The sequence below is a fragment of the Cynocephalus volans genome, chromosome 4, assembly GCF_027409185.1.
Source record: "Cynocephalus volans isolate mCynVol1 chromosome 4, mCynVol1.pri, whole genome shotgun sequence".
NCBI lineage: Eukaryota > Metazoa > Chordata > Mammalia > Dermoptera > Cynocephalidae > Cynocephalus > Cynocephalus volans.
Genome location: NC_084463.1, coordinates 147,800,976 through 147,873,064, shown reverse-complemented (window position 1 = coordinate 147,873,064; position 72,089 = coordinate 147,800,976). Strand labels below are relative to the sequence as shown.

Sequence of the window (72,089 nt, the reverse complement as noted above, 5' to 3'; positions counted from 1 at the left end):
CATATACGGGTCCTTGTTTAATTAACTAATTGCAATTCATCAGAGGATTTATCGAGGAATGGGACTGTGAGGTCTTATGGTAATTATGTGTTTTACTGTTTGAGGAATTTAAACTGTTTTCTATAGCACCTGGAAGACTTTACATTTTACAATCCCATCAGCAATGCAGAAAGGTTTTTCTTTATAAACATTCTTGCCAATACTTGCTATTGTTGTTTCTGGCATTTCATTGTGATTCTGATTTACATTTTCATAAGGCCTAATATTGAGCAATTTCCCATGCACTTATGTGCCATTTGTATATCTCTCTGAAGAAATTCCCATTCATGACCTTTGCCCATTTTTTAATTGGGTTAATTTCTTGCTGTCGAATTATAGAAGTTTTTTATATATTCTGGATATTCAATGCTCATCAAATGTATTATTTGAAAATATTTTCTTCAATTTTACATGTCATCTGTTCCCTACACTGATAATGTCCTTGATTCACAAGCATTTTTTAATTTTCATGAAGTTCAATTCCTCTTTTTTTTTTTAATTGTTGTTTGTGTCATGTTTAAGACTTCATTGTCTAATCTGAGGTTAGAAAGATTTACATCTATGTTTTCTTCTAAGAGTTTTACAGAGAAACTCATAATTAGGGGGGTGATTAGTTTTAATGTTTGTTTATATTTCGAGATGGGGATCCAATTGTATTATTTCATATTTGTATATCCAGTTGCCCCAGTACTCAAAATTTAATTTTAATCAGTGATCAAACTAAAACCTCAATAATATTTCATTGCATCCTTTCATTTTGCAAAATATGAGTTTCCTGGAATTACTACAACTGCTACAATATAAAAATGTTCCTATGTTCTTTCTGAATGTATAAGTATTAAATATTTATTACTATACATATTAAAATATATTATAAATAGAAATATCAAAATATTTTTGTTGCATCTACTAGATTTTAATACACTGATACCATATGACCTAATAATTTCCAAGTATCATCCATGTATATAGACTTAGTATATTTTCTACATGAGAAAAATGAGGAATAAAAATATGTGAATTATACTGTTGTTTGTAAAAGAGAAGACTCAGACACAATAAAAATTCTCTTCTAGTTTAAATACAATAAAAAAATCGATAGCAATCAAGGTATTTAACCTAAATTCTTATGGTTAAGAGGAAAATAGTAAGTCAATCACAAAATGATGTAAACATCATAAATCCAGTTATGAAAATCAAACTGCTTAACTAGCAATAATATCTATCATGTGTATGTCAAGCAATATTACAGTAAATGGATTTTATGAAAAATTAGACAGAATGTATTAACCTTGAAGACATAAAATTACATAAACTAAGCCACTTACAGAAAGACCAATACTGTATTTTACCACCCATGTGAGGTGTATAAAATAGCCAATCACACAGAAGCAGAGAGGACAGCAGAGGTTGCCAGAGATTGGGAAAGGGGCAAATGGGGAGTTATTGTTCAAAGGATATGACATTTCATTTATGCAAGATGATTAAATTATAGAGATGTGTTGTACATTATTTCCTCTACAGTGGTGATTACTGTATTGTACACTTAAAATCATTTTAAGTTAATAGAGCTCATGTTAGGTGTTCCTAACACATATACAAACACAGAAAAAAAGTTTGGAAAGAGAGGAAACTGTTGTGATGGTCAATTATGTTTGACTCTAGAAAGGGTGGAGGGAATGGGATGGGGTACTTAGGATAAATAAAAATCTACTTTATATTTAATGATATATCATTTTAAAATAATAAAGCATGTAATATAAAACTACTCTTGTTGCTTAATGTGGGTGATAGAAATATGGTGTCTAGAATATAACTTTTCTGTGTGTCTTACAACTATTTTTAAAAGTAAGATTTTGTGATCCAGTGATGCTCCTAGTCTTAAAGTGTTGTCTGCTTGACCAAGACAAGTTTACTACAGAGCACATTCATGACTTAGGATGTGGACAATACCTCTTGTAAAATGCACAAACTTCAAATAAGAGATCTTGCTATCATAGAAAGCAACAATGACAACAAAAAGCTTAAAAGCAATAGTTATTAAAATATCTTTGCAGTGCTAAAGGAATGACAAAAAGATAGGGATTTGGCAGAGCTAGTGAAAGAATGAGATTATTATGAATGGAGCATGTACCTTACATGGTACAGACTTTGTGTTTGTCCACAAGAATGACTATTATAAACTATAATACGTAGGAGGTAACATTACCATCACATGAGTATTTTCCCTCTGGAAAAAGAATCTAAAGGATGTAAATTAATTTATTGCAAAAAGCAATTTTTAAGTTGATAAAAATCTTTGTAAATTTCATTTTCTACAATGTGTACCTTACTTTATTATTTTAATATGTATTATTTCATATCCTACAGTATGCCAGCCACCTGTTAAACATTAGAAACACCAAGATGAAGAAGAAACAGTTGTGTTCTGCTCTAAAGTAGTAAACATTCTAGAGAATGATATGAAAGTTGTCAGTATTTCTTTACCAAAATTAAAATCACATTAAAGATTGATTGTAGCACTAGGAATGAAAAATTTATATTTGATTTTAGAAATTTAAGATAAATATTTTATCCGTTCATTCACTCACTCATCCTTTTATTCCATCAGATAGTCAGTCAGATATCTACTCTTTTCTGGGTATTATTTTAGAAGCTGGTTATAAAGGTGAACAATTCAGTCATACCTTTTACAAGTACAGTGCTTACGGATTAGAAAATTGCACACAAAAAACAAAAGTTAGCAGTGCATAATTACAATATTTACATATCCTTTGAGGGAAGATCATAGGCTTATGTAAAAATGTAATTTTCATCCAAACAATTTTAATTAAAGACTAGAGATGACAGTTTAAAAATTAATTATTAAAATAAGGAAAAGAAAGAATATTTCCAGAGCTCACCTTAATATATGCTGGATATTCTTTTTGCTACCAACTAATATGGGGTAATAGAGAATGGATTTAACTTCCCGTTAAAAGAAAAAATGGGGTGGAGGGAAGGAAGATATGTGAAACAATAGCTTTCAAAACACTGATCATAGGCAACAAAGGACAGTTTCTCTGAGAGATGGAAAAGAGATGAGGTGAATCCTGTGATATGCTCATCTCCCTGTTTTAAAAGAGTTTCCAGACTGCACTGCAAAAAGGGCAAACTCAAGTGAAGCTTAGAACAACTCCTCTTAACTAAGAGTATTTCATTCTTTGACAGGTGCATGTGTATATCAAAAGTTTTCACATTTTACATTTTCTATATGTGCAATTTATTAATTTAAATGATATCTCAATAAAGTTAATTTATTTAATTGCTAAACAAGCCAACAAATGAAACCAAAAACAAAAGAAAAGGCAATAATAGAAAAACACATCCTATAAGGTCACAACTTGAATACATGACAGATAATGTGATTTAAAATTCAACAATATATTTACAGCACAATAACAAATGAATATTAAAACAATGCACATACACATACATTTTAGTCAGATATACTAAAAATGCAGACTTTATATCAAGCACAGTAGAATATGTATCCAGGTGGGCTCCAATGAATAATAGGAGTGGGTGTTACACATTACGGAAAAAAAGAAATTTTGAAATACATTTAAGGCAAATAACAAAAGAGAATCCTAAACAGAGGGATGATGACGATTCATTATGAAATGAGAGGAGACATATGAGTAACGAATTTCTCTTTCTGTGGTCACATGTATATATCAATACATAAGATTTTAAGGGTTTGGTTTATACTATCATGGGGACTGGCAGGACAGAAATCCAAGGGACAGGCTGGCAGCCTGGAGATTCGAGCAACAGTTAAGGCTGGAGTCCCGTGTACAAAGGTAGGAAACTCAGGCAGAATTTCAATGTCACACCTGGAGGCAGAATCTCTACTTCTTTGGAGGACGTCAGTCTTTGATCTCAAGCCCTTAAACTAATTGGATGAAGCCCATCCACACTCTGAAGGGTCATCTCCTGAACTCAAAGTCTACCGATTTAAACTTTTATCACATCTTTAAAAATACCTGCATAGTTACAACCAAACAACTGGGCACCATAGTGTAGCCAAGTGGATAAATAAAAAATTAAACATCATAGTGAAGAAAAAGAAAAAAAGAAGAAAAAAAGCTAATCAAGAATAAAAGGTAAGAATGCAATAAGCAAACAAGCATACACATCTCATTTATGGTGACTAGAAATTATTCTGAGCAATTAATAAGAGTCCCCTGCATTCTTGTTAAGTTTCCAAATACTTCAGGAATGATCAGCTAATCGCTTGCATTTCCTCAGGGAGAGTCTCAAAGGGTGGAAACAAATGTATAAATTGCTCTCAGTATCTTGTGTTAAAGAGCACATGGGGGAGTCAAGACAGTGGCTCCATTACAAGTAAAAACAGAATATTTGTGTTTCACATGACGCCTTATGTTGCCAATACCCAAATATCTAATGTTCCAGTGGCATATGAAACACAGCCCTTTTATTCCATGGCAAAGACATGGGAACATACCAGGATGCGTGCGATCTAGAACTTTATAATACCTGAGCAGAGTAGGACTGCTCTTGTTTCTATTTTGATATTCTTCCAAGTCTTTAGTCATTTTATTAACTCAAGGTTCTTCAAGAAGTCTTCTCAAAAATATCATAATAATTAATAAATACTAAAATAAATGAATAAATGTGTTTTTTTCTGATGTCTTGATGAGAAAACAAGGGCACAGGGCGGCTCTACATCACACTGAGATACTGACAGCAAGATTTGGAGGTTAGGAGGCTTTTAAGTACCCTCCATAGTGATGGTACAGTGAACATCACGTTCAATTTCCAGTGGATTCTGACAGAAAGCAGACAGAACTCTCTGAAAGAGGATAGCTTTACAGAAATACAAACCAGGTAATAAACCCAGAAAGTAAACTATGAAAAAATTAATTTAATACTTTCCATAGAACTCTAAAACTGGTGGGAAAAAGCTCTTCTTCCTTCCTTGTCTTATAGGAAAATCAGCACTTACCAATGCAAATTTTTCCTTTAGCCTTTTATCATGGCTACTAAACAAGATTTATATTGTTCTTATTCCACCCATTAAAATAAATATTTTTTTCCAATTGGGATTCAATGTTTCTGACATAAGAAAGATACACGGATGGAGACGGTAGGATATCAGAAGCTCACAGCCTTATGAGCAGTGCTTCATGTGAGATAAGCGGGATTTCCTGTAAGTACTTTCACAGCTTTTTTTTTTTTTTAATAGCGGCTTAGTAGGGATATTTATATACATTTTTTTAAACCTCTGTTTTCAACATTATCTAATGTTATAAATCATAATATGAATGAGTTATTTTGGCCTAATTTGCAGACAAACTTAAAATAACATCTCAAAATCCATATATATGTATGTATAATACACACACACACATACACACATGTATAGTTGTCAGTATATTTTATCTTGTCGGGTTGTTTTTATGTATAGAGCAATTTCAAACCTATTTCTTTCTCTAAGGTAAAGGATAGCTTTATTTGGAAAGAACTTTTGTGAAAATTCATTATAGAAAACCAATTCCAGTGACCTCACTTTCTCCCAATCTGCTCAATTTCCTGCATCCTTCTATTACAAAACATATCTGATGTGTTACAATTTAGTATATATGTTAATTATAATGAAAATGCCCAGGGGGGAGGATGTATTTTAGATTTTATTTAAATTTACATTAAATATTTTTAGTAAGATAGGAGATAATTTACCAAAAACAACAGCATGTTGACAATCCAATTATAGCCATGGAGTTGGGGGAAGTCAGGTACTGGGGTCAGCTACCTGGATAACACATTATTCTATCAAATAGTTACCACAGCCCCCATAAAGAAGTTAAGTCACACACGAATAATTGATATGTACTACATAAAGAATACCCATTTCAGGTGACACATTGTCCTTAATTCAAACAGAACAAAACAAAATACAACAGAAATCTCACCATGTACTTGATATTTAAGAAATAATTCTAGTTACCAAAAATACATTAAAACATTTCACTTTATCTAAGCTTTCTTAAGAACACTACAGTGAAGAGCTAATTTGGTTGATGCAGATAAAGAGATTAAGATGATTTGCATAATTTGGCCCAATACTCCTTTGAATATATCACAAATGTAGGTATGGCAGAAACTATACCTACATGTATATATTTCCTGGGATGTTTCCCTGAACAAAAATAAATAATCTCTACTATGATTTGTTAGAATTTTCTTATTTATAATTTTCTGTCCAATATCTCTCAGGTGTGGTAATCATTTTCTTCTATACCACCTGTAGGCATAAGGGAATTCATAGGACTATATGTTAATGTGAAGGGGGTCTAAAGATTTACACACATTATTGTAATATGAGTTTAAAAGTGTTATTAAGCAATAAGCATATGTATTTTATCATCTTATGTGACTGTAATTATGTGAATGTACTTATGTAATTTTCATTACACAGAAGACAAGCAGAAAACTTGAATAATCATCTATACACCTAACACCTAAAGTTACTACCATATTTTCACTTTTGCTGCTTCTCTCTCTCTCTCTCTCTCTCTCTCTCTCTCTCTCACCTACCTATACCTATAGCTATACCTGTTTCTATATCTATACCTATATGATCAGGATTTGTTAACCTTGGCCATATTGAAATTTTTGGCTGAATAATTCTTTGTTGTTGAATGGTTTCCTTAATATAGTAGGGCATTTAGCAGCACCCTTGGACTCTAACAATTAGAAGCCAGTAGCACCCAGGCTCCCAGTTGTAACCCCCAAAATGCCTAAAAAAATCTTCAAATGTTTTTTGGAGGACAAGTCTTCCACAACTGAAAAACAACTGCATCTCTACCTCTGCCTGTGTTTCTTTGTCTATCAGCATCGCTATCTCTGATTTTATCTATTTTTAGGTATGTTTTCTTTGTGGGGGGTTGATTTATTTTAAGAGATTCTAAATATTTTATTTATTTATACTAGCTCTGTATTCTGAAGCATTACCAGATGATATTATTTGAAAGCTATTGATTATGCTGATGTCTCTATTAAGAATAGGTTTTCTGATACAACTGTATGGAAAAACACAAGCTAACAGTGATGAATGAATTCATTCTGATGGGCGTCACTGATCGCCCTGAGCTGCAGGCTCCATTATTTGGGCTGTTCCTCATCATCTGCATAATATCAGTGATTGGCAACTTGGGCATTATAATACTTACCGAGGTGGACTCCAGGCTGAAAACCCCCATGTACTACTTTCTCAGGTATCTGGCTGTCTCTGATCTTGGTTATTCAACAATTGTAGGACCCAAAATGTTAGTAAATTTTGTTGTAGATCAGAACACAATGTCCTATCATCTCTGTGCCATGCAAGGAGCTTTCTACATCATTTTCATTGTTAGTGAACTTTATATTCTGTCAGCAATGTCCTATGACCTCTACGTGACCATATATAACCCTCTGCTCTACACAGTCATCATGTCACAGAGAGTATGCTGGGTGCTGGTGGCAATACCCTATCTCTACAGCACGTTTCTTTCTCCTCTAGTTACAATAAAGATTTTTTACTTCATCCTTTCGTGGGTATAATGCCCTTCGTCATTTCTAATGTGACTGTATCCCCTTATTATCTTTGCTCTGCTCTTAAACCCATGAGCTTGAATTGATAATTCTGGTCTTTTCAGCTTTTAATTCGATTTCATCCCTTTGTATAGTTGTTGTGTCTTACCTGCTCATCCTCATAGCCATTATCAGGATGAACTCTGCTGAATCCAGGCAAAAGGTTTTCTCCATCTGTGGATCCCACCTGAATGTGGTCATAGCATTCTATGGGACTTTGATATCCATGTATGTGCAGCCAAGTCCAGTCACTCTTCTGACACTGATAAACTGGCTTCCGTATTTTACACCCTGGTTATACCCACGTTGAATCCTTTGTTCTATAGCTTGAGGAACAAAGATGTAAATTACACCCTACAAAGAACATGGAAAAAATTATCCAATATTTTCTGTTAAAGTTTATGCACAATGTGATTTTGATAAATTATTTTATATACATTAAACTTTACTCTGTCTGCCTTTAGAAAGAATAGCAAGCACAAATAGGTTCTACATATAATTAGAGATCACCCTCTACATACCAGTCACAGATCTACATGCTGAATACAAATTTATGAACATAACAGGTAAAGGATTTGCCTTCCATGATGGAGAGAGATAAATTATAAACATAATAATTAAGGGAATGTTGTAGTGTAGTTGATTGGTTGAGTTGACTATAAGCCATGAGAGCAGGCAAGGAGAATGCACATGCTGTGTGAGGTGAGGAAGAGCAGTAGTTATACAATGGAGTTAAAATGATTTTTGCATTATTCTCAAGTATTACAATAACCTTTCCTGTATCTATATGTGATGTTTTTATATATGAGTGTGCTTTGTGTCAACATATTCCTCCTATTTTAGTCTTCATTGTCTTCTATGAGGTGTGTCAAAATTGAACTTGATTGTGGTAAATGAAGCTCACTGTATTGTGATGATTTGAGGATCAGGCATCTGAAATTGCTCAAATGTTCCCATTCCACACGGGGACGTTATGGTGATTCTTTTTGCTCATTGATGCTGTTATTTTCACAGAGAAGCCATAGAGAGTCTATCAACTTAACATACTTGGCAATTTAGCAACCCACAGGATCAATGCAACATCCAATTTGTGTCAATCAGTTCATTTGTCCATATCAGGGGATATACCAATTAAGATAAGTTTCACTGGTGCAGCCTGTATGAAAAACAGTATCAAAGTTTCTGAAAGAAATTAAAAATACAGCAACCACATGACTCAGCAATCTCTCTGCTCAGTGCATACCCAAAGAATACGAATTCAGTGGCTCATAGACTCCTGAATTCATTCAAAATAATAAATAAATTTATAAATTTAATAAATAAATTTATTCACATTCACAATAGAGAAGACAGTGAAACAACCTGTGTCCATCAAATATGAATAACAAAATTATTATATATGTACCTATATGAAAAATATTATTCAGTTTTTAAAAATAAGGAAATTCTGCTATTTAAGAAAACACGGAAGAACCAGAAGGACATTATGGTAACTGAGATAAGTGAGACACACGAATCTATGAAAAAAAAAAAAGTAGATATTATAGAGGCAGAGAATAGAATAGTGGTTACCAGAGACTGCAGAAAGAAGACAACGGGAGGGAGAGGCTGGCCAACAGTTACAAAATTACAATTAGATATGAGGAATCAGTTCTGGTGTTCTATTGCACATGGATGACTGTGGTTAACAGTTAAGTTTTGATTATCACAGAGGAGCTAGAGGACAGGCTTTTGAATGTTTTGCCACAAAGAAATGATAAATATATGAGGTAATAGATACTTTAACTACCCTTAACCAATTATTACACAACATATACATGTACAAAAATATCATATTGTATCCCATGAGTATATACAATTACATTGTGGAAATTAAAGTAAATACATATATATATAAGTTTGAATACATAGAAACAGAGAATAAAATGGTGATTACCAAGGATGTGGATGGGGACCAGCAAGAAAGGGAAAGATGTGAGTCACAGGGTAGGAAATTGCATATATGTAGGGTAAGTCTAGAGATTTAATGTACAACATAAGGAAATTATTTATAATATGGTTTTGTAAACTGGAAATTTACTAAGAAAGTATATTTTAGGTGCTCTTACATCAAAAAATAAAAAATAAAAATGTTACCTATGTGGGATAATGAATGTGTTGATTTGCTTGGTTATAGTGACCATTCCACTATGTATAGGTATACCAACTATGGTGTACACCTTAAAAATATAGAATTTTTCAAAATAATAAATTTCTTAAGGTCTGTCATAAAAGCTTCCAGAGTTTTACTTTTATTTTTTTCTGTGCCTGATTTTTTAAACATATTTTTAACTATTGAAACATCATTGATTGTACACATCTGAGAAGTAGAGCATTGAATATCAATACCTATGTGCAATATGTGATGCTCAACTCAGGATAATTACTGTATTTATCATTACACAATTTAATCATTTTTGTGGTCCTTTACCAATTTCTTACTACCTTCTCCTCCCCCTCCACTTTTCCCTCCTCAGCCATACCACCCTGAACTTGCCAGATCTCTTCTAATTCTGTTTTTTTCTTTTCCCTACTTGATTGTTACTATTTCTTATCTCTCAGAAAACTGGAATAATTATTGCTTAAAATCATGTTTTAATTGTTTTTGTATATTTTCATGAGAAGCCTCTGATGAATAACCCTTGTTGCCCCTTTTTAATGAGGCTGGCTTTCCTGAAATTTGGTTCACATGAGTGTTTTTAACATTTTGATTAGGACCATTTGTTTGACTACAGTGTTTTCATAAGTCTAATTGGAGAAAGCAAAAGGAGATAATCCCATGATTTGGATAATGCTATATTCTAATGAATTCATAAAATTATATGTAGCAATTTACGTATTTGTCATGTTCTCTGGACATACTTCTACCACAAATATTTCCAAATGACCTACTTTTCATATGTTTTCATCATTTTTAACATTTATGAGACTTTGTTTACATCATAGAGATAGGGAATAGTTTTCTTAGTTCACCATTATGAAATTAAATTATTTGTGTAGCCAAGCCAGTTTGAAAAACTAATTCATTGGGCCCAGCCTGGCCAAGTGCTGACAAGAGAGGCATCCCCCCGGAGAGGCCTGAGGCCCATCGAGACCATGTACCCTAAGGTGCAAGTGCACAACGGAGCAGGTAGGCCTCGCCACTGCCAGACCGCATACCTGGCCTGGCTGAGTGCACAACACCGGAGAGGTGCCCCCCTGGTGAGGCCTGAGAGCAGCAGTGACCACGTGCCCAAGGTGGCAGTGGGCAACCAAACAGACACTGAGGCATCCATGCCAAATTGGGACCCCACCAGGATCCTAGCCAGACAATAGTGTCAAACCAGTGGACCATGAAATACCTTGCTATAATGACTAAACATCAAAGGAAAGATACCAGAAATATGAAAAATCAAGAAAGCACACCACTAAAGCGTAGTAACTCTCAAGCTCTAGATCCTATAGAACAAAACAACCTTGAAATGTCTGACAAGGAATTTTGAGGGATAATTCTAAGGAAATTAATGGGATACAAGAAAACTCAGCTAGACAACCCATAGAAACAAGGAAAAACAAGGTATACATGGCCTGAAAGAAGAAATGTACAAGGAGATCTATGCCCTGAAAAAGAATGCAGCAGAGCTTGCCAAGCTGAAGAATTCATACAAGGAAATAAAAAGCACAAAACAGAATTTAACAAGCAGGCTTGCAGAAGCAGAAGACAGAACTTCTGACATTGAAGATGGGCCATTTGAAATAACACAGGCAGAAAAAAAAAAGATAAAAGAATTAAAAACATTGAAGAAAATCTAAGAGAGATATCAGACAACATTACGCACTCAAATATCCAAGTCATGGGTATTCCAGAAAGGGAAGAAAAAGGAGATTGGGTTGAAAACATATTCAACAAAATTGCAGCAGAAAACTTCACAGGTATAGGAAAAGACAAAGATCTTCAGATTTAGGAGTCTCAAAGACCCCCAAATGTATTCAACCCAAAAAGGTCTTTTCCAGGACATGTTATAGTCAAACCAGAAAAATTCAAAGACAGAGAATCTTAAAGCTGCAAGAGAGAAGTCTCAAGTCACCTAGAAGAGAGCCCCAATCAGACTAAAATTAGACTTCTCATCACAAACTATAAAAGCCAGAAAGGAAAGGGATGCTATATTCAAAATACTAAAAGACAGAGATTGCCAGCCAAGAATACTATACCCCGCAAGGCTATCCTTCCAAAATGAAGGTCAAATAGTATCTTTCTCAGACAAACAAAAACTGTGGGAGTTCACTACCACACAACCACCCTTACAACAAATTCTCAAGGGAGTACTGGGTTTGGTACCTGGAAAATAACGACCACTGCCATAAAGACACAAGAAAAACCAAAACCCCATAGTAAAGTAAAAATGCCAACAATGAAGAGAGAGATAAAAGAAAAGTTTATCTACAACACAAGGAAGCAGCAAATACAGAAGAGAAACAGTAAATCAGAAAGAAAGGAACAAAAGACACTTAAGACAACCACACATATCAATAAAATGCTAGGAGTAAATCAACACTTTTCAATAACAACTCTTAATGGAAGAGGATTAAATTCCTCAATCAAAAGACACATATTGGTTGACTGGATTAAAAAGGAGGAACCAACTATATGCTGCCTTCAAGAAACCCACCTCAACTCTAAAGACTCACATAGACTAAGAATAAAAGGATGGAAAAAGTTTTACCATGCAAACAGAAATGAAAAAGGAGCTGGAGTAGCTATTCTTATATCTGATAAAGTAGCCTTTAAACTAAAACCATATAAAGAGATAATGAAGTCCACTACATAATGATAAAAGAATTCATCCATCAAGAAGACATAACAATCATAAATATATACACATCCAATGTTGGAGCAGCCAGATTTAGAAAACAAACTCTATTAGACCTAAAGAAGGAAATAGACACTACCATAATAGCAGGGGACCTGAACACCCCACTGTCAATATTGGACAGATCATCTAGGCAATGAATCAGCAGAGAAAAATAAGATCTAAACAATACTATAGACCAATTAGACTTGGCAGATATCTACAGAACATTCCATCCAACAACTTCAGAATATTCATTCTTCTCATCAACACATGGATCATTCTACAGAATAGATCACATATTAGGTCACTAATCAAGTCTCAACAAATTTAAAAAAATGGAATTATCCCATGTATTTTCTCAAACCACAATGGATTAAAATTAGAAATCAATAACAAATGAAATTCTGGAAACTATATGAACACATGGAAATTAGACACCATTCTACTTAATGACATATGGATCCAAGAAGAAATCAAGCAGGAAATCAAAAAATTTATAGAAACTAATGAAAATAATGACATCTCATATGAAAATCTGTGGGATACTGCAAAAGCAGTACTAAGGAGGAAATTTATTACCTTAAATGCTCACTTCAGAAGAATGGAAAGATGGCAAGTGAACAACCTAACACTTCACTTTAAAGAACTAGAAAAACAAGAACAATCCAAACCTAAAGTTAGCAGACGGAAAGAAATCATTAAGATCAGAGCAGAACTTAATGAAATTGAAACCCAATGAATCAAAAAGTTGGTTTTTGGAAGAGATAAATAAAATTGAAAAACCATTAGCATGACTAACAAAAAAAAGAAGAGAGAAGATCAAATAACAAAAATTAGAAATGAAAAAGGTGATATTACATCTGATACCTCTGAAACATAGTATTAGAGACTACTATAAACAACTATATGCCAACAAGTTTGAAAATCTGGAGGAAATGGATAAACTTCTGGACACATAAAAACTACCAAAACTCAGCCAAGATGATGTACAAAATCTGAGTAGACCAATAACAATAAAATAGATCAAAGCTGTTATCAGAAAGATCCCAACAACAACAAAAAAAACCCCAGGACCAGATGGGTTCACAGCAGAATTCTAACAAACATTCCAAGAGGAATTGACACCAATTGTTTACAAACTATTCCAAAAGATTGAAACAGAGGCTATTCTCCCAAACTCATTCTATGAAGCAAACATCACCCTGATACCAAAACCAGATAAAGATACAACAAGAAAAGAAAACCACAGGGCAATATCTTTGATGCATATAGATGCAAAAATCCTCAATAAAAGACTAGCTAACAGAATATAGAAACACATACTCGAAATTATACACCATGATAAAGTGGGATTCATCCCAGGGATGCAAGGTTGGTTCAACATAAGCAAATCAATAAATGTGATACACCATATCAATAAAATCAAACAGAAGGACCATATGATCATCTGTATTGATGCTGATAAGTCATTTGATAAAATTCAACACTCATTCATGAGAAAGACTCTCTACAATTTAGGCATAGATGGAATGTATCTCAACATAATTAAAGCCATATATGATAAACTCACTGCCAATATCACTTTGAATGGGTCACACTACCTGACTTTAAATTATATGACTAAGCTATAATGACCCAAACAGCATGATACTGGCATATAAACAGACACCCTGATCAAAAGAATAGAATAGAGAATCCAGAAGTCAACCCATACACCTACAGCCATCTGATCTTTGAAAAAGGCACCAAGCCTATACACTGGAGAAGAGACTACCTCTTCAGCAAATGGTGCTTGGATAACTGGATATCCATATGCAGGAGAATGAAACTAGAACCATACCTGTCACAAGATACTAAAAATAACTAAAAATGGTATAAATAATTAAATATGTACCCTGAAATAATAAAACTTCTTAAAGAAAACATAGGAGAAACACATCAGGAAGTAGGACTGGGCACAGACTTCATGAATACAACCTCAAAAGCACACACAACCAAAGGAAAAATACAGAAATGGGATTATATCAAACTAAAAAGTTTCTGCACAGGAAAAGAAAAGAAAGAAAAGAAAAAAAAAAAAAAACAATTCACAGTGTTAAAAGACAAACAAGACAGTGGGAGAAAATATTTGCAAAATATACATCTGACAAAGGATTAATATCCAGAATATACAAGGATCTGAAACAACTTTACAAGATAAAAACATGTAACCCAATTTAAAAGTAGGCAAAAAAGCTAAATAGACATTTCTCAAGGGAGGATTTACGATTGTCCAACAGACACATTAAAAAATGCTCAACATCACTCCACATTTGGGAAATGCATATCAAAACCACACTGAGATACCATCTCACCCCAGTTAGGATGGCTCATATTAAAAACACTGTGAGTGATAAATGCTGGTGCGGTAATGGAGTAAAAGGAACTCTGGTACACTGTTGGTGGGACTGCAAAATGGTGCAGCCTCTGTGGAAAATGGTATGGAGGTTCCTAAAACAATTGCAGATAGACCTACCATATTGCACAGTTATCCCACTGCTGGGAATATAACGAGAGGAATGGAAATCTTCAAGTTGAAGGTATACCTGTTCTCCAATGTTCATTGCAGCACTCTTTACAATAGCTAAGAGCTGGACCCAGCCCAAATCTCCATCACCAGATGAGTGGACACGGAAACTGTGGTATATCTACACAATGGAATACTACTCTGCTATAATAAAGAATGAAATACTGCCATTTACAACAACATGGATGGACCTGGAGAGAATTATATTAATTGAAACAACTCAGGCACAGAAAGAGAAATATTATACCTTGTCATTTATTTGTGGGAGCTAAAAATAAGTAAATAAATACACAAGTAAACTGAGGGAGGAGGGAAGAAGACACAACAATTACAATTCCTTGAAGTTGATATGACGAGCGAACAGATAAGAGTTTGTTGGGTGGGAGGGGGGAGAAAGAGGTGGGAAGGAGGTTTTGATAATGGGCCACAATAATCAACCACATTGTATATTGACAAAATAAAATAAAATTTTAGAAAAAGAAAAAATTAATTCATTAAAATATATATACATCTATATTGTCACATGAGGTTAAATATTACTAAAAAGCTCATGCAATTGATTTCTCACTTATTTAGAGAAAACTGCATGCCCATGTGTTAACTATTCATGTATAAATAAAAATAAATATTTTTGTTCCTTATGAAATATATGTAGGACAAAGATATAGTGTAAAATTATTTTGTTTATATATGTTTTACTCAAATTATCTTCAGTGAATAATTAGGACTTTTACAATAGAAGAATATAAAAGTTGCTAATATCTGAATTGGAAAAAAATGAATGGCAAATAAACATAACCTAATACCCCTGTTCTATGATTAATCTAAGTGTCTTTCCATAGTCACTCAAATGAGAAATCAAAAATAGAACAAACTGTACTGAGATTTATATATATATATATATATATATATATATATATATTTGGTTTTAAAATATATCCACAAATACTTTCTTAAAAAAATTTAAATACTTGTTTTTTTGTTTATTAGCTTTTTTACTTTTATTTTATTTTATCAATATGCAATGTGGTTGATTAGTGTGGCCCATTACCGAAACCTCCCTTCCTCCTTCCTCTCTCCCCTCCATCCCAACAACCACATACGTGTTCACTTGTCATATCAACTTCAAGGAATGGTGAATGTTGTGTCTTCTTCCCTCCTTGCCCCCCAGTTTACTTGTGTATTTATTTACTTATTTTTAGCTCCCACAAATAAGTGAGAAGGTATAATATTTCTCTTTCTGTGCCTGACTCATTTCACTTAATATAATTCTCTCCGGGTCCATTCATGTTGTTTTAAATGGCAGTATTTCATTCTTTTTTATAGCCAAATAGTATTCCATTGTGTAGATTTACCACATTTTCCGTGTCCACTCATCTGGTGTTGGAGATTTGTGCTGGGTCCAGCTCTTAGCTATTGTAAAGAATGCTACAATGAACATTGGAGAAAAGGTATGCCTTCGACTTGAAGATTTCCATTCCTCTGGGTATATTCCCAGCAGTGGAATAGCTGGGTCATATGGTAGATCTACCTGCAATTGTTTTAGGAACCTCCATACCATTTTCCATAGAGGCTGCACCATTTTGCAGTCCCACCAATGGTGTACCAGAGTTCCTTTTACTCCGCAACCTAGTCAGCATTTATCATTCACAGTCTTTTAGATATTAGCCATCCTAACTGGAGTGAGATGGTATCTCAATGTGGGTTTGATTTGCATTTTGCAATTGTTGAGTTATGTTGAGCATTTTTCATCTGTCTGTTGGTCATTCGTTTATCTTCCTTTGAGAAATGCCTGTTTAGCTTTCTTGCCCATTTTTAAATTGGGTTACTTGGTTTTTTGTTGTAAAGTTGTTTCAGATCCTTGTATATTCTGGATATTAATCCTTCGTCAGATGTATATTTTGCAAACATTTTCTCCCACTCTCTTGTTTGTCTTTTAACTCTGTTAATTGTTTCTTTTGTTGTGCAGTAGCTTTTTAGTTTGATTTAGTTTAGTTTTATTTCATGCTACAATTATATTTTGCAAATCATTATTAAAGTACATCTGTTTTCATTATAGGTTTCTTCCTTTGTGAATTGTCTGTACGTGTAGTACTTTGTTTATGGTCCTATGGATTTTGCATCTATTATTAATTGATTCAATAATTATATCAATTTTCTCAAGTATATGGTTTCTTCTTTTACTATTTTTGGTATTATTTCTATGATGAACTCTTTAAAATTTTTAAGCATAAAATGCATCATTCTTTATGATTTTGAGGTTTTTAAGGATCTCTCTTCCATGCTTAATTATATAAACCCATATAAACACACACATACACAAGATTGGTCCTTAGTTATATGATTTCTATATGCACAGATAATGGATATCTATGACCATGTCTCTGTTTTTTTTTTCTTTGAAAGAACGATACATATGATATCAAAAGGGAAGGACCACTAGACAAATGAAACAAATTCTTAGGTTTTGTGTAGAAATGTATTGTGGTAGGAGATGCTCTGCTTTGTACTGCAGAGGTGTTATTTAAATTTATTAATCTAAATTTAGGAAAATATCCTTTGGTTGTACTCTGTTATTTAAGGATATTGTCTTACTGTCATTACTGTACAAGGGAACTCTTGAGAAAGAGATGTGTTCCCAAAATCATAATTAAAAGTAATGAATAGAGATGGAGGAAAGAAAAGAAAACACCACTACTAAAACTTATCTTTGAAGGAAATATATTATTGTGATGAAAATAAGTTCTGCTAGAAGCAGGGGTAAACATGAATGTAGTCTAGATCTTTTGTGTGCCTTCCTTCCTGGGCCTGGACAATGAGGAATGCTGGCATCTGTAAGAGCATCACAGAGTAGTAGGAACCAAAGGAAAACAAAGCCAAAAGCAGAGTAGGTGCCAGTCCTATAGGAAATCTCACAAAGATGGGAGGGATATTAGTTCTGTGAAGAGCCAATTCTGCCAGGCAGTTGCACTTTACTCTGAATTGTGATTTTCTTTTGTTATTTTTGAGTTTAAGTATAATCTTGACAAGTAAACTGTCTAGTATCTATCTTCTGTGAAAAATGACAGGGTTGAATTTCTGTCCATACTTTGTATAATATAGTAAAAGAAGCAGCATCACACCTTCACCAATGATCTGAGATTATGTGAGCAATGGCTTTTTTTTTTTTTGGACTAGGCCATATTTAATCAAGTTAGTCAGACATAACTATAATATTATTCATAATTTTGACTTTGAGATTGTATGCAACTTGAGTTATATAGAGATAAAATAAAATGATCTAAGAAATTTTAAAGTAAATATTACATACACATAAGCCTGTGTGGTTGTATTTTGCATATATAAACCAGTCTTATCTATGTACATGTATGGGTAAATATGTATATATACACATATATAGTGTATATTTACAAATATCCCTATGAATATAGTAAAAGAAAAATGGATGATACAGTTTTTATGCATTTAACAATAGTAACAGTATAAGTAGAGGTTGCCAATGATCTTTGTTTTAAAATTTCCAAGAAGAACAAATTAAACTATTTAATTAAAACAAAATTCTCACCATATTCTATTAATTTTGAGGTGCAGAATATCATTCTCAATTTATTTCAATTTAATTTTCAGTGTGAAATATATACTTTATTGATAAACCAGTTTTTCCCAAACACTTTTTGCATTGCCGCTTTTACATCTTTGTCCTTAAACTGTAGATGATGGGATTCAGCATGGGAATCACAATGGTGTAGAATATTGACACTATCACGTCATCTTCCAAAGTGTAGCTGAAACTTGGTCTCACATACATGAAGAGAAGAGTTCCATGGAAAATGAACACTCCTGTTAGGTGAGAGCCACATGTAGAGGACACTTTTCGTCTCCCTTCAGCAGAGTGCATCCTCAGAACAGACACCAGAATGAAACCATAGGAGACCAGGACTATTAGGATAGTTGATATCTCCATAGAGTCAGCAAAGTAGAAGAGTAGCAGCTGGTTTGTGTGAGTGTCAGAACAAGAAATAGTGAGGAGAGGAGGGATATCACAAAAGATGTGTCTAATTTCATTGGATCCACAGAAGGACAGGCTGAATGTGGCCACTGTGTGTATAGTAACATGTAAAATGTCAGCAACATAGGAAGCAATGATGAATGGCACGTAGACTCTGGGTGACATGCTCACCGAATACAGAAGTGGGTTTTAGATGGCTAAATAACGATCGTAGGCCATTGCAGCCAAGAGAAAGCATTCCGTGGTTCCAAAAGTAGTAGCGAGAAACATTTGTGCTGCACATCCAGGGAATGTAATGACTTTATCCTTTGACATAAAGCCTACTAACATATTTGGTATAATAACTGAGGAATAGCAGCCATCCACAGAAGACAACACACTCAGAAAATAGTACATGGGGGTGTGAAGCCTGGAATCCCCAATGACCAGTACAATCAGCCCTAAATTTCCCATGAGAGTAAAGAGGTAAATTGCTAGAAACAAGAAGAAAAAGGTGATCTGCAGTTCAACATTTTCTGTGAGGCCCTTCAGTACAAATATGGTAACTTCAGTGACATTCTCCATATTGGAATCCCACAGAACAAACTTGAAGGTATTTATAAAATTATAGTTCAGATAAGTGTAAACAAGAATACTTTGACTCAGGAGGACATGAAAGGTCTCGGTGCACACACACATTTTTGTACTCATGATTTTCTAGGAGCACATCAGAAGACAGTGACTAATATTAATATCATTCCCTACAAAATCAAATCAAAGGCAGACTTCATTACTCACTAGTTGAATTCTTGCCATTACAAATACCACCAGGTCAACTGGTTGATTTACTACTGAATTCTATTAGTTGTTTTCATATTAAACAACATTAAAACACCAAGTAAGTGACTAAAAACAATTCCTGCTGACATCCAAACACATGAGATAGAGTATCAGTGGACAGAGCATTGGAACAGATACCAGAGTTCTAGATCTTTCAGCAATTGTGTACAAGGAATTGCTATACTATATAAAAACATATAGTCTATTAGGTGTACATTTATTTACCTCTACAAACATAAACATAACATGTATTTTAATTTTTTTCTGGGTTCCAGTAAGCATTCATTTTTAATTCTTAGGCAGACTCTTAATAAATTAGATTTTGATGAACATATTTGATTCACATATATAACAGAGAAGAACTAGATTGTTTAGTACTTGGTGTTTAGTATCTAAAATGTTTAGTAGAAAACAACATAGTTGCACTTGGCATATTCCCTTCCTTATTCAAAATATTTTTTTGGAATACTTGAAATTTTCTCTTATCTGTGGAATGGCAAATACTGGCTTCCGTACACTGTGAACAAGGCTAATTTAGATTGTTTATATGTACTTACTCAACTGTTGATGAAACCCATAGGGGATGTCCTGAGGGGAATATACCCCAACTATCATCTGGTTCAAAATAACAATATAATAATTTACTGGATAATACAAAAGTCAATGGTTCTTTAATAAGGCACTACATGCTGAAACTCATTGAATGAATAGAGTTCTTTGGACTCATTTAAAATGCTTAAGATTTGCATTCACCTTATAATTAGTGATATTGAAAATCTCTGTGCACATCTGTCGGCCACTTGCATGTCTTCTTTGGAGAAAAGTGTATTCAAGTCCTTGTCCAGTTTTAATTGAAATTATTATTATTGTTGTTGTCACTGCTATTGAGTTGTAGGAGTTCCTTATATACTTTTGATATTAATCCCTTGTTAGATACACGGTGCACAAACATTTTATCTGATTTTATACGTTTTCTTTTCATTCTGGTGATTGTTTTCTTTGCTCTGCAGAAGGTTTTCAGTATGATGTAGTGCCATTCATCTAATGTTGTTTTTGTTACTTGGCTTTTGGGGTCGTATCTACAGAATCATTGCCAAGCCCAAAGTTCTGAAGCTTTTCCCTTATAATTTCTTCTAAAAATTTTAGTTTCATGACTTATATTTAAATCTTTAATCCATTCTAAGTTGTTTTTCTATATGGTATATAACAGAGTCCATCTTCTTTACGTTGCATATATGTATTAAGTTTTCCCAGTCCCAATTGTTGAAGAGGCTATCCTGTCTTGATTCTTGGCAACTTTGTTTAATAGAAGTTGGCCATGTACTTGTGGAACTGTTTCTGGGATCTCCATTTTGTTTCATTCCTCTATATGTTTGTTCTTATTTCAGGACTACACTACTGCATTATCACAGCTTTGTAATATGCATTCTTTTTTTAAATTTTCGTATTCCAGTATTTACTTATTTCCTTTTCCTTTTATTATTATTTTTGATTGTACATATTTATGGGGTACAGAGTGATATTTTGATGATGTATACAATGTGTGGATGTTTAAACCGAGTTCATCACAAACATTTATCATGTCTTTTGTTGAGAACATTTGAACTCCTCTCTTCTAGCCATTTGAAAATATATAATAAATTATTCTTAATTGTACATAGCTAGGACAACTGTAGAACACTAGAACTTATTCTTTCTATCTAGCTGAACGTTTGCATACATTAACCACCCACATTGACAACTTTTAGTGAAATCTACTTCTATTCAAAATAACTTTGTTGAAAGGGCATCTGTATTTCATGAAAGAGGGTTTTGGGAAAGGCTCTTTGGAAAGCAGAGATGACAGGTGTGGCCTATGACAGTAGAGACCACAGAAATGAAGGCCTGTGGACTTCCAGGGAGATGGCAATAGCTGCTCAAACCAAACATTTGCAGACCACTTGTGCCTCGGGCACGTGGTCACCATGGGTGTCAGGCCTCTTCGGGGGCCACCTCTCTGGTTGGCGAGCACTGAGCCAGGCTGGGGATGGCATCCAGCAGTGGCGAGGCCTACCTGCTCAGTCACATGCTGGTGCCACGGGGCACATGGTCACCATGGGTCTAAGGCCTCTCTGGGGGGGGGCGCCTCTCTTGTCGGCACACACTCGGAGGGACTGAGATTTATAAATTTTTATAGTACATTTTGTTTACTTTAAAAGTTACTCCAGTTCATTATCAAATAGATTTATTAGTTATTTAAAAAATTTGTAACTATTTTCATAAAATATAAAAATTAAAATAATCAGTGACAGCCATATAACTAAAATTTTTGGTAAGATACCTTAAAGATCAATAGAATTTAATATATTTCACAATAATAATTCAGAAACATCAATACAAGAATAAGAAAAATATAAAAAAGGATTTAGGAACACTAAGAGTTCTACTAAAAATATATGTGTTTTAGTTTAAGATAATAATAATAAGTGTATTATATATTTTCACGTATATGGACACTAATAAACACACTATAAAAATATTCATGTTAAGAAAATCTCAAAATAGAAATTTGTGTCAGAAATTACTTTCTCCACATCACCAAATCAGGTCCAACTGGCATCATTAGGGAACTCTAAATTTTTTTTACAGAAATAGAAGTAATCAATTTTCTTATGTTCTTCTAGGAAACTGAAGAAGAACTATATTTCCCAACTTTATAAGCAGAGTTTTTCCTTGGATCGAAAGCAGATGTATGGGCAGAAAAACTTTACTTCCATTCTCTTACAGTCCTAGCTGGCTCTGAGAATTAAATTGACATGACATAGATTAACAGGAGAAAAGCACAGTACACCTTTTACATGGCACCGGAGCCCTCACAAAGAAGTAGTTAGAGTCAGTTACTCTTATACTGGATTGGGCAAATAATAGTTGTGAAGAACCAACGAAATTACGTGAAGAGGTTTAAAAGATAAAGGCCTGATATCAAATTTCTTAGGGCCGAGCCCGTGGCGCACTCGGGAGAGTGCGGCGCTGGGAGCGCAGCTCCCGCCGCGTGTTCGGATCCTATATAGGAATGGCCCGGTGCATTCACTGGCTGAGTACCGGTCATGAAAAAGACGAAAAAAAAAAAAATCAAATTTCTTCAAATATGTCAATGTAAGATCAGTCAAAATGCAAGCAGGTATTTTTTTTGGTAGAATTTGTCAAGATGAAACTTAAATAATAAGGAAATGCAAAAGTCACAGAATAGCTGATCAAAAGAGGAAGAAAACTGCACAACAAACACTAAGACTAATACTAACTGAATTTGATCCTATTACAAAGCAACAGTTATGAAGACTGCGTAATGGCATAATAATTGTCAAATAGATCGGTGAAAAGAATATTGTCAGTACAGAAATAGACCCACACATTCATTAACAAGTAATTTTCCACAAAGGCCAAGTCACAATGGTAAATCAGGGTAGTAAAGATAGACTTTTCAACAAATCATGCTGGAATAACTAGACATAGATATGAAATGTAGTTTATCTCTTGTTGTAGAGAGAAAATTATGTTAAGTGAAACAAGCCAGGCACAAAAAGAGAAATAGCATGTGTTCTCACTCATAAGTGAGAGGAAGAAAGGAAGGAAGGAGGGAGGGAGGGAGGGAGGGAAGGAAGGAAGGAAGGAAGGAAGGAAGGAAGGAAGGAAGGAAGGAAGGAAGGAAGGAAGGAAGGAAGGAAGGATCACAATAATGCATTGAACTTTCAGTAGGAGAGAACAGAACTGTGATTACTAGAGGTGGGAAAGAGGAAGGGGAGCTAGAGAGAAATTGGTTAATAGACACAAGGAATGATTATGTTTTGTAACAATGAATATGCTAATTATCCTGATTTTATCACCACACACCGTACACAGGTATTGATATTCAATTAAGTGCACCAAAACATGTTTAATCAATTATTTTTCAATTAAAAAATAGATAAATAAAATAAGATTTAAGAAAAAGAAAACTTTTGCATTTTATAAACTTCTCTTGATGGAGTTTTATTCTTTGGCTATCCCAACCAACATTGATACTTAGAACTTATTTTTTTTTAGGTAACTGGTTCAGAAATATTAAAAAATCCTGAATTTTTTTGAGGTTCTATTTTTTACAAATTCATTAAATTTTCACATTATTTTCTAGCCATAAAGTTTTTTTTTTTTTTTTCCACAGCTGCTGGTACAGGGATCCAAACGCTTGACCTTGGAGTCACCAATACTGCACTCTAACCATCTCAGCTAACCAGCCTCTAGCAATAAAAAATTAAGTCCCACTGACTAGACATGGATTCTGCCTTTTACTGAGTGGGTTATACACATATTAATCTTTTGATTTCAGGTCTAGTAATAATCAGATAAACTGACTTCTTTCTGTTGCTGATTTTATTTTTATAGCAGTTTTATTGACATTCAATTCAATGGTATTAGTATATTCACAGAGCTGTGCGACTATCACTGTAATCAATATTGGAGCATTTCCATTACTCCATAAAAACAACCTTGGGCCCATCAACAGTAGTGTTCTCATCTCCCTTAAACACCCACACCTTAATCCCTATGCAACTAACATTCTATTTGGATTTTCCCACCCTGTGCATTTCAAGCAAATATAATCATAAAATATATGGTCCTTTGTATCTGGCTTCTATCACTTAGCAGAAACCTGGACAAATTAGCATTATGTTATAAGACACTGGATTGTATTTAATTTTTTTTGTTTTAACTGACTTTCTCTGACAGTGTTCTGGCAGGGAAGGAGAGAACTGCTAGGTGAAAGTGGACGTACGGATTCTCCACCTGGTGTCCATTTATACTGGGGAATTAGTTCTTTTACAGCTGAACACGTACGAGAGTTGCAGCACCCCAGACGGTCTCCACTAACACTGGAGAGCACTGGTCGCAGGAGCACTGGGCAGTGCCCTCATCTGACACCACTCCAGCAGAGACAGAAAGATGCCTCATTATTGGCTGTGGAGGGACATCCAGGCTCTATATCTGGTTTTTATTTACACCATGTGTTTAAGAGGCAGGGTCATTACCATAAAGCAAAGATGAAACTCCTGTCTTCTTATTTGGATTTTTCTGACATGATTTCTGAAGGGGTGTTAGGACCCCTCATTCCAGTCATTTGAAGGTGGAAGTCTAAACTCTCTCCTTGGCTTTTACTTGCGCAGTTTGGAGTGGAGACACATTTTTTTTCTGTGGTGTTTGGCTGTAGTAGAGGAGTTATTGTCTAAAAATATTTTGTCTTGTGAGGTTGCCCTTTTCCTGCTCTTTTATCCTAAGAGGACTGGATTCTTTTGATGATTTTGTATGTGCACGCATGTAAGTGTGTGTTTGTGTGTGTTTGCACACACACACCTGTTGTCATTTCTGGGTTTCTGCCTTCTTCATCTTCAGGGCTGAGATATCACACACACACATGACTCACTGCTGTCACTGTGTTTTTCCTTGAATTTTACAGTCCTTAGCTGATCTACCTTCTTTTTTCACCCTTGATTATGATTTGCCTTGGAGGATATCTCTTAGGGTTGAATTTTATTAGTGATCTCTGACTTTCCTGTACGTGAATGCTGTTGTCTTTCTCCACACTTGGGAAACTTTTAGCCATTATTTTTTTAGGTATATTTTAAGGTCCTTTTTCTAGCTCATCTCCTTTAAGAACACCTTTTATGTGTACATTAGTCCACTTGGTGATGACCAATAATTTATGTAGGCCTTTTTTATCCTCTGTCTGATCAAGTCTGCTGTTATATCTTTTTATTGAGATTTTTAGTTCAGAAGTTCTGAAATGATCTTTTCTCCTACCGCTCACAGGTTTACTTGTTCCTGTGGGCCCTGGGAATTTCTCTGCCTTTCTCCCAACTTCCGATGACGTGTGGCAATTTTGTCTTTGGGTCATTGACAGCTGTGTTCTTGTGTGGGGGGTGGTGCTGAGGAGCATCTATTCCACCATCCTGCTGATGTCAGAAACCACATTCTAAATTAAAAGCATGATAGCATTTACATTAACCCCCAGAAAAGAAAAATACTTAGGTATAAATCTAATAAAATGTGTACAAGATACATATGAGAAATGCATCAAAACTCTGATAAAAGTTATGGAAGAAGAACTAAGTAAATAGAGAGCTATTCCAAGTTCAGGAAAACAAACACTCAATTTTGTCCAGGTGCCTTTTCAAATTATGCAATTATTTCTTTTTTTTTTCCCTCTTTTATTTATTTATTTATTTAAATTTTATTTTGTCGATATACATTGTGGTTGATTATTGTTGCCCCTTACCAAAACCTCCCTCCCTCCTCCCTCTCCTCCCTCCCACCCAACAATGTCCTTTCTGTTTGCTTGTTGTATCAACTTCAAGTAATTGTAGTTGTTAATTTTTAGCTCCCACCAAGAAGTGAGAACATGTGGTATTTCTCTTTCTGTAATTGATCTATAGAGTTACTGCGATTCCAACTGTAACTCCAGCAAGATATTTTGTGGATATTGACAAACTCATTCTAAAGTTTATATGGAGAGGAAAGAGACCCAAAGTAAACAACATAGCATTGAAGGAAAGGAATAAAATTTAAAAACTGACATTATCCAAATTCAAGACTTACTATGAAGCTACAGTAATCAAGGCAGAGTGGTATAGGCAAAAGAGCAGACAAATATAGCAGTGTAACAGAATAGAGAGCCCAGAAATAAATCCAAATAAATACTGTCAACTAGTTTTAAACAAAGGAGCAAAGGAAATGTGATGGAACAAAGATCGTGTTTTCAATAAAATGTGCCAGAACAGCTGAACATTCACATGCAAAAAGTAAATCTAGACACACACCTTACATCTTTCACAAAAATTAACTTAAAGTGGATCATAACCCTAAATTAACTGCAAAACTGTAAAACTAGAAGATAATATAGTAGAAAGCTTAGTTAACCTTGGGTATGCCAATGATTTTTTAGTTATAACACCAAAGGTATAAACCATGAAAGAAACAATTACAAACTGGCCGTTGTTTGTTTACATAAGCCTTTGTAAGAGTTTTTGACTAGTAGATGGCATGACGAGAGAGAGAATATACATATATTCTGCATATTTTCAGTAGTCTCTCGCAGAAAAATTTTACAAAAAGATAATTGGAGAAGTAGAATTCAATATTTTCAGAAAAGAATATGCAAAAGAAAATTGTTCAGTATATCTTTGAAAATATTCTTCATAACTATATATTTTTTTGTTTTATGCATTTTATAAATTTGGGTGTGAATGATATCATGTCTATTACTTTTGACAATAGTTTTATTATTTTTTTTCTTACTTATAAATAAAAAAATAAAACTACCCACTGGCCTTAAGTAAAGATTAGATACTGGGAGATATGAATTAATACAAAAGAGTAAGAAGTGATAGAATATACTTTCAGAAATTGCTGAGGAAATATAAATACTACAAGTTATTTTTGAACTGTGCTGTCTCAAATATATGCATTTAATTTTATTGGTTTGATATTCATTTAGCATGACGCATTTTTAGTGGATTAGTTTAGATAGAGTAAAATTTACACTTTTTAGTAGTACTGTTCTAAGAGATTACAGTGTTTTAATTGGCACAAAAATTAAGAAATAAAACAGTTCCATTTCCATTGTAAATTTCCTTGTGCCCTTTTATGGAACTTCCTCTCCTACTCTTAAAAGAAAACAATGAAACTAAAAAGAAAAAGAAAAAAAAGCAGTAGAAAAGTATCAATAAAACTCCAACCTGGCTCTTAAAGCAGATTATTTAAACTGATAAATGTAAGTGAAACTGACCAACAAATAAAAAGACACAGTTTAGTTATGAATATGAGGTATGAACACAGACATTTCACTACAGACTCTGTAAATATTAAACTATAGTATAAGACTATTACAAATAAACTTTTGCCCATACATTAGAGACCATAGGTAAAATGGGGAGATTTTTTGTAAGACACTAACTACAAAACATTCTAATTTGCGATGGGGAAACTTAAAGGTTATTCATATAGCAAGAGAAGTGAATTCATAAGAGAAAACTTTCCAAAGGAAACTCCAGATGTAGATGGCATCAGTGGAAAATTCTACCAATTTTAATGAAAAAATAAATTTACACTGTCTTTTCCAGAATGTAGAAGAAATAGTACTTCCCAACTTAATCAGTAAGGTCAGTATTACCCAGATACCAAAAGCAGACAAACACTAAAAATAATATTAATAATAATAATAATTACTTACAGACTGATATTTCTCATGTTACAGATGCAAAAATCCCCAATAAAATATTTGCAAAATTAATTCAACATATATAAAAAGGATAAAACATTACGATGAAATGAGATTTACTTTGCAAATGTAAGCTTAGTTCAGCATTCAAAAATCAATGTAACACATTATATCAACAGAATAAAGAGGAAAAAAACAGATGAATTTCTAAACTGATGTAGAAAAAGCACTTGATGAAATTCAATATTCATTTATAGTGGGAAATAAAAATTAACTCTCAGTAATCTAGAACAAGAAAAAACTTCCTAAAAATGGTAAAGGACATTTTCGATAAAACCTACAGTAAATATCATACCTAAGCAGGAAATGATAAATGTAGGTATTCTTCCCAATATCTGAAAAAAGGCAAGGATGTTTGTCCTCACCACACCTAGTTCACCCAATAATGGAAACCCCATCCTGTGCAGTGAGAAAGGAAAATAAAGACAATTTAGAACAAACAAGTGCGATTGTTTCCATTTTCAGATAACATGATTGTTTGTGCAGACAAAGGATCTAGCAAAAGTTATTAGAACTAAGTGAATACAAGCAATGACTCAGTAGGCAAGATCAACATACAGGATACCATTGTATTTCTGGTCTAAGCAATAAACATTGAAAATTTGCTTGTTTGTTTATTTTTATTTCTGTAATTTCCATGTATTTATTTAATTACGTATTTATATATTTTTAAAATTTTAATTGACTATATACATTCATAGGGCACAGAGCTCACCATCAGCACCTGTGCCCAAGACGTGGTGAGTACATCAATATGATCAGCATTCCCACCCCCTCAAATTGCAATTATTTCCCAGTGTCCCCCACCCAACCTCTCCCCCCAGTTTCATTCTCCCTCCCCTGCAACCCCGGCAACCCTAGGTCTCTTCTCTCCTTCTGAAAGCCCAACACAACACGGTGGTCTTTTCTTTCCTTCCTTCGTTCTCTCTTAGCTCCCAATTACAATTTTAAAAATGCAGTATTTTTCCCTCTGTTCCTGGCTTATTTCACTTAACATAATTTCTCCAAGCTCATACATGTTGCTGCAAATGGCAGAATTTCATTATTTTTTATGGCTGAGTAGTATTACATTGTGTGTATATACTACATTTTTCTTATGCAGTCATTGTCAATGGACATTTAGGTTGGTTCCATATCTTGGCTATTGTAAATAGAGCTGTGATGAATATGAGAGTACATGAATCAATTCGTATATCTTCCTTTGAAAAATGTCTGTTCAGCTACTTTGTTCATCTTTTAATTGGATTATTTGATTTTTTACTGGGTAGTTGCATGAGTCCCTTGTGTATCCTGCATATTAATCCTTTCTCAGATATATAGTTTGCAAATATTTTCTCCCATTCTGTAGGTTGTCTTTTTCACTCTGTTGATTGTTTCCTTTGCTGTACAGAAGCTTTTTAGTTTGTTGTAATCCTGTTTATTTTCTTTTGTTGATTGTGCTTTTGAGGTCTTATTCATGAAGTCTTTGCCTGGTCCTACTTCCTGAAGTGTTCCCCCTCTGATTTCCTTTGGTGGTTTTATAGTTTTAGATATTATTAGATCTTTTAGATCTAAGTATTTAATACGTTTTGAGTTGATTTTGATATGTGGTGAGTGGTGCAGGTCTAGTTTCATTCTCCTGCAAATGGATGTCCAATTTTCCCAGCACCATTTATTGAAGAGGCAGTCTTTTCCCTAATGCATGTTCATGTTGCCTTTGTCAAAGATCAGTTGGTTGTAAGCATGTGGGTTGACTTCTGGGTGCTCTATTCTGTTCTATTGGTCTCAGTGTTTATTTTTATGACAGCAGCATGCTGTTTTTGTTACTATAGCTTTGCAGTATAATTGGAAGTCAGGAAGTGTTATGCCTCCAGCTTCCCCCCCTTCACGATTGCTTTGACGATTCAGAATTTTTTTGCAATTTATTATAATAAAACCAGAAAACTTGAAATATTTAGATACGAATCTAACAAAATAATGTATAAGATCATTATAGGAAAACTGCAAAGTATTGATAAAATTAATCAGAAAAAAGTCTACAAGCTGATTCTAAAATGTAAATAGAAAGGCCAAAAAACAGAAGAGTTCAAAGAACTTGAAAAAAAGAAAAAGAATAATGTTGCAGAATTATTCCCTTCTTACAGTTCATAACACACAGCAAACAAATAGCAATGGTAAAATAGTCACAGAAATAGAAATAAAATAGGAGACATATAGAAATATTGGGCAAATTAATGTTTTGCTGCCTGTGAGTTAAATTCCGCACATAATTTTCGCCATACCTAACAGCATCTTTGTATTGAGGTTCTAGTTTATGATATTTTATTGTCAATATCAAAGTCTGACATGATTTATTCTGGATTCATATTGTCATCATGCATGATTAATAATTTTATAATTATAATGGTTGTCATTACTGTTGGAAATAGTTTATGGCATTAGCTCCTTATCCCACATGACTGATTGTTACCTACAATTTAAATTGATCGATATCCATATCATATACATTCTAACATCTATTTCTCAAAACAATAACTTTTTAGTGACTGAAGCAGAAAGAGTCCTCCATTTTATTTGTATGGGTGGTCTATCCCTCTTTAGATATGTAAAACATAAGACAATGAAGGCAATTTTCAGCTGTATGATTAAATCTATTTTCATGGATATTCAAGCTCCAATTATTATTTTTTTCCTAGAAAGCACCCTATTTTTATATCTTTAAATGCAAGTATTATTATATTTTTATTTTCTCCAAATAACAGAAAAGATAAATGTACTAATATATTATGTATGATTAAGAGATTAATAACCTAGAACATTAGTAGAACTATGTGATAGACTATGGTTTTTGTGATGCTGGCACATGCATTAAGAAGTACTTCCTTTGTGGCTGCCTGTTAATATGACACCAAAGTGTATAGAATGAGAGTATTTTTTTTACAATTTTTAGAAGTTTTAGCATTCATGAAATTCTTGAACTGAGAACTGACTGCCAGAATACTATAGAATTAATAGGGACTTGAAATTAACATGGGATATATTTCATTTCTATGGCTCTTTTCACTGCATCCTTTACCTCCTGGTTTCTCAGACTGTAAATCAGCGGGTTTAACATGGGAATTACTAGTGTATAGAACACAGACACCACCTTCTCCTGTTCTACAGAATACTGGGAGCTTGGCTGAATGTAACTAAAGCTTAAGGAAATATAGAATATGGTCACAGCAGACAGGTGAGAGGCACAGGTGGAGAAGGCTTTCTGTCTGCCTGTTGCTGAGCGTATTCTCAGAATAGCAACAGCAATGAATATATAGGAAATGATCACAGTCAAGAAGGTGGCTATGACAATGACTCCAGAAAAAGTTAGCAGTAACAACTCATTTATGGAGGTATCAGAACATGACAGCTTTAACAGTGCAGGGACATCACAGAAGAAGTGTCCGACAACATTGGGTCCACAGAAGGTCAGTCTCCCTAAGCTTATTGTATGTGTTAAAGAGTTAATCATTCCACCTACACATGACCCAATGACCAGCCCTACACACTTTTTCTTAGATATGGCTACAGTGTAAAGCAAAGGATTCACAATGGCCACATAACGATCATATGCCATCACCGACAGCAAGAAGCCTTCAGTGGTAATGAACACCCCAAAAAACAAATGCTGTACTATGCAGGCAGAGAAGGAGATAGTTTCCCTCACAACCAAGAAACTTACCAGCATTTTTGGTGCAATAACTGATGAATAGCAGGCATCTACAAATGAAAGACAGCTGAGGAAAAAGTACATGGGTGTGTGGAGCTTTGGGGTGATTTGGATTAAGAAGATCATGCCCAGATTTCCCACCAAGGTCATCACATAAATAACCAGGAACAACACAAAAAGCACAACTTTCAGATCAGCATGGTCTGTCAATCCCAAAAGAATAAACTCGGTAACAAAAGTGAAATTCTTCTCTGCCATTTGTTTGTTCCTTTTATTGAAATCTGAGGTGAAAAAGATAAGGAGATGAAAATGAATACAGGAGAATCTGGTTTGGTTTTGAGTATAAAATTATTGAATGTATATTGGGTCTTTAAAATTACCTTAATTTGAATGTATATTGGGTATTAAACTATATTTGAATTATTAGAGACAATGATGTAACCACAATCATGAAGTAAGATGGCTCAGGTACCAAATGCCCGAGAATTCTGCCCCTGTGACAATGGGAGGCATTGCATGACAACACCTAATCTTCAAACTAATGAAACAAAGTCTGCCTCTTGCATGATATCTGTTAAAAGTAGTCAGGATTCTTGCTTTTGGGCAATATCCCCTGTGGCTATGGTAAGAGAGGAGAGCAGTAATAGAAATTCACAAAGTCTGAGACCAAGGACACAGAGTCCCATATTTAGCATATCTGGACCAGATGGCTTTCTGCTTTTTCTGAGTCCTTAAATAATTTCAGAGAATTTAAAAAATACAGTAATTCAGAATATGAATATATATATATATATACATACGTATATGTATATGTATATGTATATGTATATGTATATGTATATATGTATGTATATACATACATATATATATGCTCACCAAATGCTCTGTGATACTTCTTTATATTTTTGTATTGTAAAAGATAGTTTAGACAATTTAAGAATTTGTAAAAAAATGATTTAAATTGGATGATTGGACATTTTTACCTTATACTCAAAACCGCTCCTATGTGTTTCAAAATCAACTGCCTCTCTCATCTTCTCTATTACATTGGAGTGTAGTTTTAGAAATGATGAGAAACAAATAGTGATTGATTTGGCCTATGTATAGTTTATGCCACTTTTTTTATTTTAATTAAAACATTGTAATAGCCACAACAGGGAGAAAGTCAAAATTCATTAGAGCCAGTTCAAATCATATTGGTGACAATAATTGACTTTATACCCTGTGACAAGTTATTTAACTTCTTTGATCCAGGATGTAATTATGCTGTAATTACCCGTCTGGTATTGCTGAATGCATTGACGGAGACAATTACAATAAAGTATTTAGCGTTTCTCTGAGAACACATTAAGCAATTAACAAGTTCTGTAGATAGATATTTATACAGTTATGTAAGGTATAACTAGATAGAACAGGGATGTACTCTTAGTATGTGATGTATTTTGGTTTTTGGTATAAAACCTTGGAATCATTCTAATTGAATGGTTTCTCTTTTGCAGCATGTTTACAAAGTTAGGTACTATTTATGTTTTTATTTATTAAATGTACATCTCAAGTTGTTATTTACTAATTAGTATTGTTAAATGTGAGATACATAAAATAAATATCTATATTTCTTCATGATTTTCTACAATTTCTTTAGTATTACCAACAGATTTGACAATATGGAAGAGAATACTTTCAAAAAAACAGTAAGTCTAAGTGGTTTTACTGCATTTTTATTGATCAATTTTTTCTCTGTTCCTTTTTTCTGTTACTCTTAGATTATTAACCAATTAATTTTCTAATAAAAGATGATCCCTTATAGACATGAATTATACTATAAACTGTAATTTAGGAAATAGCATGTTTGAAAGAATTAGAAATTAAGTTAACTATTCAAATATAAAAACATAAAACTTTTCCAACAAAATTTAATGGAAATATTGTAAATGGAATTATGTACAGATTAGATACAGAGTTAACTTACATGAACTTTAAGATTCAAAACACTAATAGGTTTCTATCATATTTGAAATTTTTAATTATCTGCAGAATGAATGCTAAAAATGAAAAAATTCAAGGAAATAGGAATATAGTTACAGGAGTGAATTTAACTTACCAAAGATAAAGGAAGCTTTAAGGTATCAATTTGTTTAGAGTGCTATGTCCATCTTCTTTCTTAATCTTCACTCAGAAATGCAGTCAGTTAACATTTTCTCTAAGATACAGTATTATTACTGTATTAATGTTAAATAACTCAACAGCATTTCAGATAAAAATAATTTATATAAAACCTAGACTTAGATACAAAACAAATATAATAAAAACAAAGAGATGGTGGTTTTATATCTTTAGCACTTTCCTCTATGAGGGCAAATTTGTAAGAAGTATGTATATTTTCTCTCTTTTTTTTTTCATATGAGGCCAGAATCCTTATAATTTAAATCGTCATTAAACTAACACAACAGTAACAACAAAATTAAATATTAGATTGCATTCTGGTTTCTCAGGAGACTTTCTCAAGGCATCCCAATGGATCTCATTTTCTCTAAGGTGTGCAACAGACCCATGGGTGAGAAAACAATAGAAATACTGATCATACATAACTGCATAAAATACATAGCATTTCATTAAAATATAATATGTACTGGGCCCACTCTTTGTAAGGAAAAATTGTGTAAGTGGAATCCAGTTAGAAATAGCTATCCTTTCTAAACACTCCATAGGAAACAGCATATCACGTCCCATATCCAAACACTTCTGTCAAGTGTCTCTAGCAACCACAATTCTACTCCCTACTTCTGTAAGATCAACATATTTACATTCCAGACATGAGTGATATCATGTGTATTTGTCTTTCCGTGCCTGTCTTATTTCACTTAACATGAGGTCCAGTCTCATTCATGTTACTGCAAATGACAGGACTTTATCAATTTTTTTAATGTCTGAAGAGTATTTTATTGCATAAATACACCACATTCTCTTTATCCATTAATGTGTTCATGGACACTTAAATTGATTCTGTATCTTGGCTATCACCAATACTATTGCAGCAAACATAGGTGTGCAGATACCTCTTTGACATACTGATTTCCTTCCTTTCAGTATATGTGCAGTTGTTGGATTGCTGGATGATATGGTAGTTTTATTTTCAATTTTTTCAGGAAACTTCTAAGTGTTTTCCACAGTGGCTGTACTAATTTACAGTGCCACCAACATCCTCACAAGCATTTTTTTTTTTGTCTTTTTTTAAAATAGTCATCCTAACTGGAGTGAGGTGATATGTCACTGAGGGAGGTTTGGATTTGCATTTCCCTGATTATTAGTGATATGGATCAATTTCCATATTCTTGGCCATTTATATGTCTTCTTTTGAGAAATATGTATTCAGATCTTTTGCCCATTTTAAAATTGAGTTGTTTATTTGGGTTTTGCTACTGATTTTTTTTAGTTCTCTTATTGTGGAATTAACCACTTGTTAAATGCATAGTTTGTAAATATTTTCTCCCATTCTGTAGGTTGTTTCTTCATTTTTGTTGATTCTTTTGCTGTGCAGAAGCTATTTCATTTGATATAATCTCTTGCTTATTTTTGCTTTTGTTACCTGAACTTTTAATGTCTTATTTAAAAAATATGTCTAGACCAGTGTCATGTAGTGTTTCTTGTACATTTCCTTTTAGTAGTCTCATAGGTTTGGGTCATACATTTAAATCTTTAATTCACGTTGAGCTGCCTTTTAAAAATGGTGACAGATAGGGGGCAAGTTTTATTACTATGCATGTGGATATTCAGTTTTCCCAGCACCACTTATTGAAGTGATTCCTTACTCTAATGTGTGTTTTCAGCACCTTTGTCAAAAATCAGTTGACTGTAAGTGCACTGATTTATTTCTGGGTTTTCTGTTGTATTCTATTGATCTATGTGTCTGTTTTTATGCCAGTACTGTGCTGTTTTGGTTGATATATCTTTGTAATATTACTTGAAATATGGAGGTTTGATGCCTCCAGCTCTATTCTTTTTGCTCAAGAATGCATTGGCTATTAGGGGTCTTTTGTGGTTTCAAACAAATTTTAGAAGTATTTTTTCTATTTCCGTGAAAAATGTCAATCATATTTTGATACGGGTTACATTAAGTCTGTATATCACCTTAGGAAGTATGAACATTTAACAGTCAAAATTCCTCCAAGACATGAACATGGGCTATCTTTTCATTTATTTTTTCTCCTCAATTTCTTTTATAGATGTTTTGTAGTGTCATTGTAGTAATCTTTCACCTCCTTGGTTATAATTTATTCCTAGGTATTTAATTTTTGGCTAGCTATTGTAATTGAGATTGCCATCTTGATTTTTTTCCCAATACTTCACTATTGACATATAGAAATATTACTGATTTTTCTGTTTATTTTTGAATTCTGCTATTTTATTGAATTTATTTATTAATTCTAACATGTTTTCAGTGGAGTCTTTAGAGTTTTCTATATATGAGAACATGTTGTCTACATACAGGGACAATTTAACTTCTTTCTTTCCAATTTAGATGCCCTTTATTTCTTTCTCTTTCCTAGTTTCTCTGGCTAGAGCTCTAGTACTATGTCGAATAAAAATGTTGAAAGTGGGCATCATTGACTTGATTCAGATTTTAGAGAAAAAGCTTTCAAGTTTCCCCATTCAGTATGAGGTTAGCTGTGGGATTGACATATATAACCTTTATTGTATTGAGGTACATTCCATCTATACCAATTTTATTGAGATTTTTTTATCATGAAGGGATGTTGGATTTTATCAGATGATTTCCCTGTGTTTATTGAGATGATAATATGTTTTTTGGTGTTTACTCTGCTAATGTGGTATATCACATATATAGATTTGCATACTTTGGACCATTCTTGCATCCCTGGGATGAATCCCACTTGATCTTGATGTATAATCTTTTTGAAGTGCTGTTTGATTCAATTTGCTAATATTTTGGTTGAGGATTTTTACATGTATTTATCAGGAGCATTGCCTATAGTTTTGTTGTTGTTGTTGTTATTTTGTCCTTGTCTAGTTTTGCTATTAAAGGCTGGCCTTACAAAGTGAGTTTGGAAGAATTTCCTCTGCTTAAATTTATTGGAACAGTTTGAAAAGAATTGGTACTGGCTTTTCTGTTTGTTTTTTTTTTTAACATTTGGCAAAAATCAAGAGTGTAGTCATTGGGTACCAAGTTTTTCTTTGATGGGAGATATTTCATTATTGATTCAACCTTATTACTTATTATTGGTCTGTTAAGCTTACCTATTTCTTTATAATTCAATCTTGGCAAGTTGCAATGTCCAGGAATTCATCCATTCCTTCTAGATTTTCCAATTTGTTTGTGTGTAGCTGTATATAATAGCATCTAAGGACCCATTGTATTCTTTGGTATCTGTTGGAGTGTCTCCTTTTTCATCTCTAATTTTATTTATTTGAGTCTTCTCTCATTTTTTCTTACCCTAAATAAAGGTTTGTTAATTTTGTTCATCTTTTCAGAAAACCAAACTTTTTTTTTATCTTTTGTATTTCTTGGTCTATCTTTTGTTTATTTCTGCTCTGATCTTCATTACTTCTTTATTTCTATTTACTTTGGGCTTGTTTTGTTCTTGTTTTTCTAGTTTATTGAGGTACATTAGGGTGTTTATATGAGCTTTTTCTATTTTTTGATGTAGACATTTATGGCTATAAATTTTCCTCTTAAAACTGCTTTTGATATATCCATAGGTTTTGATGAGTTGTGTTTTCACTTGTATTTGTCTCAGGAAGTTTTTAAGTCTCTTTCTAATTTTTTTTTTTTTATTGCCCCATTGGTTGTTCAGGAGCATATTGCTTAATTTCCACATATTTGTATAGTTTTCTAAGTTCCTCTTGCTATTGATTTTTAGTTTCATTTTAGTAAGAAGATATGCTTAATATAATTTTGACTTTTTAAAAATTTGTTAATATTTGTTTTTTGGGTAACATATAGTTTATTACGGAGAATTTTTCCTGTGCTATTAAGAAAAATACATATTCTGCAAATGTTGGTTGCTATGTTCTACAAATACTTATTATGTTTATTTGGTCTATAGGGCATTTTATTTTATTTTATTTTATTTTTTGTCTTTTTCATGACCAGTAATCAGCCAGTGAGTGCACCAGCCATTCCAATATAGGATCCGAACCCGCGGCGGGAGTGTCGCTGCGCTCCCAGTGCCGCACTCTCCCGAGTGTGCCATGGGATCGGCCCCTATAGGGCATTTTAACTCCAATATTTCTTTCTTGATTAATTGTATGGAAGAGCTGTTCATTTCTTAAAATTAGGTGTTAAATTCAAATACTATTATTGAATTGCAGTCTATTTCTCCCTTTATTCCTATTATCTGTTTATATATTCAGGTGTTCCAATGTTGGTTGTTTGTGTATATATATATGTATGAGTGTGTGCATGTGTGCGTGTGTGTGTATGTGTGTGTGTGTGTGTAAGTTTATAACTGTTATATCCTCTTGCTGTGTTGACTCCTTTATCATTATATGATGACATTCTTAGTCTTTTTTATAGTTCTCCATTTAAATTCTGCATTACCTGATGTAAGTATAGCTACCCCTGATCCTTTTTCGTTTCCATTTGTATGGAATATCTTCCTCTATGTCTTCATATTCAGCCTATGTGTGCTCTTACATGTAAAGTGAGTTTCTTGTAGTGAGTTTATTGTTTGTTTGTTTGCTTTGTTTTCTTTGGTTTTTATTCATTCAGCAACTTGTTTTATTTTGTTTCTATCTATAACACACCAAGTTCAGGCATAGATTTGGGCTCTTTACTCCTAGTTAAGAATGACTGGTGAAGGAATAGAATTCTCCAGAGTAATGTAAGTACAACAGAGAAAATAAGTAGACATCTATGGTGGATAACTTCTCTAACTCTACTTCCACTAAAAAATGAGAAAACACTGAAATAATGAAAGATATATTCCAGATAAAACTATACATTTCAAAATACTGCTGAGTTAAAGGTAAAAGGAAGATCATAAGTCAATAAAACAAACAGAACAAAGCAAGCATACAACATTTTGAGCTGAAATGGGGAGATGTGATTCTGAAGCCATGGCAGTAAAAACAGAATAAGTATTGAAATTAAGGATATGTCTGACAGTGCTAAAGTGGAGACTTCGGCATAAACATAGGTAGTACATCTGGCATTTCACAAAAGCAAAGTTATAGGTTCTCAAAAGGAGATAATATTTAATTAAGCTTGTTATTAAAAAGACTTTAGTCTTCTCAGAATTTAAAGACACACATAGACTAAGTGTGAAAGGATGGAAAAAGATATATTATGCAAGTAGAAATGAAAAATGTTCTGGAGTAGCTATTCTTATATTAGATAAAAAGGGCTTTAAAGCAAAAACCATAAAAAGACACAAAGAAGGCCGCTATATACTGATAAAAGGATCAATCCACCATGAAGAAATAACAATCATAAATATATATGCACCCAATGTTGGAGCAAACAGATTTATAAAGCAAGCACTAGTAGATCTAACAAATGAGATAAACACTAACACCATAATACTGGGGCACCTGAACACCCCACTCTCATCATTGGACAGATCATCTAGGCAAAAAATCAATAGAGAAACACAAGACCTAAACAACACTTTAGACCTATTGGGCATGGCAGATATCTATAGAACATTCCACCCAACAACCTCAGAATATTTATTCTTCTCATCAGCACATGGAATATTCTCCAGGATAGACCAGATGTTAGGTAACAAGCAAGTCTCAACAAATTCAAAAATATTGGAATCATTCCATGTATTTTTTTCTGATCATAATGGATTAAAATTAGAAATCAATAATAAATGAAACTCTGGAAACTATACAAACACATGAAAATTAAACAACATTCTACTTAATGACATGTGGGTCCAAGAAGAAATTAAACAAGAAATCAAAAAATTTCTTGAAAATAATGAAAATAACGACACATCATACCAAAACCTGTGGGATACTGCAAAAACAGTATTAAGGGGGAAATTTATTGCATTAAATTCTTACATCAAAAGAACAGAAAGATGGCAAAAAAAAAGAACCTAATAATTCACCTTAAAGATCTAGAAAAACAAGAAGAATCCAAACCCAAAATTAGTAGACAAAAGAAATAATTCAGATCAGAGCAGAACTAAATGAAATAGAAACCCCCAAAACAATAAAAAGATGAATGAAAGAAAAAGTTGCTTTTTTGAAAAGATGAATAAAATCGACAAACCTTTAGCAAGGTTAACTAAGAAAAGAAGAGAGAAGACCCAAATAAAAGTTAGAAATGTAAAAGGTGATATTACAACTGATACCTCAGAAAAACAAAAAATCATTAGAGACTACTATTAACAACTATACACCAACAAATTTGAAGATCTGGAAGAAATGGATAAATTTCTGGACACATACAAACTACCAAAACTGAGGCAAGATGTAGAAAATCTGAATAGACGAATAACAATAAAAGAGATTGAAGCTGTTATGAGAAGGCTCCCAACAAAGACTGTGGACCAAATGGGTTCACTGCAGAGTTCTACCAAGCCTTCAAAGAGGAACTGATACCAATTCTCTGCAAACTGTTCCAAAAGAATGAGACAGAGGCCATTCTCCAAAACTCATTCTATGAGACAAACATCACCCTGAAACCAAAGCCAGACAAAGATGCATCAAAAATTGAAAACTACAGGCCAATATCCTTGATTAACATAGATGCAAAAATCCTCAATAAAATGCTAGCTAACAGAATATAGCAACACATCCACAAAATTATACACCATGATCAAATGGGGTTCATCCCAGGGATGCAAGTTTGGTTCAACATACGCAAATCAATAAATGTGATACTTCATATTAATAAAATCAAACACAAGGACCATATGGTCATCTCTATAGATGCTGAAATAGCATTTGATAAAATTCAACATACTTTCATGATGAAGGTGCTCTACAAGTTAGATATAGATGGAAAGTATCTCAACATAAGTAAAGCCATATATGATAAGCCCACTGCCAATATCATTCTGAACCTTTTCCCTTAAGAACAGGACCTAGACAATGATGCCCACTCTCACGACTCCTATTTAACACAGTATTGGAAGTACTAGCCAGAGCAATCACAGAAGAGAAGGAAATAAAGGGCGTCCAGATTGGAAAGAATGAAGTCAAACTGTCCCTGTTTGAGGATGATATGATCCTTTATATTGACCAGCCTAAAGCCTGTATAAAAAAAAATCCTACAGTTGATAAATGATTTCAGCAATTTGCAGGATACAAAATCAACACACAAAAATCAATAGCATTTCTATACTCCAAAAGTGACCATGTGGAAAAAGAAATCAAGAAAGCTAGCTCACTTACAATATCCATCCAAAAACTAAAATACTTAGGAATTAAGCAAACCAAGGATGTGAAAAATCTCTACAAAGAGAACTGCAAACTACTGTTGAGAGAAATTAAAGGGGACACAAAAAGATGGAAAGATATCTCATGCTCTTGGATTGGAAGAATCAACATTGTGAAAATGTCCATTTTACACAAGGGGATCTACAGATTTAATGCAATCCCCGTCAAAATTCCAATGACGTTTTTCTCAGAGATAGAAAGAAAACTATACAGACATTTATATGGAATAACAAAAGACCACACATAGCCAAAACAATCCTGAGCAAAAAACAATAAACCTCGAAGCATAACCCTACCTGACCTTAAACTATATTACAAAGCTATAATAACCAAAACAGCAGGGAACTGGTATAAAAACAGACACATGGATCAATGGAATAAAATAGTGAATCCATAAATTAACACATAGGCCTACAGCCAACTGATCTTTGACAAAGGCAGCAAAGCTGCCTATGGGGGAAGAGACTGCCTTTTCAACAAATGGTGCTGGGAAAACTGGGTACTCATATATAGGAGAATGAAACTAGAACCATACCTCTCACCATATACCAAAATCAACACAAAATGGATTAAAGAATTAAATATACCTCCTGAAACAATAAAACTCCTTAAAGAAAACTTAGGGGAAACACTCCAGGAAGTAGGAGTGGCTACAGACTTCATGAATAGAACACCAAAAGCACAGGCAACTAAAGGACAAATAAACAAAAGGGATCATATCAAACTAAAAAGCTTCTGCACAGCAAAAGAAACAGTCAACAGAGTAAATAGATAACGAACAGAGTGGGAGAAAATGTTTGCAATATATACATCTGACAAAGGAATAATAGCCGGAATATATAAGGAACTCAAACAACTTTACAGCAAAAAAACAATTGACCCAATTAAAAAATGGGCAAAGGAGCTAAACAGGCATTTCTCAAAGGAAAATATACAAATTGCCAACAGACACATGAAAAAATGCTCAACTTCATTCAGCATCCAGGAAATTCAAATGAAGACCACTTTCAGATACCATCTCACTCTAGTTAGGATGGCTAATATTCAAAAGACTGAGAATGATAAGTGCTGTAGAGATTGTGGAGAAAAAGGAACTCTACGACACTGTTGGTGGGACTGCAAAATGGTGAAGCCTCTATGAAAAATGGTTTGGAGGTTCCTCAAACAATTACATGTAGATCTACCATATGACCCAGCTATTCCACTCTTGGGAATATACTCAAAGGAATGGAAATCATCATGCCGAAAAGATACCTGTATTCCAAAGTTTATTGCAGCTCTATTAACAATAGCCAAGAGTTGGAACAAGCCCAAATATCCATCATCAGATAAGTGGATAAGGAAACTGTGGTATATCTACACAATGGAGTACTACTCTGCTGTGAAAAAGAACAAAATACTACCATTCACAACATGGATGGACGTAGAGAAAATTATATTCAGTGAAACAAGTCAGGCACAGAAAGAGAAATACCACGTTCTCCCTTATTTGTGGGAGCTAAAGAGTAAATAAAAAATAAATAAACACACAAACAAATAAAGGGTGGGAGGAGAAAGAAGACACAATAATCAAAACAATTCCTTGAACTTTTTAAGACAAGTGAACAGATATCTGGGGTGGAAGGGAGAGAGGAAGAGGGAAAGAGGAATGGGTAAAAGGTCACAAAAATCAACTATGATGTATATTGAGAAGTTACAATAAAAAAAAGAAATGACAAAACCTACATAATTTTCAAAAATTCTGTTCTAAAATGTCAGTGATATATTAATGTGATTATTTTTTCATAAACTAAATTTTCCTAATGGACATAATTTATTTCAAAACAATACAGACTGTCAATTATTTTTACCCTGGGGGTGTTTGCCTATTTCAAGATCAAGTTTAACCTAGTAGGGAGTTTTTGATGGGTGGGGGAGAGCAAACCTGCAAAGCTTTGGTGATCAATGCTGCTATGACAAATTTGAAATTTGAAAAGAATCAAGTGTGTGACAGGTTCTTCATCTGAAACATTTATAGTAGTGTAAGTAGGATTAGAGGACTAGACCAAACCTGTAGAAGGAAGAGTGAAATCAGTTTCAGCTATACCAATATGTAAGAAACAGCAACCTTTCAGTGAGATGCACAGCACTATGAAATTAGAAAAAAATATATAAGGGACTAAGAATAGCTCTGTCTTTCTAAGAAAAGAAGAACAAGCAGAACTACTAGTTTACGTAAATTAGATTCCAAGACATGTTAGGTTGAGTGTCTAATACAGTATAATATCGGCACAGGAATCAAAACATATCAATGGAATAGCAGAGAGCATTGGATCAAATTCTTTTCTTTAGCTACCTATGAATACTTGATTCATGAAGAAGTGATACAAAATAGTGGAGAAGAGCTGTTTTTTTTTTTTCTTTTTCCAAAAAATGTTGTTGATATACTTGGGTGTCCACATAGACAAGTAGGGGGGAAACATAACCTTTATAGATGATAATACGTCACTTATTATACTCTGGATAGAAATAATCTAAAAAGAAATTAACACTTTAACCTTTTAACATTTAACTATTCTGAGATTACAACCTTTTATTGTCAAAGGAGGAAATAAATAGTTAAAAGACAAGACAAACCATGAAGGGGAAAAATACATTTGCAATATATGCAATGAATAAAGAGCCCATATTGAGAATTTATAGCATTTATAACCAACAAAGATCTTGTATTATGAATGGTTTTTAAATCTTATAAATCAATAAAAGAAAGAACATGGAACTATCACCTTGACCATAATCATTTATTTATACTGATGTTTTCTTTCAGTGTCACAATAACTCCCATTGTTTAAAACATTTTTTCTTTTTAGTTCCTTTATTCATGTAGATAACTTTTAATAATTTACTGAGTAAGTCAAATTTTACTTGTCAAATGAAATTTTTACTCATTTTCCTAAATTCTCACCTTCTAAATCTGTCTATCCAGTGCTTTCAAATGTTATAGAAGACATAGTATTTTTACTTATTAGTTGTAAAGTCAAGGTTTGCTAAATATAATTACTTAATCATTTATTTGTGTGTGTATTGAGGATGCTCTATTATACTACTCATTTCTTAAACACAGCCAAGATCATGAGTATGTTTTTCTTACTAAATCATTGTTTCTGTGGAACACAGGAAAATACAAATTTTCAGCTACAAGTACACACTTTGTAACAAGCATGAGAGGGTCTGACACTGTTTTTACCTGTTACACGTATAATTGGAATATAGATGGTAAAATATCCAGACTATTCAGTGGCAGAACCAGAAATACAATCAAGATTACCTAAGAATGGCAAGTTGATTTCCTCACATTGATCATTGTTTTTTTTTTTCCTTTGAATTCCTCTGTAAATGAGTATATGTGGAAATACAAATGCATAAATAATGCCTGCCATAGAAATAAATGAGTTTTACTTATATGGAACACATTATTGCTATGAACTATTATTAGCATTACAGTAATGAAGATGGGTATTTCACAGCACATTTTATGGAATTTGACATATCACACATGAATAAACATTGTATTTATTATAAATCAACTTATTTCCATGACTCATGTACTGCAAAATGTATATGCAAAAGCAAGTACTTCAACAATAGTTTGTTGTTGTTGTTTATAGAAAGATAAAAATTGCTTTTACTTTTGAAAATGTTAGTACATTGAATATGTCAGTAGGTCATGGGTGTCTAACAAGAGGAAGAAGAGTATGTAAATAATTCAAAACAAAAAGTATCATTTGACATCATCCTTTTTATTCAGTTGACATGAATGTAGATTTACCAATATCTATTATTTAGTTCAAGTTTTAAAAATAAAGCAAATATCCAGTATCTAATTATATTAATCTTCTGGGTAGATCAATTTTTATCAATCTTAGAAAAATTCCTAACAGCCCTAACTCCTTAAGTATCTAAGAGTACACATACTCATATATATGTATATTCAGTATTTCAAATATCAGAAAAGATAAGAGAAAATCTTGGATTTATTGGTCGATTAATGGCCTAATATCTCAGAAGAACTGAGTTTTAAGTTACGTTTTCAAAAATGAAGGTATGTATTAAGACATTTCAACTTTCTAGTTGTGTTTTTGATGTGGTCAATGAATAATTAAAATGCAATGATTTATGAAAACATAGAAACTCCAGAATGCACTGAATTCATGTGGGTGTTATAGTCAGTAAAGACTGACAGGTAGAAGGTTGTAAGATTAAGAGTAACTGGAAATGAACATGACATATGTTTCATTTCTATGGTTCTTTTCACAGTGTCTTTTACCTCCTTGTTTCTCAGACTATAAATCAGTGGTTTTAACATGGGAATCACTATGGAATAGAATACTGACACCACCTTCTCCTGTTCTACAGAATGCTGGGAGCTTGGTAGAATGTAATTACAGCTTACAGAACCATACAATATGGAAACAGCAGTCAGGTGTTAGGTACAGGTGGAAAAGGCTTTCCATCTGCCTGGTGCTGAGCGGATTTTCTGTACAGCAACAGCGATGATTATGTAGGAAATGATCACAATCAAGAAGGTGGTCATGGCAATGACTCCAGAGAAAGCTACTAGCAATAACTCATTCATGGAGGTATCAGAACATGACAGCTTTAACATTGAGGGAGTATCTCAGAAGAAGTGGCCAACAACATTGGCCCCACAGAAGGACAATCTTCCTAAGCCTATTGTGTGTGAATGCAGTAATTGTGCCATATATCCATGATCTAGTGACCAGCCCTACACACTTTCTCTTAGACATGGCTACAATGTAAAGCAAAGGACACACGATGGCCACATAATGATCATATGCCATCATCGACAGCAAGAAGCCTTTGGTGTTAATGAACACCCCAAAAAAGAAATGCTGTACTATGCAAACAGGGAAATGGATGGTTTCCCTCTCAACCAAGAAGCAGATCAGCATTCTTGATGCAATAACTGATGAATAGCAGGCATGTACAAATGAAAGACAGGTGAGGAAAAGTACATGGGTGTGTAGAGCTTTGAGGTGATTTGAATTAAGAAAGTCATGCCCAGATTCCCCACCACACTGGTCACATAAATCACCAGAAATGACACAAAAAGCACAATTTTCAGTTCAGTACAATCTGTAAATCCAAAAATAATAAACTGTAACAACCTCAAAAATTCTCTTCTGCCATTTGTTTGTTCCTTTTCTTGATATGTGAGATAAAAAAAAAAGGAAAGAAAGAAAAGGGTGTTAAAATGAATACAGGAGAATCTGGTATTTATTAAAAACAAATAGAAATATTTCTAGACTTGTGTCATTGAGTCAATAAGCATTATTTTCCTGAACCTAAATCTTCTCATCTGAAACACTAAAAGCTTGACTATGTTCTCTCTTAATTTTTTTTTTTTTTTTTTTTTTTTTTTTTTTAGTGTGCGTGATGATTCAAGTGTCTAAGGAATTACGGGGAAAAAATCTTGGCTCTCAAAAGTTTTAGCCTTTCTCTAAAGTACTTCCTCTACAGGAAGAATCTACCCACATGAGGGACTCTCATGGTGACTGAAAGGAAGTTGTAAATTAAGTTTTATTCCTCTCCTGTCTTCATTTCAGATATAAAAGGAGTAAATGGCAAAAAGATCTAAAAATGAGCTCTACCTTTAACTATTAGTTTATCTACAAAGATATTATTGTACAACCAGATACTTGACAAAGATCATGAGGCAGGGGGCCTGGACTCCAAAGATGACGACCTGATACTCTTTAAATTGCATAAATCTTAGGCTTCCTTTGAAATATCCTCATGAGGTCATGGAAGGACACGCTCAGTGAAGGACAAATAACTGTGTGTCTTGCTTAGTTAGAAGACTTCATAGTTTATCTGATGCCTTGAACAAATAAATTATATTTTTTTAGTATTTTTTGTGGTATAAACTCTTGTATAGATAACATGTATAATTTATAATACATTTCATTATTTATCATACATATATATGTATATATGTATTATATAAAAGATGAAATTTAAAATGAGAATAACTATAATCAGCTGTTGGTCTGGAAAACTTTGTCATGTTGTTTACATAATGAAAAATATATATGTGTAACTATTATGGTTTTCTAAATCCTGTTTCCATTACAAATTCTGTTACTTATGCTTTTAATCAAGTGTGTTATATTTCAATGAGAATCAATACGTCCATAATAGAATAGAGCTCTCTACTACTATCTCTCTTACTATCTCTCTCTCTCATATTCTATATTTAGTTGAGAAAATGGATGAAATCAATGAAAAAATTTGAATTACTTTTGTCAGTTCTATTAGTTTATTTTACTTAATATATTTCAGTTGCCACAAGGGCATGTGTTTGGCAATACCCTGATTTGGGATTAAAATATATTGCTGTCACTTACTGAGTTTGTTATTTTGGGGAAGTTCATTATTCTTCTCAGCTTCAGTATAATCACAACTACAGCTCAGGATGCTTTAAAAATAAAATAGGATATACTGAATGCAAAATGTTAACTGTTGCTTTACTTGTATAATAAGCACTCTAATTATAAATAGTAATAAAATGGATAGGTAGATAGATTAGTGTATAGGTAAGCAATATATTGATAGGCAAATGCTACATGAGGTTTTTTGCTTGGGGACATGGATAACTATAAATCACACAAAAAGCATTTCGGTCAAACAATTACATTTTCCCAATTTTAAATTTGCAGTTCATTTTACTTGAAATGAAAATTAAATGGAAGTGCAAATGCTTTACAATTTTCTTTGATAAATTATTAGCCTGATTACTTTTAAATTTTTTCATCTGCTGCTTAGAAATTACCAAATTAATTGTCAAAATGCAGGATAACTTTCAACAAATAATACTAAACCTTGACATTCAAAACTGAGTTAAAATCAGTCCACTAAACCTGAACTCTTCAAGACAATAATGAGTAATGATATATAAATCTTTAAATAAAAATAAAAATTAAATTAAATAAAACAATTTAGTTCTTTAAACTAGTTCCCATTCAAGTATTCAATAGGCATGTGTGACTAGTGGCCACTGTCTTTGGCAGCTCAGATATACAACATTTCCAGCACTATAGAAAGTGGTGTTAGAGTACTTTCTAGCCCTCTACCTAATCATTTTAGAGTATCATTTAAATGGTATTTTCTCAAGAAAGGATTATCTACTATAGAGACTTTTCATTTCAAGCATAATTAAGGAAATGGGGCTTCCAAATGGAATTTAGAAATTCAATTTTATACTAATTCACGGGATGCTCATCCCCTAAAAATTTAAGGTGATTTTGTAACCAGAATTGAATGATAGATTGTGGAGTTGGATTTATTAATCTCTAATATTCTTAACATTCAAATGAGTCTATCAGAATTACAAGTTAAGTTTCTAACTAACCTACTATATATAAAGGCATTCAAATAAAGAGGAAAAGCATTTTTTACAAAGTAAATTAAATTTACCATAAGAAAATATTATAAAATTTGAGCTTTAGAAACTTCTTGTCCTTTTCTAGGATTTCTTTAGTCAAAAACAATTTTAGTGAATGATCTTATGATATGCAGTTATCTAGTATTTTATATTATACAGCCGAAGGTAATTACAGATAAAATTATTGAATTTAAATGTTTATTACTGTTACACAAAAAAAATACAAGAAACAAAAATAAAAATAAAGCCTGACCATTAATTTTTTTTCCTCTAAGAAGACAAATTTGAATAGAAAAAGAGATGTTCATACATGTACGGATAGATGTATTACATCAGCCTCTAATGATCTCTCTCACAAAATAAGCATTATGGAGTAGCAAATAAAACCTTAGGAAACACTTTGTTTCTTAAGGGATTTTGTAATCTCCCATGACTCATCTCTCTCTCTGAAGTGTATAAGTAACTAAAATGCTATAAAGACTTGAAAAAAAAATCAAGCAAAGTATGGGGAATTCTTGAATTTAGCAAAATATAATAGAAACCATATTTAAAAATTGACAATAGAACTATGAATTACATAAGTGTTAAATGGCAAGATGTTACTCTGCTAGTTAGGAAGTATTTCTATATAGGTAGATGTACGAGATAAGGAACCTGACAAATGCTACTATTATTAAATGCTTCTTTAAATGCTACATACACACACACACACACACACACACATACACAAACACACAGTATATAAGCACATTTCTGATGATTGGGTTGCCTATCTCCATTTTCATTTTTTTTATTGAAACATAATTGATTATACATATCTGTTGGTACAAAATTGAGTAGCAATACTTGTGTACAGTATGTGATGGTCAAATCAGAGAAGTTAGTTTATTCATCATTACAGTATGTAATCATTCTTTGTGTTCATTAACTAATTTTTCACTGACCCCTCGCTTCCCCATTCCCACCTCTTAACCCCAGTTCTGTTCTCTCCTTCTGAAAGCTCAAGGTACTATCTTTGTTGTTTCTCTCTCTCTCATTTTTCTTTCTTTCTCTTTTTTTTCTTTCTTTCTTGTTTGTTTGATTGTTTATTAGCTCAGACTTATGAGTAAGGACATGCAGTGTTTCTCTTTCTGTGCCTGGTTTTTTTCACTTAACATGATTTTCTCAAAGCTCATCCATATTGCTACAAGTGGCAGAATTTCATTCTTTTTCTTGGTTGAGTAGTATTCTATTGTGTGTGTGTGTGTATGTGTGTGTGTATATATATATATATATGTATATATATATATATATATATATATATATACACATACACCAAATTTTCCTTATCCGGGCATCCATCAATGGACATTTAGGTTGGTCCCATGTCTTGGCTACTGTAAACAGAGCACTGCAATGAACATGGGAGTACAGGTATTCCTTTGACGTGATGATTTCCATTCTTTTGGGTAAATATGCAGCAGTGGGATTGCTGGATCATGTGGTAGTTCTATCTGTAGTTGTTTGAGAAACCTCCCTACAGTATTCCATAATGGCTGCCCCAATTTACAGTCCCACCAACAGTGTAGGAGGGTTCCCCTTTCTATGCATCATTGCCAGCATTTGTTATTCTATGTCTTTTTGATAATAGCCAGTCTAGCAGGTGTGAGATGAAAGTGGCTTTGATTTGCATTTCCCTGATGATTAGTGACTTTGAGCATTTTTTCATATACCTGTTGGTCATTTGTATATCTTCCTTTGATAAATGTCTATTCAGCTCCTTTGCCCATTTTTAAAATCAGGATGTATATTTTTTTTCACTTTTAAATAGTTTGAGTTCCTTGTATATCCTGGATATAAATCCCTTGTCAGATTCATAGTTCGATATTTTCTCCAGTCTATAGGTTTTCTTTTCATTCTGTTGATTGTTTCTTTTGCTGTACATATGTTGCTAATTTGATATAATTCCATTTGTTTATATTTTCTTTTGTTGCTTGTGCATTTAGTATCTTGCTCATAAGTCTTTTCCCAGCCCTACATCCTAAATCGTTTCCCCTATGTTGTCTCCTTGGAATTTTACAGTTTGCAAACATATGTTTAAGTCTTTAATCAATTTTTAGTTGATTTTGTTATATGGTGATGGGTATGGGTCTAGATTCATTCTTCTGCATGTGAATGTCCAGTTTTCCCAGCACCATTTATTGAAAAGGCTATCCTTTCCCCAATGTATGCTCTTGGTATCTTTGTCAAATATTAGTTGCGTGTAAGTAAATGGGTTGGTTTCTTTATTCTCTATTCTCTTTCATTGACTCACGTGTCTGTTTTTATGACAGTACCATGCTGTTTTGGTCACTATAGCTTTGCAGAGTAATTTGAAGTCAGGTAGTATAATACATCTGGCTTTATTTATTTATTTATTGCTCAGGATTTATTTGGCTTTAAAGGGACTTTTGCTGTTCTACATGAATAATGCCAATGTACTTGTTGTTTGCTTTAAATATTTCTGTGAAGAAAGTAATTGGTATTTTGATGGTGATCACATTCTATCTGTTGAAGGTTTCATATAGTTTGGACATTTTCACAATGTTAATTCTTTCAATCCATGAACATGGAATGTCTTTCCATCTTTTGGTGTCCTCTTTAATTTCTTTCAACAGTGACTTGTAGTTCTTGTAACAATTTTTCAGCTCCTTGGTTAAATTTATTCACAGGTATATTATACTATTTTTGGTAGCTATCATTAATGGACTTGCTTTCTTCATTTCTTTTTTAGCTAGTTCATTTTTGTAGTATAAGAACACTACTGATTTTTGAATATTGATTTGTATCCTTCAATGTTACTAAATATTTTACCAGCTCTAAGAGTTTTTATGATAGAATATTTAGGATATTGCATATGTAGGATCATGTCAGCTGTAAACAGGGACAACTTTACTTTATATTTCCCTATTTGAATAGGCTTTATGTCCTTCTCTTGCCTGATTGCTCTGGCAAGTAATTCCAATACTATGTTAAGTAGGATTCGTGAGAGTGGGCATCCTTATATTGTTCCCATTCTCAAAAGAAAATCATACAATTTATGATGATATTGTCATATATGGCTTTTATTTCATGGAGATAATTTCCATCTATACCTAATTTCTTAGGAGTCTTTATGTCAAAGGGAATTTGAATTTTTTCAAATGCTTCCTCTGCATCTATAGTTATGAATGTATGGATTTTGTTCTTGATTTTGTTGATGTGGTGTACACATTGATTAATTTGCATATGTTGAACCATCCTTGCATCCCTGGGATGAATCCCACTTGATTATGGTGTATACTCTTTTTACTATGTTCCTGTATAGTGCTTGCTGATATTTTGCTGAGGATTTTTCCATCTCTGCTTGTTAAGCATATTGGCCTGTAGTTTTCTTCTGTGTCTGATTTTGATATAGGGGTGATGCTGTCCTCATAGAATAAGTTTGGGAGAATGGCCTCAGTTTCAATTTTCAAATAGATTAAAAAGAAATAGTATTAACTCCTCTTCAAAGATTTGGTAGAATTCAGCAGTGAAGCAATCTGGTCCTGGGCTTTTCTTTGTCAGATGACTTCTGATTATTGCTTCAGTTGTGTTGCTTGTTATTGGTCTATTCAGGTTTTCTATTTCTTCTTGCTTCAGTGCCCAGAAAAGTATCCTTTTCCTCCAGGTTTTCAAATTTGTTTCCAAGTTGTTCATAGTAGTCTCTAGTGATTTTTTGTATTTCTGTGGTATCAGTAGTGATGTCTTCATTTTCATTTCTGATTCTGGTTATTTGGCTCTTCTTTTTTTCAGTTATTCTGGCTAATGGCTTGTTTATTCTGTTTATCTTGTGAAAAAACATAGGGAATCACTTCAGGATGTAGGACTGGGCAAAGAATTTATGAATAAGACCCCAATAGCACAGGCAACAAAAGGAAAAATAAACAAATGGGATTATAACATACTAAAAAGCTTCTGCACAGCAAAGGAAACAATCAACAGAGTGAAAAGACAATTTCCAGAATGGGAGACAATATGTTCAAACTATATATCTGACAATGGATTAATATCAACAATATATAAGGAACTCAAACCATTTAACAGTAAAAAAATAATAATAATTTTATTAACAAATAGGCAAAGTAACTAAATAAACATTTCTCAAAGGAAGACACACAAATGGCCAACAAGTATGTGAAAAAATGCTCAACATCACTAATCATCGATGTCATGCAAATCAAAACAATACATAATATATTAAAAAATAAAAACAAACAAACAAAAACCTGAAAGAGACCCAAATCAGACAAACTCTGAAATAAAAATTATCACTAAAGGAATGTATGATTTCTCCTTTTTACCACTTTTTTTTGTGGAATCACTCCAGTCAAGACCAACATATAGAAATATCACACAAAATTCATAGTCTTTCTAACCTAAAGAACAAGAAGACAAAGTTTGTGACAACCACAACCACAGTAAAATTTGGATGAATCCCAAATGTATACAGCCAAGTAAAGGGAAATTTATATTCTGTGTACAAACTCCGTCCTATTCATGAACCTTGTCATTATAGAGTAGACCCATTAACCCAAAGAAGGCTGAAAATATGAACTGATATTTGCATTACCACCCAAAAGACAGAATTTGCAGTCTAAGTCAAAACATGTTAATTTCCTTCTAATGTGAAAAAAAAAGAAAGAAGGAAATAGTCAACACTCATAGAGCAATAGAACAACATTCATATATCCACACAGAATAACTGAAATTGTTCCAGATAGAATCCATAGTTTATTGGTACACCAATGTGCAGAAAAATTACAGCATGGCTTGAAGTGGGAACAGCAACTGGTTCTTAGTTCTCCTGATGCCTTCTCAGCCTTAAAAGGATACTATGTACTACACCTTTGGCTTGTGGCTTGATGAGCTTTCTGGCTCATTTGGAGATGTTCTAGTTTTACTGGGATAAAGCTGATGTGAAAGTATTTTTGTTGTTACTTTAATAGTTGACTGCGTATGAGTGAATACCTTATTTAATATAAGTCCCCATGGAACTGTATAAAACATTTATGTTATTTTGTTCCTTTCATCAATTGTACTTTATGTGTTCTCACTGGGGAATACGTAGGTTTTCCTAGATAATTAGCAGGCTTATCAAGGCAATATTTTAAAAACTCTCAGATGATTTAGGCACAATAATCTGAATGAATTACATGCTACTTCCTCAGGGAGTATCCCAAGGGTGAAGGAATACCATAAATTCTTCCTATCCAAAGAAAATATGAGAGCAGTTTGGAAGAAGAAAATTGGAATCTTATTAAAGGTAAGTGGAAAATAATTTTCATTGATTTTGGTAATATTCTGGATGTAAGTAATTTCTCATGATTTCTGATTTCTTAATAAAGATACTCATGTTACGTGACAGCTGATTCTTTCAAATACACACAAAAAAATTCACTATCTCCTTTGTTAATAGTAGCTTCCTAGAGTAGAATGGTGTTCTTCAGGACATTAAGTCCCATGAATTGAGCAAATGTCCTACACTTATTTGATTTTTAAGAGTTGATGCTATCATATTGGATAATGCAAGGGAAGAGGAAGATAGAAATACCTGAAAAAAAAATCACGAATCTCATATATCAGAAACTATTAAGCTTAGAATTTCCAGATAAAATACAGGATACCCAGTTACATTTGAATTTACATAAGCAACTTATACATTTTAATATATGTCCTATGCAGTCCTTAAGAAATAATGAATATTACCTTGGGGTTTCATGTATTCAATATATCCAATATTTGCAAAAAAATATTTTAAATATTTCCGTGCAATATTTTATAAAATTCAATAACTTTTATATAATGATGTTGCATGCATAAAATTGCAATATTTTTAGTTGCTGCTGTTTTTCCTACTGGGATGTTTACTCCTGGGCAAGTTTTTGAAGAATGGGTGTAACCAGCTAATAGAGAAGACAGGCACTTAATAGAATTAGTTTTAAGAGTTTTGGTGTCATGGTTAAATTGGTGACATTTAAATAATTTCAAATTGATTTTACCATGTCTAAAGATTGAAAAATCAGTTGTTTTCCACAGAGGAAGAATGAGCAGGGTAAAGGAATCTAGACATCTTTTATCCAGACATCTTCTTGAGGGAGATCATGACTGACACTGAAAATGGAAATACACTCAAAAAATACAAGATTAATTCTTAGCAAAGTTATCAAGAAACCCCAGAGCCCTAACTAATCCCTCACTGATTTAACCATGTTTAAAGATTGTAAAATCCATTACTCCTTTGCATTCTTTTTATATCATGTCCGTTCTATTGGTTAACCTTAAACAGAGTAAGTAAGATCTTCTTAGCAGATTAGAAATACCTTTTCCATACAATAATGGATGGGGGGAAAGAATCAAGAAATCTTCACAGGTAGGTAATAACTGACAGTGAAAAAGGACTATGTAAATACAAGAATAGTTCTTAGCAAAACATTAAAGATTTCAAGGTGGTAGGATTGATACTGGAATTCTGATTTCCTCTTTCAGTCCAGTACAGTGCACGTCCTATTCCCTCGGTCAGATGGCAAAATGTACACCAATAAGGAGCAGATTCCTAGAATTGCTGCCATCTGCCACAAGGTGGCTATGGACTACAGCTGTTCCAAACTGTAGGTTTTGACACTGAACAGAGCTCCCAGAAGTTTCTATGTGATAGTTGAGCAGGCTAAAGCTGGCATTCCATTACATTATAATAATTCTCTCTTTCCTTTTATCTGCCTGGATTTTGTGAATTCCAATAATTCCTCCAGTTGAAAATCATGCTTACAGATTCCCAGGTTATCATTCAGAAGAAACTGAAAGTGATGGGAGAAAATCCAAGTGGATTAAGTTAAATCAGCCTCACTATCTTTAATCTTTTCAGTTACACTTTGTTTTACTGACTTGTCATGTAAATTTATTAAATGGGTGGTTATGTACTTATCACTGAAATATTTTTAAAGCACAGTGCTATAGTCTCTATAAATATTCCATTGTACATTATGAGAAATAAATTTGTATTCGGTAATATATAGTGTAATAGATGCTCAAATAAAAATTTTTAGATGTTTCTTAGCTCCTATCCTCTCCATAGTGTTATATTAGAGGAAACAAAGTAGATAGAATTATATACTGAAATCCCAAATGAGTCATTTATTTTGGCAGGTATATCTTGAAGCTTGTGCTAATTTGGGGTTTTCTTTTTTCAAAACAATTATACATGTGACTTAAGAAATAAATGTGGATATTTATTTAGATGGAAAATAATGTTAAAACCTCAGCTGTAAACAAACTAATGGTCAGAAATATCATAAAAGGTATAAAAATAATAACTTTATGCATAAAATTTCAGATACATTTCAGATAGTGGGTAGTGCAAGTGCTCTTAGAAAGTATTATTCCAACATGATAGGTGGCACTGTTCAATGATAAATGTCATTGATTTTGAACCATGGAAATACATCCTCTAGATATCAAATAAAATGTCACTAACTCAAACTTTCCTTAGCTGTATCCCTATAAATGCTAATACACCCACCAATGAACACCTCTATTAACTGAAATGTGATGGAGTAGAAATAGAAATGGAAAGAGAAGGTGGTCTTAATTGATCATGGGCAAATAGTTCACATTTACAACATTTATAAAGGTATATCACTTTGTGAGTGCATAGCAGAGGTCCCTCCAGGGCTTTGGAAGTGCAAATGTGGAAGCCTAAAATGTAAGCTGCGTTAGCGTCATGTTATCTCTGCATACAATTTTAAAAATATTAAAATTCCACAGGAACTCTCCGACAAAAATGAAAGTGTAATAAAGAAAAACTGTGATGCCATTTTGTATTTGAAATAAAGTCTAATATTTGTACATTAATACTTGTATATTTTTGTTTTGAATGAATATATTCTAAATACTACTGACTATTTAGAGTTCAGCCTATGTCATGTAAATTTATGTGCTTCACATAAATCCCTATATGGGGGAAGTAGAAGATTCCATTGTTTTTATTTATCTGTGTTTTATTGATAGATAATAATTGTATATATCGGACACAAGGAGATATTTGAATACATGTGTATAATATGTAATGATCTGGCATGCTAATTAATATAGCCATCACCTCAAATATTTGTCACTTTGTGTTGGGAACATTTAAAATCCTCTCTTCTCACTATTTGAAATCTTACAATAATTTGTTGATTATTGTCACCTTGCAGTTCTACAGAGCACTACAATTTATTTCCTATCTAGCTGTAATTTTGATTCCTTGACCAGTTTCTCCCTATGCCCTCCTGCCCCATATCCTTGACTGCCACTAGTAACCACTATACTACTGTCTAATTTTTGTGATCAACTTTCTTATCTTCCATATATGAGTGAGAACATGTGATGCTTATCCATCTATGCCTGGCTTTTTTCACTTAACATAATGGTCTCCTGGCTTATTATCCATATTGCAACAAATGACAGGATTTCATTTTTTATGGCTTAACAGTATTCCATTGTGTATATACACCATGATTTCTTAGTCCAATCAACCAGTGTTTATTACTCTTGCAAAATCAGGTATGGGGATTGTTTTTCTTTCCCCTATTAAAAATACAGTTTTCATGTATTTCAACAAGTATAAATTTTTAGATGATGCTACATGAAAGCTAATAACAATGCTCTTGTTTTTTCCTAGATAACTTGAATAAATGCACCAACAGAATCTAACATTGCTGACCGAATTCATTCTAATTGGAGTCACAAGGCGGCCTGAGCTGCAGTTTCCCCTTTTTGGCATCTTTCTCATCATCTATGTGATCACAGTGGTGGGCAACCTGGGCATGATCATTTTGACCAAGGTGGACTCTCGTCTGCATACACCTATGTACTTTTTTATCAGACACCTGGCTTTCATTGATCTTGGTAATTCTACTGTGATTTGTCCCAAGATGCTGATAAATTTCATTGTGGAACAAAATACTATTTCCTATTACACATGTGCCACACAGATGGCTTTCTTCATTCTGTTCATCATCAGTGAACTATTCATCTTGTCAGCCATGGCCTATGACCGCTACGTGGCCATCTGTAACCCTCTGCTCTACAATGTTATCATGTCTCCGAGACTTTGTCATGTGCTGGTGGGCATTCCATACCTCTACAGTGCCTTTCAGACTCTGATGATCACTATTAAGATTTTTACATCGACCTTCTGTGGCTCTAACATTATCAGTCATTTCTACTGTGATGATGTTCCCTTGTCACATATGCTTTGTTCCAATGCGCGGGAAATACAATTGTTGATTGTGCTGTTTTCAGCATTTAATTTGATCTCCTCCCTCCTGGTAGTCCTTGTATCTTACATGACAATTCTGCTAGCCATATGTAGAATGCATTCTGCAGAAGGCAGAACAAAATCTTTCTCCACATGTGGTTCTCATTTGACAGCAGTGGTTGTGTTCTATGGGTCTTTACTCTTTGTGTACGTGCAGCCCAAATCCACTCAGTCTTTTGATACTGACAAAACGGCCTCCGTGTTTTACACTTTAGTAATCCCCATGCTTAACCCCTTGATCTACAGCTTAAGAAACAAAGAGGTACAGAACGCCTTCTACAGAGTTTTTAAAAATCAATGCAAATTTCGTATTTAATGTACAATATGGACTGTTGTTCGAATAAACTATGATAAAGGCAACTGTTACCATTTGGTAATATTTCTCATGATACAATTGCATTCTTTTTTTGCACCAAAACAAAGACGAATTATAAAACACAGACAAATAGATTGCTGTTCTTATATTCAGTTAAATTAACTTCCGTATTTTCTATCTCATTTAACTATGGCTTCCTTACTGTCTTTCCCAGCTACTGATTCAATGTCACCTTAACGATTTTTACCTCATCTTTCTGTGGCTACAAGGTCATCTGTATTTTGTACTGTCACAGTCTCCCCTTATTATCTTTGATTTGCATAAACATACAGAAAATTTAATCAATAATTCTGTCTCAGTGGATTTTCAAGGGATTTTATCTTTCCTGATAATTGTTGTGTCTTAACTGCTCATCCTTGTAACAATTTTAAGAACAAACTATACTGAGGAAAGGTGCAAGTTTTTCTACACCCATGGATCCCACCTGATCACAGTCACAGTGTTCTCTGGGACTTTGATACTCCTCTGTGTGTAGCCCAAGCCAGTCATTCTTTTGACAGTGATAAAGTTGCTTCTATATTTTACACTGTGATTATCCCCATGTTGAATCCCTTGATCTATCACTTGGGGAACAAAGATATAAAATGTGCTAGCAAAGGATGTGGAAAAACTAATGCAATATTTTCCTCAAATTTGCATGTAGTGTGATTTTAATAAATTGGGCTATAGGCATCATATTTTACTCTGTGTGCTTGAGGAATAACATAGTAAGCACAAGTGGATTCAACATGTATTTTTATATTATTTTTACATGTCAGTCAATTCTCTGTAAATGGATTAATAAACAAAACGGTAAAAATATTTGCCTTCCTTCAGAGAAATGGATGGATTTTATGCATAATAAGTAAATTTTGTAGTACAGTAGAATGTGCTAGATGAATATAGACCAACAAAAGTAGGTAGGTAAAGTGAGCATGCTGTGTGGCAATAGGGAACAGTGCTGGTTACGCAAGTGGCAAGAATCTTGTATTTTTATCATCTTCTGGAACAGAATTTGCAGTTCATGTACCTGTTTTTTGTATGCTTTCCTGTGTGTGTGGGGGGGGGGATGTTTTCACCTATTTTAGCCTGTATGCTTCTTACTGGTATATTTTAAAGTGGTACTGATACTCCTTGTTTATGTGGTATGTGACGGTATGAAGAACTCAGTCATACAGCTAATCCCAACTTTGGGATCACACTTTTTCTTCATCAATATCTTTATTTTCCACAGGTGACTCTGTTAACTGAACCTAATCTGCAAGGCAATAAGCTCTAGGATTTGATTGGCACTTGATTTTTTCTCAGTTCTCCCATTCTGTTGACATCAGTGGATATTTCCATTATGATGAATTTTATGAATGTGTTCATAAAAGTTCTCAGGTTTGTCTTTTCCCCTAGTTCTCATTCTCACTTTATAACTTCCTGTTTGGTTTCATGGACTGTTATTTTCTTATTTACCTTTTAAAAAAAGCAATTACTTTTATTTAAATTTATGTTCCAGTTTTTGTATCTTTGGGTAAGATAATTATTCAATAATGAATTAATAATGATGCCTCTTTTTCATAGGGTTGAACTTTCTCAATTTTGATCAATATTGACAATATACTACCTTTCATTTTGTTTCATTGTTTGCATCTATTGATTGTTAGGCTTGTGAGAAACAAAAAGATATAATCCCATGGATTGCACTATGCCATATTTCTAATGCAAGTGAGGTCTGATACTTAGTAAGGGATATCGTTATCTTGCCTTCTGGAGAAAGTTGCTCCTGATCACTCCCCACATTTTGTGATGTATGTTTGCTTAATTTCATTTTTTAATAGTCGTAGGATTTTATCAAAGCTATCAGAGTTTAGAATATTTGCTTAGTTCTTTATCATGTAATAAAATTTCCTGTATAGCCAATGAAAGTTGAAAGAAAAAAAATTCACTGGAATAAAATTAAAAAGTGCATATTACATTGTGGTGTGAGGATAATGTTACCAAACTGTTGATGCAGTTAAAGTGGATCCTTAAGATGGTCACAGGAACTACCAATTAATATCATCTCACATCTTTTGAGTACTATATGAAAAGCATCCTTCATGCCTTAATTAATTTATCCATCAAAGCAGTTTTTTTCTCTAATAGGTCCTACAAAAAGTCCCATTATTGAGATGATAAAATAGAGGATTTGAAAGCATAGGCAAATTTTCACAGTTCACCAAGGTATTAGATATTAGAACCATGTTTCAAAGACAGGTGATCCAGGTGAACTAGCTCCAGATTTCATGATCTTAACAAATAACTTTTATTGTCTTGATGTCATTTTTCTGCCCCACTGATGTCAACTTGAGTTAACAAAGAGTAAACCCTCACTTTTGCAGGTGTCAGATTGGAAGACGAGAGGCAATAGAGGGATCAATTATAAAATGAAGTCTGGAGAATCTAATGTACAGCATGTTGACTTTAGTTAATAATACTGCATTTTTTAACTGTAATTTGATAGAATATCAAATTTAGTGTCCTTACCCTATATGCACACACGCACACACACAGACATGCACACGCACACACACACACACTAAGCAATCAACATTCTACAATCTGTTTCTATGAATTTGTCTACTCTGGACATTTTAAATACATGTAATCATATAATATGAATTCCTTTCTGTCTGGCTTTTTCCATTTATCAGAAATGTGAACATTTTTGTGTTATGTTATGAGACACTGGTTCTTATTTAATTTTTCTGTTTTAACTGGTTTTCTCCAGCAATGCTGTGGCAGGGTAAGGAGGAAATTGCCTCATTACTGCCAGGTGAAAGTAGAGGTCCAGATTCTCTAACTGATTTCCACTAAAATTTAAAGAGAGTCCTCATACAGGTCTAACAAACTAGGCAGGACTTGGAGTTTACTGAGAAGTGCTTTTGGTGACTCTCTTGGTTTCAGGAAATACATGTAACGAAACAGGGCACAATTGTTTGGAAAATCTCTTAAAATAACATGGTAAAATTAAGTGGCACATGTGCTGTACTGGTTTTAATCTCTCTGCTCTGTCCAACTGTATGGTATAATAAAGGGTTTGTTACTTCACTGGTAAAGTTGCAGGAAAATGAATTAATTAAAGTACCAAGCTCAAGGAAGATGTTATGTTCACGAAACCTAAAAGCCCCATTACCATAAAAACCATTGGGGATGTATTGATCAGAGAAAGTAGTACAAGTAGCTATGGAAAAGTTACAGATGTATCTTTCTGCCTCTGCCTAAATGCATAGGAAAGTGAAAGAAATAGGAGATAAAGATCAAAGAGAAAGACATATCAGAAAGTTTATGAAGAGCTATATTAATGGGTAATGTGTTTTGTTGAGAATTCCAACTTCATGTTTGACGATGTGGGCTCTATAAATGGCCAACATTTGATATGTCTTTTTTTGTGTGTGCATTAAATCTTATAGAAAATTCTGTAATAAAATTTTCCAAAAATGTGCCTCAGGAATATGTGGCAAATAGCTAATGACAAAAGTTCAGCATAAAAAATTGGAAGGAATGACTTAGCAGAATTTACTTTTTAGGCCGATTTTACTGAAAAGTTAATCAGGCCTTTCAGAGATTTAAATAAGTTGCCAAGGTCTTTCAGCTAATGAATGACAGACCTGGGATTCAAACCAGAAGTTTAACTTAAAATTCTACACTTCTAGTCACTACACAAAATGGCATAAACACAAAATTATTTTTAGGTCATGTTTTCATTAAACAAAATTAAATTAAATTAAATATTTATACATATAATCATTAATAATGCTATAAATGTTTAAGTTTTTTTTTCATTGCACATGTTGTCTTAATGCATGCATGTATTGTATAATGATCTAATCAGAATATTAAGAGTATCTATCACCAAAATAGTTATCATTTCTTTATGTATATATCATTCAAGATCCTATTTTCTGGCTATCTTGAAATGTACATTACAATACAATTTGCTCTTGTCATCCAAGGTCAGCAGAACTTATCTTCCTTCTAACTGTAACTTTGTAAATTTGTACCAGTCTACAAACCTTTCCCCCACCTCCCCTCCGCCTCCCTTTTTCTGCCTCTAGAAACCACTATTCTACTCTGTAGTGGTCTCTTATTCTTTCTTTAATCTATTTTTCTTAATTGGCCTATGATAATTGCTTATATTTATTGAGTACAGTATGATATTTGGGCACTTCATACTGTGTGCAATGATCATATTTGGGTGTTTAGCTTATCCATCTCATCTAAAACATTTATCACTTTAATAGTGCTATAGACTTTATAATGTTTTAATAAATTGGGACTTTGCCTCAACATCAAAAATTTGTATATTGTTACTTAATGTTTTTAACAGCTACATTGATGTACAATATATATACCATAAAGGCACCTATTATAAGTAAATATTTAGTAAGTAAACTGATTTTGATAAATTTGTAGAGTTACGCACCAGTATCATTATGCAGGTTCAGCTCTAAAGATATGTTCACAAAAACAATGTTTATAAGTAAATTTAGAGTGTTACAAATATAACCATGATGCAGTTATACATATTTCTATCATCACAAAAGATTTCTCTGTGCTAATCCTCATTCCCACAACTCCAGACAACATATGATCTTCATTTTGTCTCATATATTTGCCATTTTAGAAATGTTGACAAAAATGGAATCATAAAATATGTAAACTTATACATCTGGCTTCTTTCAGTTGGCATATCATTTTTGTGTTTCATCCATGTTGTAGCACGTATTAGACATGTATCCTTTCATTGTCGAAAAGTTATTTGCTTGTGCAGATATACCACATTTTATTTATCCATTTATCAGTTATTGGACATTTGGATTGTTCTAATTTTTTCTTTGGCCTAATAAAAATAATGCTGCTACAAACATTTGTGTACCATTCTTAGGCTTGTATGTATGCATTCACTTCTCTTGGTTGAAACTTTGGAGCAGAATTTCTGAGTGATTGGACAGTCTATGTTAAACCTTTTAAGAAACTGCCAAAAAGTTTCCTATAGCTTTTATTCCGAAAAGAATATGAAAGTTCTAGTTTCTTCACATCATCACCAACACTTGCTACTATCAGTCATTTGATTAAAGCTGTTGAAGAGAGTGTGTAGTGGCCTCATGCAGTGATTTTAATTTGCATTCCCTAAAGACCCTAATATTATTATATTATTGAACTATATTGGAGGTGATTACTAGACACTTTCTTATTTTTCAAAATGTCTACGAAAATATTTGCCAATTTTTAAAATTAGGTTATTTGTCTTTTTTGATTGCAACTTTATATATACAAAATACATTTGGTTTATTAATATATGATTGCAAATATATTCTATCATTCTGTGACTTTTCTAAATGGTGTGTTTCAAAAATCAAAAGTTTAATCACTGATTACATCAGATATTTTAAAATTATTCTTTTGTTCTATGAATCTTACTTTCTTCTAATAAATATAAAATTTCTACCTAATACAAGTTCACAAAACTCTTCTCCTATTTGTATTGTTTTAACTTTTACATTTATATCTGTTATCCATTCATGATCAGGGCTTGTGACTATGTGGCCATCAAGTGATCCAGATAGAGGAAATAGCAGGTGCACACACCATCAGACTAGAACACAATTGCCATATTTAAGAAACTGTTAAAATGCCAATGTGGCTAAAGTGTACTGATCCAGACAAAGAAGTGTTCTTTGAAATGATAAATGAAAGAAATATCATTCTAGAGTATTGATCCACGGCTAGCTAGCTGAGTGAGCCTAAGCAAGTGTTTAAAATTCAGTCAAACTTTAGTGTCATTATTATGTTAAAATAATTCTGCTGGAAACCAACAGGCTGGTGAGTAATGTGGATTCTTCACCATGCAAGAGGAGAATGAAAACAATAAAACCTCTCTATGTTTTATTGTAATGGAAATTTCTATGCCCACTGGATAGACAGTAAACTAAATTCTTGACTAATAAGTTATTTCTACTAATTGATAAATTACCCAAAGTGTTTGCTTCTAAACTCTCTAACTTGTCTTGCTTGGACTCCTACTGAACTACAGGTAAACTTGATAGTTGCTAGAGGTTTCCCAGGCTTTCTTGAATTTTCTGTAATCTTTTACATTTCTGGACTTTGGATAAATTCTACTTACCTATTTTCTATTTTACTAATTTTTCATTCTGCCAATTCAATCTTCTGTTGAGTCTAACTAGTAATTTTTCATTTCAGTTACTGTGCTTTTTAACTCCAGATTTTCTATTGGGATCTTTTACAAAAAAAAAAAAAAAAGAATTTCTATTGCTTTTAAAAATTTTTACTTGATAATGGATTGTCATCGTACTTTTCTATAATAAATTATATATGGTATCTTTAATTTCCTTCAACATACTAGTAATAGAGATTTAAAACCCATTGTCTATTAATGGCAGTATTCAGTATCCTTCAACAATTATTTCTATTCACTGCTTTTTTTGTGTGCATGGATCTTTGTTTGCCTAAAAATTTTTGTTAAAAATTGAACATTTTACAACATAAAATATCACAACAATGAAAACCAAACCATATACATTCTCATGCAAACAGACAGACACAAGTAACACACACACAAACACATTCAGATATTTTCCACTGTTTTGTTATATTTGCCCCTCCCCCATTTATATTGTTGAAGTTTTTGTTCCTGCTCTTTGTTTCATAATTTTTTAGACTTATCCTGGTGTGTGATCACTGGGGGTTTCTCCTCAGGTTATCTGAGGGCTAAGCTAATGATTGGTCAGAAGTTTCAATCAGTGACTTCAATCAGTAATTTAAGTCTTCTGCCCTTTACTGAGTGTTCATGTGTCAGATGGGGTGGAGGGTATACCTTCAACGCTGCTATGGTCTGAATGTGCCCCCAAACTTTGTGTTGGCACTTAATGGCCAATGTGATAGTACTAAGAGGTGAGGCCTTAACAAGATTGATGATTAAGTCAATGGTGTTGCCCTCAATTTTGGGATTAGGGTCCTTATAAAAGTTTGTGGGAGAGGATTTGCTTTTTTCTTCTCTTAGATCATTTGAAGACACTTAGACAGTGTCATCTATGAAGAATAGGTCTTCACTGGACACCAAACCTGCAAATGCCTATCTTGAACTTCCAGCTTACAGAACGATAAGAAAATAAATTATTGTTCTTTATAAATTACCCAGTCACAGGCGTTCTGTTACAGCAGCACTAACATGCTAAGAAAAATGCTTTGGCAGCTTACAAGTCTGTCTAAGCCTTTACATCCTGTTTGAACAAAGCCTCAAGTCAATCACAATTGAGAGAATGGAGCCCTATTAGATGAGTCCCGCACCTGTGCACAACCATGCTCATGAACATGGCATATGGCCTGTTGGATCCCATAATTAAGAGAGAATTTTTCAAAGACCTCTATAAAATCTCATGTACAGATCTTCCTTTTAAGTTTTTGTCCACACAGTGTTTTTCCCAACAGGTATCCCTGAATTTAAGCAATTGCCAATTATTTGTATTTTTCAGCAAATGCCCAAGTATGAAACTGTTTGCATACAGTGAACTCTAAGTCATGTTAAATGAAGACAATGACATGTGAATAAGACTTTTCCCTGATGTTGAAAGACAAATTAATTGTCTGTGACATTGGTGACATTGGTCTTGGAGTAGATCTTCCTGAGGAGCTCCGCAACTGGTCTGCACACCCCAACAGATGCACGCTTTCTGGTTTTCACAGCTACTGTCATTGACAGGCTGCTGATTTTTAAGGCTACTCCATAGCTGCAGAATGGTGAATGGACGTAGGTCAAGTTACAACACCACAAACCTTGCCTTTTTAATCAAGGTTCAGCAGTTTTTCCTGAATAAACACTATTTAGATCATGTCTAATCTTTTGTTGATTTCCAGGTTCTGTCAAAGTTGATTTTTAAAATATTTGTCAGTTTTTATTCTCGATTTTATGGAGGGTTGCATTCATGGAATTCTTCACTCCATTTTTCCAGTAGTTACTCACATTTCTATTTTTCTTGATTAAAAATATCAGAACCATTTATGATCCCTCAGCTAATTTGAATCTTTCATGATTACATAGATCCATGTATTTTCATTACAAATGTAGCAAGATAAGTTGAGCGTTCATTAGTGGAAATGGCTTAATATCATTATTGTTGGGATGTGTGATTTCCTATATAAATATCCGATGATGAAATTTTAAAAGGGCACTCTGTCTTTTTTCCAGGGGATAATGTTAAAATTTTGCGGCTGAAAGGAAGAACATGTAAATACCATGTATATCCTATGGACTACACACCATATCTAAATTACAGTTTAGAGAGCTATCTCTGTAGCACTACTCCAGAAACATCTGTGGGAACTAAAACACAGTCTGCTAAAGCCAGCTCCAGACTGACTAAATAAGCATCTCTGGTGCTGGTAGCCGAACTTCTGTATTTTAAGCGGCTCTTCCAATTGAATAATATACACTGAATAAAAATCACTTTTCTTAACATATTACTCCCATGCTCAACACTAAAATTGCTATTTTAAGAGATTCAATTTTTTATTGACATTTCTTGTTTGTGGATTCTTTCCTTAAGTAACTTAAACATGATTCTTTTTCTATCCTTTGATATATTACTCACAATTTCTTTGAAGTATGTGTCTGTTAAATCCAATATCTGGACCCAGACCTGGACCATTCCTATTGACTTTGTACCTCCCTCACCCAAGTATGGGTAACTGTTTATTCTTTGGTTTTTCATGACTCACGTGTTTTCATAAAAAACTGGACATTTTAAATATATTTTAGCAACTCTAAAATTTGATTTTCTTCCTCTCTGTTATTGTTGCTGCTATGTGGTTTTTTGTCTGTTTTAAAGTAAATTATCTTAACTTAATCTGTAAAATTTAGCCACTAATACCTCTGCTCAGTATTGCTTTTTCTTTCTTATTTTTCAATCTGACTTTCTAAGAGTTGCCTTATTGTCTGCCTAGCTTAGTGACCTGTCAATAATTGGTGAGGTGGTGCTAAAACTCTTTGAGCCTATAAGGCTTCCATCCTCTGCTGCTGATGTGGTTCTGGTTTGGGGAGCACACTCAAAATCTCAGTGGTGTTCTAGTACACCCCAGCATTTACTTTCTGCTGAGCAATCACACAAATGTCCATTGTGTGTGTGTGTACAGGCTGTAACACAGTTAGTGATGTGTGCAGTTTTGGGACGTGTATCCAATCCCTCAATGGCCATCCATTTCCAGAATCTATGCATTAACTTTATGGCTATATCTCCAACCAAGGTATAGCCAATAATTTGTCCCAACTGCAACCATGACCTCAGGTTAGGAGAACTGCATTCACTACTGAGTATGGGTTTTCTACCCTTTACTCCAAACCTAATACATGTGTTCTGCCTTTCGCATTGAAATTGCTGGTTTTCATGTTAAGGCTTGCCCTTACCAAAAAATAAACAAAAGAAGTATGCAAATGTATAACTTGGATTACAATGCAGAAAGAAACAAATGTCACATTGATGCATCGCAAGAAATTAAAGTGACTTAAAATGTAGCAATGAGATTGTAGCACAATGTATTTGCATAATGTATTAATTTTATTCCATAAAAAAATGTAAGTAAAGTTACAGGATGGTGTTTAAAAACTTCTGCACAATGTCACCAATTTGTTGGGACCACTGTGGATGGGACGGCCTTATAAATACAATATTTTAATTAAGAGTCCTTTATGGTACAAATGAAGCTTTAATTAGAGTAAAATACACAAAAGAAACAAATAAAACTTAAATAAAATAAAATACCTCTTGTGTTGCTATTGTGCCTTAGTAGAGACTGAGAGCTTGATCATGGGCCAGAAATTTACCATGTAACCTGAGAGGCCATCATGAACTGGGTGTTATCTCAACCACCAAGCCATAAAGTTAGGATGCACAGCCACAATCCATTATCAGTTTGAAGTGTTGTATACGTGATCAGGCTGAGCAGGCCCTCAAGCACAAGTAAGCCACAGGAAGCAGCCCAAATGCCCATGGTTCCCAGTCCTGCTATACTACCTTCTCTTTCACAGCCTTTACCTATGTCCTCTTGGGGACCTTCAATTAGTGCACACGGGAAGAGAAGGCTCTCATTTGTACTCTGATATGCAGCCACCTCCAGAAAATAGAAAATTGCAGCACTACATCCTAGATGCACAGTGGTGAAGGGACATTTTCATAGTGAGCAAAAATGTGGGCAGTGCAACTGGCTGTGCACTTTGCCTAGAAGGAGAAATAGCCAGACATGTGATTACGTGATTACACAGGATTCATGGGCTATAGCCAGTGGTCTGGCTAGATAATGAAGGAGCTGGAGACAAAATAATCAAAAAGTTGGTGACAAATACATCTGGGGAATAAGTATGTAGACAGAACTCTTCAAATAGGCAAAGAAAAAAAAAAGGTGAAGATAATTGTGTCCTGTTTGAATGCTCAACATAAGGTGACCTTGTAACTGAGCCAAAAAGATCTAATTGATTTTTGTTGCTCGTTGTGACAAGATGCAATCAGACAGACAAAAATAGTGCAAGGAAAAAGCTTTTTTTTTTTATGGCCAGGAGAGCAGGTGAGCAGAATACCAATGTCAACCCTCTTCCTTGACTGAATAAAGTTTATGGCTTTTAAAGGGAAGAAAGTAATGCAGGTATGTGCAGAGAGCTAATGAAGGCGGGGGGAATTACAGAGTTTGCAGGTGGCTTGAGTCAAAAGTCAGGATTCCATGATGAACAGAGTTTCCTGATGTCATGAGGTGTGTGGTCGGTAGTCTGGTGAACCTCAAGTTCCTGGTGTACCTTGAAGCTGGAAAAGTCAAAGACAGTGACCTTAGCCAAGAATCACTGAAACATTAAAATACTTCACTCAGACTCTTAGCAAATGTGCATTTCTAACATGATCTTTTCTGAACTAGAGCATAGGTTAATTATCAGCTTGGCTTCTCTTTGGAACACCTTTGTTCAAAAAGGTTGATCAGGAAAGCAGGAGAGCAGGAGCGAGACTCAGCTTTTGTTCTTAACCCTTGAGTTTATGGAGACTATTCATAGGAGTGAGAAAAAACTTTTTAAATACCCTTTTATCGGGGCATGGTTTCAACTTCATCAGAAGAAGACTTTAATAGTCAAGTTGATAGCATGACCCGATCTATGGACTCCAATCACTTTTTTCCATTTTTCCGCCATCACATAATGGGCTCACAAAATTAGTGGACATGATGGCAGGTTAATGTCAATGGAAAACTAGAACAACCCAATCCAGACATAACGACTAAAGGTCCAGACTCTTCAAGAATGAAGGTTTGGGTCACCTTATCAGGGAGTGAATCACAACCAACTGCGTAGTTGCTATTAGCAAAGACAATATAGCGTGTGTTGTAGAAAAATTTCTTGTAAATACCAGCTACAACCATGTGACCAGTTACAGAAACGAGGTCTTTAGTTGTCATAAATATTCCTTCCATATTTTGTTATGAATATGTGTGTGTATGTATTAAGCAAATATATTTTTCCTCTCTTATTCCATTATCATGTAATGTAAGATGTATTGACTTTATAAAAGTATTTAAATATTGTTAATTTTATATCACAGAATTTTAATCAGGGAATACCTGCAAAAGAGTAAACAATGCTCAAGGACTATACTTTCTCTTCTGGGGAAGGGATTAGTGAGTTTCCATTTGCATGCAGGAAAGTTGTATTGTGTAAAGCAGAGCTATGATATTGTTATTGTCTTTATTTGAAGATTAAGCATGGTTTAAGGAGATACACGTGGGTGTTAAGTTGACAAGGGGTCAGCTACTGATTGATAATTTTATTTATTAACTTATCTGGGCTATGTGATGCACAGATAGCTGGTGAACATTGTTTCTGGGTGGATTTGTGAGGATGTTTCTGGAAAAAAAGGAGTGAATACATAGACGGAGTAAAGATTACTGTTCTCACCAATGGGTGTAGGCATCAGTCCAATTCACTGAAGCCCTTAAAAGAATAAAAAAGTAGAGGAAGAGCGTTTGCTCCCTGCTTGAATTGGGGCATTCATCTTCTTCTGCCATCAGTCATTGACTTCCAAGATTCTAGAGCCTTTGGACTCAGACTAGGACCTACACCATTGGCTCCTCTGGTTATCAAGCCTTCAGATTTGGAGAGAAACTGGACCATCAGCTTTCCTGACCTGCAGCTTGCAAACTGCAAATGGCAGGACTTCTCTCTCTGCATAATTGCATGAGCCAATTCCTCTTAATGTATTCCTTTTCATCTATCTGTGAATGACCAATTGGTTCTGTTTCTCTGGAGAACCCTAACACATTAGTGAATACAAATTGCTCTTGACAACCAACGGACAGCCTTTAGGCATTTTGTTATGCTCTCAAAGTCTTTAGGGATAATCATAAAATTGCTAGGCATCTCCTTGGGGAGAGTCTCAAAAGGAGAAAAAAAATCCATAAATTGGTCTCACTATGAGAAACACATTGAGGAGTCAAGACAGAGGCTTCATTACAGGTAAAAAGATACAGTGTTTTACATGGGACCACATGTTACAGATATCCACAATGTTTTAGTGACCTTTGCAAAGTTCCACTTTAATTAGACGGCACAACCATAGCAAAATGTTACCATTTCTGATTCAGTTCCCTGTGCTTTCTACTCCTCACTATTGCCTGAGTAGATATAGGACCTCTCTTCTGTTTTCTTCATATATATTTTTTGAATATTTTAAATGGTGTGGTAGGCTCATAAGCATCTTTAAAATACCATTATGGCATATGTTTATAAAGTATTTGTTTTATATAAATAATGTTATCTCTAATTAAGGCCAAAACTGAGAGCAAATGAAACACAGCTAAAAGGATTTACATATTTTAAAAATGGCAGAACGAAGAAACTGCAGGTTTCTTAGTTAATCATGTACAATCATGTACAAGTCCTTAGTCAGTCATGTACATGTCCTTTTAAATACTTATTTATTGATTCTGGGCTCTTCTTTGTGACCCTTTTAAAATGATTTAACATTCAATTATAATTTCATAAGTGTATAGCTATGATTTTTTTCCCATCTCTTCATGAGATAAATGGGTTTTCTACATCACGTTCAGATGTGAAAAGCATTATTTGAAGAGAAGGAGTTTTGAAGTACCAGTTTTAGGAGTACCATTTTGGAATTTATGGTTTGATTTTTTTTTATAACTAAAATTATATTATGACATGTTATTAGATGCAATTTATAAATATGACTACAAATGTGATTACAAATATACAGAAAAATTAAAAGAGTAGTATAATAATCATCCACATATTGAAAACCCAGTTTAAACATTGTTTCAACTTTTCAAAATTTGCCTTGTATATCTAAATCTTTATATGTTTACATCTATCTATTTATTATATATCTACACATATTATCAGGATTTCTCAACCTTAGCAGTATTGGAATTTGGATGTAGATATAGTTGTGGAATAGATATTGGATACAGCAGGATGTTTAGCAACTTAATTACCTTCTAACCAGTAAATGCTGATGGCAGCCAACCTCGCAATTGTGACATAGGATATGTCTCTATACATTGGAAAATGTTTGGTGAGTGAAATCAACCCA

General features: G+C 33.6%; 2 protein-coding genes and 3 pseudogenes across 3 annotated transcripts; 2 read left to right on the top strand and 3 right to left on the bottom strand.

The window, feature by feature from the left end:
* The first annotated feature begins 7,128 nt into the window (after nt 1-7,128).
* On the top strand, nt 7,129-8,070 carry LOC134376481 (olfactory receptor 8K3-like; annotated as a pseudogene).
* Nucleotides 8,071-18,734: 10,664 nt separating this feature from the next.
* Nucleotides 18,735-19,744, bottom strand: LOC134376479 (olfactory receptor 5T2-like; annotated as a pseudogene).
* Nucleotides 19,745-31,233: 11,489 nt separating this feature from the next.
* LOC134377221 (olfactory receptor 5J3-like) lies at nt 31,234-32,181 on the bottom strand. Its single transcript, XM_063095853.1, has one exon. The coding sequence runs from the start codon at nt 32,170-32,172 to the stop codon at nt 31,234-31,236; it is 939 nt and encodes a 312-aa protein (XP_062951923.1). The 5' UTR covers nt 32,173-32,181.
* Nucleotides 32,182-45,481: 13,300 nt separating this feature from the next.
* LOC134376478 (olfactory receptor 5J3-like) lies at nt 45,482-46,878 on the bottom strand (annotated as a pseudogene).
* A 10,605-nt stretch (nt 46,879-57,483) lies between these two features.
* Nucleotides 57,484-60,923, top strand: LOC134375457 (olfactory receptor 8K5-like). 2 transcript variants are annotated; one of them, XM_063093894.1, is made up of 2 exons: nt 57,484-58,392; nt 60,885-60,923. In XM_063093894.1, exons 1-2 carry the CDS (start codon nt 57,484-57,486, stop codon nt 60,921-60,923), a joined length of 948 nt encoding a protein of 315 aa, XP_062949964.1. The 2 variants fall into 2 exon arrangements, with proteins under 2 accessions (XP_062949964.1, XP_062949966.1); XM_063093896.1 differs by lacking the exon at nt 60,885-60,923 and adding an exon at nt 59,063-59,068 and having other exon boundaries at nt 57,484-58,371.
* Nucleotides 60,924-72,089: the final 11,166 nt, after the last annotated feature.

Excerpts from the sequence above, each read along its gene's own strand:
- LOC134375457 (XM_063093894.1), top strand. The coding sequence starts at position 57,484 with ATGCACCAACAGAATCTAACATTGCTGACCGAATTCATTCTAATTGGA. Across the intron at positions 58,393-60,884 it reads TACAGAACGCCTTCTACAGA|TCTGGAGAATCTAATGTACA; the intron begins GTTTTTAAAAAT and ends TATAAAATGAAG.
- LOC134377221 (XM_063095853.1), bottom strand. The coding sequence starts at position 32,172 with ATGGCAGAGAAGAATTTCACTTTTGTTACCGAGTTTATTCTTTTGGGA.